Below are 72,089 nucleotides of genomic sequence, written 5' to 3' on the forward strand. Positions count from 1 at the left end.
TGATGTAACTATCTTGCATTTTGCTTTTAGGTTTCCAGCGTTCCGTTCATGAGATTTAGTCCATCACGCTTGTCGAAATTGAAAAACTTTTGCAGTCGAACGGTAGGAGCCTAAAAGAATTTACTGACATGTCGTTTCCTGATTATGCTGATTCGACTGAACCTTCTGACATAGTCTTTTTTGATGAGCTCAATTTCGACAGGACAGAGTTGGCAAGTATTTCTGTCGATTTGGTTTTCCAGTTGAATCGAGACCAGCACGTTGCGTTCGACACAATAGCAAATGCAGTTAGTCGTGGCGCTGGTGGTTTTTCCTTTGTCTGTGGATATGGTGGAACTGGTAAGACTTTTTTATGGAATGCACTGTCTGCTTCAATAAGGTCGAAGGGTGATATTGTTCTCAACGTTGCATCCAGTGGCATTGCAGCTCTGTTGTTGCCTAATGGGCGAACTGCTCATTCACGCTTTAAGGTTCCACTCAGTGTTAACCAGGACTCTATTTGTAATACAAGGCAAGGCACACCCCTCGCGCGTCTTATTTCATCTGCAAAATTAATTATGGGATGAGGCACATATGTTAAATAAATTTTGCTTCGAAGCGCTCGACAAGTGCCTTAAGGATGTTCTTTGTTTTAATCGTGGATATAATCCTGATGCTCCATTTTGTGGGAAAATTGTTGTTCTGTGAGGTGATTTCCGTCAGATATTGCCTGTGATTCCTCATGGTTCCCAGGAAGATATCATTCATTCGTGTATTAATGCTTCGAACCTGTGACAATCTTGCCAAGTGTTGCAGTTAACTGAAAACATGAGGCTGTGCCGTGGTTCACGAGATATCCACGGTGTACAATTAGAGGAATTTGCTACATGGCTGCTTCAAATTGGTGACGGGTTAATTGGAGACAGCACCAATGGCGAATCAGTAATTAGAATACCCAACAACTTGCTACTGGATATTGAGTATCCATGTCTGCATGATTTGGTGTTGTTCGTTTATCCTGACATTTTACTCCATTCTTCTAGCGTGGGTTATTTTAATGGTAGGAGTATATTAGCACCAACACTTGATTTGTAACTGAAGTAAATAATCATGTGATGTCTTTGATCCCTGGCAACGACAAGATTTACTTGAGCTCTGATACACTAATTAATGAAGATGGTCACTTGGAATCTGAATTATACACAATGAGCACCGAGTCATTGAATGCGCTGAATTATTCAGGAATTCCCCAACACCGGTTAGTTCTTAAAATCGGTGTTCCTGTGATGCTTCTTCGCAATATTGACCAATCCAATGGACTATTTAATGGTATGCGAATGCAGGTTAGACGTCTTGGTGACCACATCATTGAGTGCGCCATATTAGCAGGTCGTAATACTGGTGAGGTTGTCTTTATTCCCAGGATGAGCATGTAACCTAATAATAATACATTACCGATCAGGTTTACTCGACGCCAGTTTTCAATTGCGCTTTCCTTTGCGATGACCATAAACAAGTCCCAAGGTCAAACGCTATCAACCGTTGGCGTGTATCTTCCGAGGCCTGTTTTTACTCATGGTCAGCTTTATGTTGCGCTCTCTCGGGTCAGCATGCATTCTGGACTAAAGATATTATCTGTTGGTTCTAACGACAAAGTTTCAGATCATACTATTAATGTTGTCTATAAAAAAGTTTTTACTGACTTGCTACCTAACATTCTGCCTTGAACGGTTTATTTCTCATGTGCTCCTTTCGTAATCTTTTCGGTAAGCAGCTCTTTTATTTTCCCGTGCTTGGCACGGGTCTTAAAACTAATAAGTCCTAATATTGTGATGCATGTACATACCTATCCATATTTTTAACTTAATCACCATTTCATTCATCCTCCAAATGTTTTTTTTACTCCACGGAGAGAATTATCAGTTTCTTAGGCCATGCTCCAAACAACAACGTCACTTCCTATTAAAATTTTAAAACACTGCCATGCAAATTATGTATATATCTATAATTTAATTATTTGATTGGTTTCTGTTACGGATTCGGCCCACGGATCCTACACCCAGAACGGTCCCCGAACCTGGTTACCAGGGTTTGACCCCCTTCGCCCTTCCAGAAGGCCCGGAACCAGCCCACTAGAGCTCCTAACTAACTTTCGAATTCAAACGTCTCCCTTATCTTAGCCAAATAAGATAAGATAAGATATTCACCATCACCTATAAATAGAGGACCCAGGTCCCTCCAGGTATTCATTCATTCCTCACACCTTCTACCTCTTAGATCCATTCTGACTTGAGCGTCGGAGTGTCTTTGCAGGTACCACCCCCCATTGCTCCAGGCAAGTGATCCGGCATCTGCCTCAACCCGCAAGTTCTCGATCCATCTCTCAACCCGTACCAGAGACATCTTGTACATTGGCGCCGTCTGTGGGAACTTTGCAACGTTGTGGCGGCATGGCGGATAACCCAGAAGAGCAATCATCAAACTCAGATTTCTTGCGTGTAACTGAGAGCAAAAAGGAATAAGGTTTCCTTAACTTGCATCACGTTTGCATGTTTATGCATCCTTTCGCCCTACTCCAACGGCGAAATCCCAAAGGAATAATGTTTCCTTAACTTACATCACCTTTGCAGGCCCTTTTGCCCTATTCCAACGGCGAAATCCCAAAGGAATAATGTTTCCTTAACATCCATCACCTTTGCAGGGATAACACATCTTCGCCCTACTCCAACGGCGAAATCCCAAAGGAATAATGTTTCCTTAACTTGCATCACCTTTGCATGTTTATGCACCCTTTCGCCCTACTCCAACGGCGAAATCCCAAAGGAATAATGTTTCCTTAACTTACATCACCTTTGCAGCGATAACACACCTTCGCCCTATTTCAACGGCGAAATTCCAAAGGAACAATGTTACTTGCAATTACCTTCTTAGTGATAACACTCTTTATGTACCCTCGCCCTACTCCAACGGTGAAATTCCAAATCCTCTGAGCCTAAAGTCTCACCTCCCTTTAGTGGGACACCTCCACCTCTTGGACCCTCTCATTCACCACTCCCTCATCCGTCTCTCCAAGCGCCATGGCCCCATCTTCTCCCTCTACTTCGGCTCCATGCCCACCGAGGTTGCTTCTTCTTTTGAACTCTTCAAGCTCTTCCTCTAAACCCACGAGGTCACCTCTTTCAACACTAGGTTCCAAACCTCTGTCATCCGCCGCCTCACCTGTGACAACTCTGCCGCTATGACATCATGAATGACCTCCTTAAATGCTACCACCGTGGCCAAGCTCAGACCTCTCAGGAGCCAATAGATCAAGAAAGTTCTCAAGGTTCTTGCACAGATACGGGGGACAGCCAAATCGTGGCGGCATGACGGAGAACCTCGAGGAGCAATCCTCCACCCGACACCCCAACTCAAACCCACAAAGCCCAACTCCTGAACTCCAAGATAACACTCCTCCCACCCACGGGAGGATAATAAACGCGGCACATCACCAACCAACCCCAACCCAGCAACAACCAAGAGAGGACAATTGTCCTTCCACTGAAGCCCGGCCACCCGATGGCCTGGGAGAGAAGGCGGTCCAGATAATCCAAGAGTTGTGCCTCAGGGTGCAAAACCTCAAAGGCCGAGTCACACCCAAAGAACGGTACCACCCAGAGCATACAAGCCAAGCGACCTCCAGGACCTAATCTCATCGCGATACCAGGAACACCAGGCCCCCTGAGCAACAACACTACAAACAGCACGATCGCAGCGTTTTCCTAGACCCGAAACACCGACGCGGAGAAGATGACCGATGGCACCATCGGGGGGCCAAACGAGCTGGAAACATGCACGTGATAATGGAAGCCATCCCGTTCACAGAAAAATCCTTGAGAGCCAAACTCCTGAAGGACTTCAACAAGCCCACTGACATGAAATAGGACAGGAACCAACGATCCCCGGGAACACCTAACGGCCTTCGAGGCCAGGATGAACCTGGAAGGAGCCGCCGACATGATCCGGTGTAAGGCCTTCTCGATAAACTTAGCTGGCCCTGCGATCAAATGGTTCAACGCCCTCCCCAACGGATCCATAACTGGCTTCCACGATATCTCACGGAAGTTCATGGCCCAATTCACCACCAGAATCACCAAAGCTAAACACCCCATCAGCTTATTAGGGGTCACACAGAAACAAGACGAATCCACACAAAAATACCTGGACCGCTTCAACGATGAATGCCTAACGATTGATGGACTCACGGATTCCGTCGCAAGCCTCTGTTTAACCAACGGGCTCATGAACGAAGACTTCCGCAAACACCTCACCACCAAGCTAGTATGGACCATGCACGAGATCCAAAACGTCGCCAGAGACTACATAAACGACGAGAAGGTCAGCCAGGTCATCGCCGCCAATAAACGGCAACACGGCAACACCCCACACGGCAACCCGACTTCCCGCCATAATCCGATGCCCAGAGAAATTCAAAGAGACCAACCCAAACAAACCAACACAAACCGACCACCCAGGATCGGGAAATTCTCGAACTACACCCCCTGACAGCCCCGATTACCGAGATATACCACCAGATAGCGGATCGGGGTATTATCCCGAAAGCCCGACAACTCAGAGAAAGAACGGGCGGCAACAAGACCCTTTACTGCGACTACCACCGAGGTTACGACCACAGGACACAAGACTATTTTGACCTTAAAGACGCCCTCAAACAAGCTATAAGAGACGGCAAACCCCCAGAGTTCGCCAAAATCATCAGAGAACCAAAACGCACGGAAAAAGACAAATCGCCTGAGAGGGAAGGACGCAACCTGAGAACACAAAAACAACCTCCCAGGGAAAGTCCAGAAGACGACCCGGCCATAGTAGTAAATGTCATCACGGGCAAGGATGTGTCAGGCAAGTCAAGATCAACACTAAAAAAGGACCTCAAAGTCTTGGCCGTCAGAGATCAAGCCCCAGCTACCACAGCCGACAAAACGATAACTTTCTTGCCTGAGGATTGCCAGCACAGCACCTCGGCGGAAGACATACCTTTCGTCATCTCGGCGAGAATCGGAACAGGACTAGTTCGGAGAATACTAGTGGACACCGGCGCAGACTCCAACATCCTCTTCCGAGGTGCCTTCGACAAGCTCGGGCTCCGCAACGAAAATCTCCAAACACACCGCAACGGTGCCACGGGACTCGGAGACAACTTCCTCAAGCCAGACGGTTCCATCATTCTTCCCCTTACCATAGGGATGGAAAGCCAGAGGAAGACAATCCTGTCCGAGTTCGTAGTCCTCAAGAACTCCACCGCTTATAACGTCATCCTCGGAAGGAAAACAATCAACGACCTCTCCGCCGTCATCTTTACCAAATACCTTCTAATGAAGTTCACGGCAGAAGATGGCTCCGTCGGAACCATCCACGGAGACCAGGAAACCGCGGTAGAATACGACAACATCAGTCTAGCCCTACGCAAGAGATCCCGAGACGCGGCAGGAATCTTCCTTTCCGATCTCAATGCACACCAAAATCCACGCAGAACCATGGGAGGAAACGACAAAAAAGCAAAGTAGGGCCTTGCAGACAAGGTCAGGAGTATAGCACACCTACGTGAGCTAGTCCTAAAATAGAGAATAAACCTAAGGTACAATGGCAGCACGGTACGACGAGACTTCGGACCAGGAGACCTCGTCTTATGACAAAACAACATCGGTCTACCCAATCCCAATAAAATGGATATCCAAATAATAAAACGGATATCCAAATAAGTAAACAGCTACCCAGGAATCGATCACCCCGAGGCCAACAAAACGGATATCCAAATAAGCAAACGACTGCCCGGGAATCGATCACCCCGAAGCCAATAAAATGGATATCCAAATAATAAAACGGATATCCAAATAAGTAAACGGCTACCTGGGAATCGATCACCCCGAGGCCAACAAAATGGATATCCAAATAATAAACCGGATATCCAAATAAGCAAACGGCTATCCGGGAATCGATCACCCCGAAGCCAATAAAATGGATATCCAAATAATAAAACGGATATCCAAATAAGTAAACGGCTACCCGGGAATCGATCACCCCGAGGCCAACAAAACGGATATCCAAATAATAAACCGGATATCCAAATAAGCAAACGGCTACCCGGGAATCGATCACCCCGAAGCCAATAAAATGGATATCCAAATAATAAAACGGATCTCCAAATAAGTAAACAGCTACCCGGGAATCGATCACCTCGAGGCCAACAAAACGGATATCCAAATAAGCAAACGACTACCCGGGAATCGATCACCCCGAAGCCAATAAAATGGATATCCAAATAATAAAACGGATATCCAAATAAGTAAACGGCTACCCCGGAATCGATTACCCCGAGGCCAACAAAACGGATATCCAAATAATAAAACGGATATCCAAATAAGTAAACGGCTACCTGGGAATCGATCACCCCGAAGCCAATAAAACGGATATCCAAATAAGTAAACGGCTACCCGGGAATCGATCACCCGAGGCCAACAAAACGGATATCCAAATAACAAAACGGATATCCAAAATAACAAAAATAGTGACTCGTGAATCGATCACCTGCAAAGCTAACAAAACTGGAATCCAAATAAGCTAAATAAACAAAGTCTTGAAATCGGCCCACCAAGAGGCCTAAAATAAGTTCACAATAACGGCCCAAAAAAAGGCCACACAAAACAAGCATGAGCTGACGGTCTTCCAACTCGCGGAAAGCCATACTAACCAACATCCTACCAATTGGTGCATGATGACGTCACGCCTTTTTCAGGCCCCTCACAGTCTCCCGAACTACAGAGAATCGGACTCTCCAATGACTTAGCATTGAGACCAAGAAAGCATACTCTCATGCTCCGGGGGCAACTGTTCCAGACCCGATCTCCGGGCCCTTCTTCGGAACGGTCATCAAACCCGGCATGTGATGAGAAAACCAAACAACGATCTCCTTGCCAAACCACAATGGCGAGGAAAATGTTTCTCCAGCGATGAGACCGAGCACCCTCACTCTCTCGCTCCAGGGGCAACTGTTACGGATTCGGCCCACGGATCCTACACCCAGAACGGTCCCCGAACCTGGTTACCAGGGTCTGACCCCCTTCGCCCTTCCAGAAGGCCCGGAACCAGCCCACTAGAGCTCCTAACCAACTTTCGAATTCAAACGTCTCCCTTATCTTAGCCAAATAAGATAAGATAAGATATTCACCATCACCTATAAATAGAGGACCCAGGTCCCTCCAGGTATTCATTCATTCCACACACTTCCTGCCTCTTAGATCCATTCTGACTTGAGCGTCGGAGTGTCTTTGCAGGTACCACCCCCCATCGTTCCAGTCAAGCAATCCGGTTCCAGTTTCGTCCGCGGGTTCCCGATCCACCCTTCAAACCGTACCAGAGACTTCTCGTACAGTTTCTATATAGTTTTACCAAATTTTAATTAGATCTTTATAATTTTTTTTTAATTAGGTCCTTATACTACTTTTAATTTTGTAATTAAGTCATTTTCTTATAAAAAAAAGTTAAAATTAATAAAATATTTCTCCCAAAATACATAAAAATATCTAGTTAAATTTTTAATTATGGATACTTTCAATTTGTGAAGCAATATTCAGTTAATTCTAATATTTTTATACTAGAAATAACCTAATTATAAAATTAAAAATAGTGTAAGAACCTAATTAAAAGGAAAAAAAAGTATAAAAACCTAATTAAAAATTTGGTGAAACTATAGAAACTAATAGAGTAATTAAACCTATATCTATATATACTAACAATAGATAAGAAAATTATGCTTATATCGATTATTATGTTAAATTAAATTAATTTTATTTGAATTATTGCATCACTAAAATATACAATTAATATCCTTTGATTAATTATATTAAGGGCAATGTACTTAAATAAATTAAATGAGGGAAACCTTTACCTGATTGCAACAAATGAAACTTCGTTACGTGGATGTCTTGTTTTAATATTATGTAATCCGTGGGAGCTAACCACGGTTTCCTATTTACATATAAACCGTGGCAGCTTGTAGGGGTGCACATGGGCCGGGTGAAGCCGGGTTTGATGTGACCCAGACCCGACCCGAAATATACACCGGGTCTATTTATTAGGCCCAAACCCGACCCTAGACCCGATGAAACCAATATACTTTCGGGCCACAATTATACCGGGTGAAAACCGGGTGAAAACCGGGCCGTTAACATTACGTTATGTTGATACCTTCTTGTAAGCTAGCATGTAAAAATATCCAAATTTCTAAGACTCCAACCATTATTTAACATGGTAAAATTCACTTAGAAAAATATAACAAGAACCAACCCTTCTTTAAAATTAAAGCATAACCACAATCAATACTAAAACAAAACCACAATCAATACTAATATTGTCTAATAATACCAAATATTTAAATCAATACAAATAACACAATATTATGTATTAGTCTAAAGTCTTATGCATTCTAAACATAAAACATTAACTTATAGTCTTATAATGACTAATAACACAAAATATTAAGGTTTACAATACTTAAATTCCACATAAGAATAGTCATGATCCATCACTAATAACACAAAATATTAATTGTGTATGATGACCGGGCCACCGGGCTGACTTCGGGTGACCCGAGCTATGGCCCGGACCCGACCCGAAATAATGACCGGGTCTATTTTTGAGACCCTTACCCGGCCCTAAACCCGATGAAATCACACCAAATTAGCCCCTAAAGTGTTCGGGACCGGGCCGGGCCTTCGGGCCGGGCCGGGTCTGTGCACCCCTAGCAGCTTGCAACGGTTTATGAAGGAGAAGCTTTAAAGGTAAACCGTGGTAGGTCACCACGGTTTAGGAAGGAAACAATGTGACCTTAAACACCTATAGCCAGCCACGGTTTATGAAAGGTTTTTTAAACTCATAAACCCTTGTAGGCTGCCACGGTTTATAAGGAGAGGAATTCTCTATATATATGAGCGAGATTGAAGCTGCTCAAGAGATCATTATCACACAATGACAAGTGAGGAAGAGAGTTTTCTTGTCTTAGTGCATTGCTCTGGGAAAATTAAAAGAAGCAAAAAATATGGTGTGAAGTTCACTAACAGAGAACCATTGAGTGTATTCACGGTTTATGCTTTGAGTAATATAAAATTATGTGACAAACGAATAATATTAAATTAATTAATTTTTTGCAATATAATTTAAAAAATTAATAAATGTCAAATCAAGTACTCTATATAATTAAATATCAAATTCAATAGTCTACATAATTAATAGTTTAGATAGTTTAGGAAATTAGTATACTAATGTTTTTAAATGAACTTTCTAGCGTCTTATATATATGCCAATCAAATAAATTGGCCAATATTCAAAACAAATAATATTGTAGTAGACAAAATTAATAATTTAATTTAGTTTCAAAGTAAATATTTATGTACTCAAATATCAAATATAATACTCTACATAATCAATATTTTAAAAAAATAAAAAAATTATTACAAAGCAATTTAAAAAGAAAAAATAAGTTAACAAAATATTTATGGGACTTTTTTCATTCAATCGTTAATAGGTAAAGACATATCAAAAAAATAAAAATATATATCAAATAAAAAAATCGTTTTCTTTCTACATCAAATTGATAAGATAAAAAATAATTTTTTTTACATTAAATTGACAAAAAAAAGAGACATAGTACTATTTTTATACGTAAAAGGTTTAGAATAAATTAAAAAGACAGAGAAATTACTGAGAATATAGATTAGATAAGTAAATTAAAAACATAGTACTATTTTTCTAAAATATTGATTATGTAGAGTATTAGATTTGATATTTGAGTACATAAATATTTACTTTGAAACTAAATTAAATTATTAATTTTGTCTACTACAATATTATTTGTTTTGAATATTGGCTAATTTATTTGATTGGCATATATATAAGACGCAAGAAAGTTAGTTTAAAAGTATTAGTATATTAATTTCCTAAACTATCTAAACCATAGTTGTCAGAACCGAACCGGTGCTCAAACCGGTCAGATTACTGAGTCACTGGGTCACTGGTTGAACCGGTGGGTCACTGGTTGAACCGGTTAACCCGATCCTATGTAAATAAAAAACAAAATATAGTAAAAAAATTAGAATTAAAAATTTAAAATACATATTTTTACTAATATTTTAAAAATATCTAGCTATTCTAAACAATATGGAACAGAAACAATAAGTATTTTGTTAATTTTACTCTATCATAAATATTTTTATTTTGTTTTTATATTAAAATAAGTATTATTTTCGAATTTTAATAATTTATTAATTAGTTTATATCTATTATACTATTATATACTACAAGTATTTATTGAAAAATAATATTAATAGATATTATATAATTATGAAAAAAATAATAAGTGAGTTTATAATTACTGTTAAATAAAAATATAATTAATTTAAAAATGAGTGAGCTTATAATTAAAATTAAAATAAATTAAATAAAAGTAAATTATTTACCGAAAGATATTAATATGTATTTTAATTTGCATATATTAGTAATAGACAAGTTAACTTGATGGATGTAGCTAACTTTTATTTCCTGGAGAGATGGGTGTTCGAACCCCAACTGCTTCGTTTTGAGAAAATTTTAAATTGTTCCGGTTCGGTCGGACCGGTTGCTACCAAATTTAACCGGTTTCTATCGGTTCTTTGCGAGTTTGACCGGTTCGCATCGGTTCTTAACCTTGTGCGGTCCAATCATCGGACTGGACCGGTATAGAATTCGGTTTATCGATTTTTCGGTCTAACCGGTCGGTACGGTCCGGTTCTGCTAACAATGATCTAAACTACTAATTATGTAGACTATTGAATTTGATATTTAATTATATAGAGTACTTGATTTGACATTTATTAATTTTTTAAATTATATTGCAAAAAAATTAGTTAATTTAATATTATTCGTTTGTCACGTAATTTTATATTACTCAAAGCATAAACCGTGAATACACTCAATGGTTCTCTGTCAGTGAACTTCACACCATATTTTTTGCTTCTTTTAACTTTCCCAGAGCAATGCACTAAGACAAGAAAACTCTCTTCCTCACTTGCCATTGTGTGATAATGATCTCTTGAGCAGCTTCAATCTCGCTCATATATATAGAGAATTCCTCTCCTCATAAACCGTGGCAGCCTACAAGGGTTTATGAGTTTAAAAAACCTTTCATAAACCGTGGCTGGCTATAGGGGTTTAAGGTCACATTGTTTCCTTCCTAAACCGTGGTGACCTACCACGGTTTACCTTTAAAGCTTCTCCTTCATAAACCGTTGCAAGCTGCCACGGTTTATATGTAAATAGGAAACCGTGGTTAGCTCCACAGATTACATAATATTAAAATAAGACATGCACGTAACGAAATTTTATTTGTTGCAATCAGATAAAGGTTTCCCTCATTTAATTTATTTAAGTACATTGCCCGTATATTAACTAATAAATATACAAATTATCTTTTTCGTGAACTTTCTAATAATCAATAAAATAGATTTATCATTCATATTCTTTGTATAGTTAGGAATGGCAATACCACCTGAACCCGTGGGTACCCACCCCGTCCCTATCCGCTCAGGGAGAGTAATTACCCGTCCTGCACCGGAACGGATTTTTACCGGAGCGGATTCTTGGGCGGAGCAGGACGAGACTGGGTTTAGGTAATACTCACTTACCCGCCCGGTTATATATATAATATATATAATTCTAATATATAATATGTGTAATATATGTAAAATAATTAGTAAAATAATTTATAATATTGTATCATATTTAAATTTTTACTTTAATTTATGTTATGTATGTGATGATGACTATATAAATTTTGAAATTTAATTTTATTTATTGAATTTTAATAATTATAAGAATGGGTAGAGGCAGGACGAGTACCCGCGGAGATGGGTTAGGATTCAACTTTTTACTACCCGCGATTCTGCGAGTAGGATCTGGGCGGGTTTTATGCGAGTTATTGTAGGATGAGGCGGAGTCGAGTAGAGCAAAAATCTGCCTCTATCCACCCCGTTGCCCCCTATGTATAGTTATAGTGACTATTGATATATTGATTATCCTTTTAATAACAATATTCAATTTACAATTAGTTATTAATTATAATTACTATTCTTTTTATGACTTATTATAATTACTATTCTTAATTATTCATTTATAAAAAATTAAGATGTAAAACTTACTATTAGAGTTAAAGCTTTAGAATTTAAGGTAATATATTTAGTACGCAATTTTTTTAAAAAAATTAACAAATATTGCATTGATTTACCTTAAAAAAATTAATTATATTTATATTATTATATAATTACTTATTTATTAAGAATTTATGGTTTATAATTATGGGATAGTAAAATTTGGAAAAAGATTCTCTAAAGTGACAATATTAGTAAAATAATAAAGTGATTATTTAATCACTTTAAAATTTATAACATTTATTATTTGAGAGCCCCACTATCTTAATTCAATGGTGATTAATAGTATATTTTTTTCTCTAAAATTACAATACAACTTTAGAGGAGTTGGATCCGTAAAACTTTAGGGGTTTAGGGTATAGTTTTAGTTACTAAGCTTTATATTTTAAATTTGTAGATTAATTTTAATTTAATATTTTTGTATATAATATTTATATTATATTATTATGAATTTATTTTTTACTCAAATAAATTAAGACGTAGTTATTATTATTAATATTTATATCTATATTAACAGTATAATTAATATTATTATAGCTAATCGGCTTTGTCCATTAATTATTAATTATTTATATATATTTATATCTAAATTAAAATGAATTATTAATTTTTAATTTTTTTTAATTAATTTAGGATATCTGGTGTTTTTTTTTTTTTGTTTCTCACTGTATCCTCCAACTCGATAGGTCAAGGACTAATCTGTCGCGGTACTAAGCTCTATTTAAGGGTTTGTCGCTGGCCAATAGGTTGCTGCACAAAGGAGATTCGAACATCGGACACTTGCTTAAGCGGACTAGACCAACCCAATTTAGTTAGGATATCTGGTGCTAATGCATGGATTCTTCTACCATTCTACTAGTTTAACACAATATTTTTAGCAAGGTCGAAAAAAATTTCAAATGGTTCCAAGTTCCAACTTCCACCTTACCCATAAGCCATAATTTCTTCTATGAACTTTTTTTTTTTTGGGCTTGTCTTCTAGTGAATTTTATCCAGTACAGATAAAAGCTACCATTTTCATCAGTACTTTCAGGCCCAACTTCACTCATTAAGCCTTGGGAAAAAATAAAGTTAAGCCCATTAACTATACGGCTTTCTCCATTAATCGGCTCACTTCCTTAATTCTGGCTCCGCAGTATGTTAAAAACAAGCTGCACATTGTGTCTAATTAAATTTTTCTTGCCGGTTTAACCAAAATTAAAAAAAATCTTGCCGGTCCGAGGATACCGTTGGGCGTTGGCAGCCAAATTTGTTTTTCTTGCCTCAGGGAACGAAACTACTGGTTGAAGAATGCACATCAACTTTCTTCCGATCAATCACAACTATTAACATTTTTTTTATTAAATCAGAACAGATGTAATGACTTGAATTTCAAACTTCTAATAAAATGCTTGGCATATGTAAAAGTTTTTCAGAATTTTCATAGATGATACAATTAATTCATAGATTTTCTTGGTGAGTAAGTACAGGTTTGCCCTGAACCTAAATCGGAACCTGTCCCAGCCCGCAAAAAAATTATGTTTCAAAGTATCTACGAGTTCCGTTAAGAATGTCATTCATCTTAAATGAAATTGTCTAATGTGGAGAAACTTCCTAATGAGTAATAACTCAAATGACATAGTTTTTTCATATTCAATTAAGAGGTTGTGGGTTCAAGTCTCCTATCTTTGGTTAAAAAAAAAAAAATGGAAAAACTTGAAACTGGTTCTTAAAGGACTAAGAAAGAATATTCCAATTTAATGGCCTATATTAGTGCCGTACAAAAAATGTGTAAATTTATAAAATTCTACTTTAAAGTTGTATTAATTATAAAAAGGTCTGTTAGATTAAATAACAAATTGATAAAATAATTGAAAACTAATTATATCTTTTTTATTAATTTTTAAAAAAAAATTAAAAGAATTTTTTTAACATTATGAAGAAATAATATTTTGGTATCAGTATTAAAAGATTAAAAAGCTTTTTATTTTTAAAGTTTTAATTGTATTACAACTTAAAATTTGATTTTTATTTTAAAATATTAAAATATCTATAGAATTCATATTAAAAAACTAAAATATTTGTTAATTAGCATTAAATTTAAAATACCAAAATATTCTTTATGTAATAATTTTAAAATTACTATTACACATTTTATATGAATAAATAATATTATTTGATCTATTAGCAACTATAAATTTTAATCTAATATTAAAAGATTAAAATATTTTATAGTAAATTTTAAAATACCAAAACAACCTTTTTTAGCATTAACCTTAAAAAACTAAAATACCATTTTAGAATAAAAATTACTTAATTGTATTAGAAATTGTAAATTTAACATTCAAAACAATTAAAATATTCATATAAGTAATTTTTAAAATAGCAAAATAACATTTTAAAGTTAATCTAAAAAAAATTAAAATACCATTATAGATTAAATTCACATTGTTTGATCGTATTAGAAATGAAAATTCGAATTTGATTTTAACAAGACTAAAATACTCATTTTAAATGACTAAGGTACCATTTTTAAAACTCAAATAAAAATAATTTTTTTGTATTAATTTTGAAAATTTCTAAAATATGTTTTAGATTTAAAGATATTTAATTGTATTAAAAATTAATATTTAAATTTTATTATTAAAAGATTAAAATTTACATAAAATTCATTTTAAAAAATAGAAAAATTTTCTTAACATTAATTTTAAAGAGATAATTTTTTTTATTATAATTATAATAACTTTTATTATTATTGATATTAATGTAGTACATTAATTGATATTATTATAATTATTATTATTACTGTTATTATTGTTACTTTTTATGACTAACACATTTTTAACAAAAATATTTTAGATCTTTTAATGAAATTGTTTTTAGAAATGAGCAAGTAATTTAATTTTGCAGTATTTCTCTTATTAGTGATGTTGACACGTGTAGAGAATGGTATGAACTCTTCAGAATATGAGTTTTGAATTCTTTTTAAACATACATAATGATCATATGAGTGTGATAGTCATGTAAAAGTTAATTACTTGTTTATCATATTTTAAAATAATCCCATATTTTTTACATATTTTAAATTTATCCTGATCCATTAAGGACCTTAAAATACTTTCCTCGTGCTAGAAGCTTCCGGATTTTGTGATAAAATTCTTTTATCCAAACAACAAAAGATAAAAAAAAAAAAGCACCCAAGACAAAGTGCAATCAAGAAAAGAGAGAAGAGGCAACTAGCCAACTACTGCAAAGTAGCTGACCAAGAACATGAGCTGTTTGTTTACATATGCAAGACCCTGAGATAAGAAGTACACAAAATTAATAATAAGACACATCACTTATTTTTTTTTATTTTTATTAATTTTTTATAATTATATTTTTTATTATTATATATTTTTTAAATTTTTTAAATAAAAAATAAAAATAAATTAATCTTTTTATAATTTATTTTAATTTATTACCAAACAAAATATAAAAATACTAATTTTTGTGTTTTTATTTTTTGTATTTTGTTTTTAGTGTTCTTATTTTATCCTATTTTCAGAACATAATAATAAATGTTAAAGTCAATTCCTGACATGGCCGGCCGGAGAGAGGCAGTCCAAGGCTCCAAGGTCCTCCTAGCAACACTTGATCTCTATCCTCTATTAGGTAACACTTCACATGGAAGTAACCAAATCCTACATCAAGAACCTCAACCGCCAAATATTCTTAAGGCCATGTACTAGAACTAGTTTTTCAAAGGTCTTAATAAATAATAACAATAAATCCTTCGTAAGCTTCATCTAAATCCTTCACCCTGCTTCTCCATCACTAGAGCCTATTGGATCTGAAAAGTAGCTTAAGAATCATGATCATAGATCTAACATTTTCACGTGGCAGTTAAAATCATCAGGTACAGTCTAAATAAACCTTTCAATAGTTCTATAGTTTTTTAATTAATTACAAGTATAAACTTAGTTTAAGACTATATACCTTGGAAGTTGGAACTCCATTTTTAATTAATAAAATCGACCAAAAACAAAATTAGCATTTCTAAGTTGGCTGAAACACCACCTACTTAATTCCATGCCTAACTCCATAATTACCCCCGAAGCTTCCACCTCTACAGATTGGTATCAGTTGCTATCAAAGCATCATCGAAATTGGTAGCTGCCTAAAAGCCTTAAGTCGTTAAAAAAATGTGGATGTAGCCTGTTTTTTTTTTCCCTTTTGGTCTTGATGTAGCCAGGTTCAGTTGGTAAAGTTTGGGTCTGTAAACTAGGGGCTATTTTGGAATTTTGAATTTTGTATGAGTATTGATCTGCTGAGTGAAGATCTGAAATTTGGTAAGTTCACCAATCCTAATCGGTCATAAGTATTGTTAAGTCAAAAATGTTATGCATATAAAAAAAATTAACTACTAAACCAATTATTATGTATTTGTTTTTAAATATACTTAATATTTTACAAATTTTTTTAATTAAATAATTAATTACTAAAATAATCAAATGTATTATAATAGAATAGTCAAATTTATGATAGATGAATAATCAAGTTTATTTATAATAGTATAATAAACTTTTTATTATGAGATATCAAATACGTATTTTTATATGTAAAAGTTGATTGGTAACTGATTTTTAATATATACGTAATATAGTTGATATAGTTGATTGTAAAACAGTATGATTATCCATCATTATGATGTTTCTATTATTATATAATTAAAACTTTTTATTATTACTTAAAAGAGTAGGTTTAACTTAGAATATAATTTGTCTTGTAGTGATAAATCTAAGCATAGACAAAATTAGACTTTCAATTTTTAATGAATGGATTCCTGTGTATCATAAACAATAATAAATAAAGGAAAAAAACAACTGAAAATGCTGAGAATCCTTTGTACTTGAAGTAAAACCAACCTAAAATGCCACTAAATAAAGTATGGAATATTCACCACATTCAACTGACAAAAGATCCATAGTTTTAAGTACTTTAAGTACTTTTTTTTTTCACAGAAAGTAATTTAAGTACTTGTGTTTGCATTTTGCAAATTAGCTGAACAACTTCATTCCAACACCAATTAGATCCATGAACTCAAATCAATCTCCGTACACCTCAATAAAAAATCATTTAATTTTCTTTATAATAAAATTTAAATAAGTTTGATATCAATAAGTTTGTTGCATTATTGATCAGTGCTACCAAAATAAGAAACAGTAACTTTATTTTTTAATAGAAGGTAAACACCTTCGTGTTTTCGAACTTCAATGCATACTATAAATTGATGATCATACTATTATAGTATCATTTTTATTTTCATATTCTTTTCCTATCTCTATTACTAATTGAAATGTTAAATTTTCATCAACACATTACCTGATCTAAAATATGGTTGGCTCCAACCAAAAAGTCCAATGCAAAAATGAAGACTTGAAGCTCCCAAAAACCAGAATTGGAATATAAGATGAGAATAGTAGCTGAACATAGGAGTTGAACTTGAAGCTTTGTGAGATTAAATAATCAGTCATCAAATCCGTTATAGTAAAATAGTCAAACCAACATTGACGAATAATTAAACTTGTTTATATAGGTATAATAACATCTATTTCTTACTAACATATTAGTAGTAACTAATTAACTATACTAACCAACCTTAGCATAAAAACTATTTTAATTACAAATAATATCATAAGGTATCAATTAGGGATGTGCATGGGCCGGGTGAAATCCGGTTTGATGTGACCGACACCCGACTTGAAATATATACCGGGACCTATTTATTAGATCCGAACTCGGCCTAGACCCGATGAAATCTATACACTTTCGGACCACGATTATACCGGGTAAAAACCGGGTCGTTAACATTACACTACCTTGATACCTTCTTATAAGCTAGCATGTGAAAATATCCAAATTTCCAATACTCCAACCATTATTTGACATGGTAAAATTCACTTAGAAAAATATAACAGGAACAAACTCTTCTCTAAAATTAAAGCATAACCATAATCAATACTAATATTGTCTAATAACACCAAATATTTAAATCAATACAAATAACACAATATTATGTATTAGTCTAAAATCTTATGAATTTTAAACATAAAACATTAACTTATAGTCTTATAATAACTAATAACAAAATATTAAGATTTACAATACTTAAATTTCATGTAAGAATAGCCATCATCCATCACTAATAACACAATATTAATTGTGTATGATGATCGGGTCACTGGACCGACTTCGGGTGACCCGAAATAATGACTGGGTCTATTTTTGAGACCCTTACCCAGTCCTAGACCAGGTGAAATCACACCAAAATAGCTCCTAAAGTGTTCGAACCGGGCCGGGCCATGCACACCCCTAGTATCAATGAGAATAACGGGTTCAACTCGCACTAAGATTTGAAACGATGTGAGCTACATGTTTAGCTACCATTCTCAACTTATATTCCAAACTTTTGGTCAATCGAGTCAAAACTGCTTTGTCTTTTGTGCAAGTTTTTTTTTCCTCATTGGACTACATTCTCGTTGGTGCCAACCATATTTCAGCTGAGGTAATGTGTTGATGAAAATTTAACATTTCAATTAGTAATAGAGATATGGAAAGAATATGAAAATAAAAATGACACTATGGCAGTGTGATCATCAGCTTATAGTTTGCATTCAAGTTCAAAAAAAACGAAAGTAACACCTACTCTTAAAAATGTTGACGCTTCTTATTTTGCTAGCATTGATCAATAATGCAACAAATCATACAATCATTAAATCAGTTATTATGTATTTTCAATATATATTTATAACTAATTATATTATTTGTACATAAAAAAATCAATTATTAAATCAATTATTTATATAAAATATATATCGAAATATAAAATATACATTAAAATAATTTAAACTATATTTATATTTATATACAATTATATTATTAATTTTTGGTGTAAAGAAAATATTTTTGTTTTATATTTTTATATGTATTTTATATAAATAATTGATTTAATTACTGATTTTTAATGTTAAAATACTCATATGTAATGAAAGGTGGTCCTTGGAATGGAGTGCAGGGTTAATTGTCTTATTATGCTCCTTCATTTTCTCTGCTCATGCAACTCAGCAACATAGGAAATAGTATAATGTGGAATGTGGTGATAATGTAATATCATCAAGAAATACCACTTGGCCACATTGGTTAATTAGCAACTCCTTCACTCAAAAGTCAAAATCTACTTATTGATTGAAAAAAATAAATTGTTACATTATCAATGTTACTTTTCACGGTGTAAATAATTAAAAAATAATATTAAAAATTAATTGTTTATTAAAATATCGATTAATTTTTTAAAATTATTTTATTATCTCAAAATTTTATTTTCTAAATAAAAGAATCTCTTAATCTTAAATTTTAAATCTAAAACTCAAAATTTAAAGAAAAATAAAATTTAAAAAATTGACTAATTTATTCACTAAAAAATCGTTCTGTACTTTTTCTTAACCAAATAGTAGGGTTATTGTATAGAAAAAAAAAATGTTGCATGAGTAGTTATAAAAATAACAAATTACATCCATTCATTGTAAAATCTCACTTATAAAAGCAACAAAATAATTCCATTAATCATCAAATCTCACATCATCTCAAGCATAGTTTCATTCATTATTTCTCTTATTCACTTTTTCATAATCATGTCAATCATGAACACTGCAACTCATAATTATCATGCTGCAATTCTCTGTCCACCAGGCTTGGGTCACATAATCCCTTTTCTTGAACTTACCAAAAAACTAGTGTCACACAAGAAAATTACCAAACTGACCATATTCGTAGCTTCAATAAAGAACAACTCTTCTAAACCTCAAATAGCAACAAATATTGTTCAATCATTAATGAAGCATGACCTCTTTCACATCATTCATATCATTCATCTCCCACCTATTGATATTCCTACTAATACAAACACAGGAACACAGCTAGCAATGCTAATGAGAGAATTAATCCCACATATTTGTCATGAAATCTCCACCATGACATCACCAAAACCAACCATTCTCATCACAGACCTATTTGGATCACTAGTGATGCCTATTGCTGAAAAATTCAACATGTCAAAGCTTGTTTTTTTCACTTCTAATGCATGGAATGTTGCACTTACACTTCACACCCCAACATTAGATGAAGTGGTGGAAGGTGAGTACACAGATCAAAAGGAGTGTATCCAAATTCCTGGTTGCAACCCCATAAGCCCTTGTGATTTGTTCACACCATTGCTTGATAGGAATGATCGATTGTATCATGAATATCTCCAAATTTGTGAGCAGATAAGAAAGGTTGATGGGATTTTTGTGAACACTTTTCATGAGCTAGAGGCTAAGACAATTGTGGCACTAAGAAGTGGGAAAATATCTAAGGTACCAGTTTATCCAATTGGGCCATTGATTAGGGAAGCTAAAAAGCAAAGCTGTGAGGATGAAAATAGAGATTATGTTATTGATTGGTTAGACAAGCAAGAAGAAGAGTCAGTGATATATGTATCACTTGGTAGTGGATACACAATGTCACATGAACAAGTCAAAGACATGGCTTTGGGCTTGGAGCTAAGTGGGAAGAAATTTGTTTGGTCTTTAACTCCACCATCTACAAAAGCTGGGGATGATCATTATCTCATGGCAGGCGAGAATGCCGAATCGAATGGCATCGCTATATCTCAAGCATCAGTCAGTTCTTTCCCAGATGAATTCTACAAGATACGAAGCAAGGGATTGGTGGTAATGGATTGGGCACCACAACTGGAGATTTTGAAGCATTCATCAACTGGAGGGTTTTTGTCACATTGTGGATGGAACTCAATACTAGAGTGTGTGTCATGTGGGGTTCCAATTGTAGCGTGGCCTCTATTTGCAGATCAAATGATGAATGCTGAAATTATAGCTAAAGAAATTGGAATTGGAGTTAGATTGAATGTGACACAATCTGCAAATGTAGTTGGAAGTGAAGAGATAGCAAAAACTATATGCAAGATAATGGATAAGGAGGACATTGAAGGTTGTGCAATGAGGAAAAGGGTTAAGGAGCTTAAGCACATAGCAGAAAAAGCTTGGTCTCAAGATGGTCCTTCCTTTTGTGAAATGACAAATGCATTTGTGAGAATAAGTCAGACACGTGGGGTGTGATCAGTGACAACATTATTCTAAGCTTTCTATGAAGAAATAAAGCATTTGTAAGAATAAGTCAGACACATCGGATGTGATTAGTGGCAACATTATTGTAAGCTTTCTATGAAGAAATAAAGCATTTGTAAGAATAAGTCAGACACACATGCTGTGTGATTAATGAAATAAAGCATTTTACTGTAAGCTTCTATGAAGAATAAACCATTATGGTCCCTTTTTTTGTTGCTGTTATGCTTTGACAAACATGAGAAATTCAGACTAAAGTTAACCATTTCAAATTTTACAAATGAAATGTCAATTTTGTTTAGATTTTTCTTTTCAATCACACTGCCAATCAGTACTATATTGTGTTACAGGATGCAGTATTGCTTAAGGTAACAATTACATTGCTCTAATCAAATGATTCCAAACTAAGCATTTTTATTTGTTATACTGAACTAAGCATGTATCAAAAGTAATAGTAAGAAATAACACGGGGAGAAAAAGGTAAGAAACATTAGATTACATGATGATTCTCTACTAACTTTTACTGCATAAATCACACAGATGATACAATTAACAGATTGGTTGTACCATCATGAATTTTCCAGATTCAATGAAAACTTTATCAAGTAACTTGAAAATAATAGCAATTCCCTTGCCACGTAATACAGATACTATCAGAAGTTTTGTGATTTGACAACTGCAGGTAATGATTTGAGAAGGGATAATGAAGGCTTTCGAGTTGTGTGGTTAAGCAATATCATAAATGAAAGAAGTGTTAAGGCACCAGCTTGATGTGCAGATCCCAGTGAAACAGGTACATATGAGAGAAGTGTCGAAACTCCTAAGGTCACCTGTAACCATATTCCACAATATACCTCATGATCTCATCATAAAAGTAAGGTTTTGCTTACCAGTGTTTTAAGGGCATTTGTTAAGATTTTGAAACATTAAGTTTTTATCGCACTGGAAACTTTAACCGTTTATTTCTTCGGCAAAAACTTGCAGCTTCAATAAACCTTAACACCTTGTTAACTCTTTTGCCTACTTACTGTCTGTCTAGAAGGTGCAATCAACAAGAGAGAAGAGGTAACTATTGCAAAGTAGCTGGTCAAGAACATACTTATAAATGTTAAAAGACGATATAAAACTGAAAATTGAAGTAATGACCTGAAGAGATGCCATGCCAAGAGTGCCCCCAACCAATGCTCTTACTGCAGGGTGTATATCCAGCTTTCTTGTCGACAACCATAAAATGGCGACTGAAAGTAGAGATGCAGTGGCAAGTATACGGTGGTCAAGCTGTTGAAGGAAAAACAATTATTAGAAGGTTGTGTTAAGTTTTCCATGCATAGGCACAATAACACTTAAAAAACCTTTGAAGGAATAAAGAAATGAGATTTGAAATCAAAACTTCTCCTATCAAGACACACTTAGAAGGATAAATATATGTCTTTCATGCCAAATATAGGTGCTTCAAAAAGCATTTCTTAACAATAACTTCAAATATCTCAATACTTAAAAGGTTTAAAAAACCAACCATACAATAAAGTCAAGAGAAGAAAGGTATTGTGATTTTTCAAACTTCTTCATTTATATCAGCACAAATAATTTACCTGCACAGTTGACGTATTCTCAAAGAAATTCCGAATCAGAGGTGTCATTTCAAAAATGTCATCAGGCATCCATGTATCACCCATCTTCGGAAATGTATTAAATGCATGCCCCTGGTAATCAACATGCAAGCAGAACAATTATCCTTCATCCTCATCAAAGGTTCAACTATTATGTCAAGTACAAATACCAAAGGGATGAAACTACTGAATAACCAGGCTACCGTACAGCATCATTTCCAGCAACAAATGCACCCGAGATAGCAGTAAGACCGACAAGTAAGCTGATAGGTAATGCAAGTCTCTTCACTTTGGCAGCCCCACGAACCCACGCTAGTGATTCAGCTGGTGGTTCAGGCATAACAACAGATAGTGCAGTCCAAAAGAGACCACAATAAATAGCAAATGCCGACGTAAGATGAGCTGCAAGACGATATGGGCTTACCCTTGGTTGCACATATTCTGATGGTGGTTCCTAAGGAAGGAAAATGTTATTAGAATGAGGTAGTTCTATCCAATTTAACTTCAAACAAATAGAGCAGCTTATTTTATCCAATTCTCCAACCTCTAAACCGCTTTTAACCATCCACCAGCCAATGAGACCTTGCCCCGCACCCAGAGCAAACAGAGAACAGAGTCTCAGTCCCAATTTCACTGTAATGTACCCCTTCCGGAGAAAATATGAATAAGGCAACACAAACAGAACTCCCAGTGCCCTTCCCCACATTCTATGAGCATATTCCATCCAATATATGAATTTGAAATCTTCAAGTTTCATCCCTTTGTTAACACTGAGACAAATGTGAAACAAAATTACCATCACAACATCCATAATAACTGCAAACAAGATCATTAAGAAGGAAAAAAAGAATGCAATTAACCCCCCCCCCCCAAAAAAAAAAATTGGCTCATTAACACTTTAAACCTTAAACTTTTAAAATTTGCAATTGTGTCCCTAAAATTGTCGAACAGCGTGGAAAAGATCTCCTGTTAACCAATATCCTTTCAGAAAATTTGTTTTATTGGCAAAACTATCCCTTATTCGATGAGTAATTTTGAATGAAAAGTTAATAAAGGCCTTTTGTACCATTAACAATAAACATTTTTAAAGTTTATGATGACAAGGGAATGAGCTAAAGGGTTAACTGCATTTTCCCTATTTCCATATAGAAACAGCACACGAGTACAGGGTTATACATTGGAGTAGTTCCAAACAAAACATTTGGGCATTGGTTCATGAAGTAAAGTAGTAAACTATTCCACAAAATTATATCCTATGGTAATTGCAACCTTTGTACCCTAAAATACACAATCATGTCATTCTTGCACGAGTGAAGTTATACAGTAATTCCTAAAAAACCCTCATAAATAACATGTTTACCGCAGCATATGCGCATCTCTATGTAATGCAAGCTTGCGGTGACACTGCGAGCTTGCAAGAAACCGGTCATAGTAGCGCTTGGAGCCTTACCGCTTGTACTCAGGCGACTGCTTATATTTCTCAAATTCTTGATGCCATTCCTCGTCAGACATCGGAGGGAGAGTACCAGTGAACTTCCAATCAGTCATGGAAAGACCGGATCTGGTGAGCCTGGTAATGCCACCAAGTACTACCAAACTAAACACCCATGCGGCTGAGCAAAACAGCCATGTTCCAACCGCTTTCTGGGCTTGAGCACCCCCATTCACAAGCAGTTTCAACCCTTCTTTCTGCTCAGCTCCAACAGAGGCTGTCCTAGAAAAGCTCCTGAAACAAAGCACATTCTGGCCCTACAAAGCACAACCACAATTCCCTTTCAATTAAACCACATGTACCAAACATTCACACACACTAGATGAACAACATTGAAGATCAGAACCAAAAACAGATCTTTAATGTAATGGATTGAGTTTATAATGAAAGAACAATGATAAGGATGCTACAAAACAACAAATCTAACTACATTTAACTATTCTTCACACATATAGTTAGATCAACAACAAGTAAGCTAAAAAAATTTCTTCCCCAAAAAGAACATTGAAATTTAATTGTGATACATGATTCAATTGAAATTAGCTGTATGGAAGCTGAAAATTTAACACTTAGCTTAGCAAAATTGTATATAAATTAATTAATGAAAAATTCAAATTTAATTTGACAATCATGTGTTCAACCAACTGATACTGGACCAAAGCATCTCGATGCTTTGAGAATTTAAAAAAATAAATAAATAAATAACAGGGATGAAAGGAAAACAAAAATAAAAATTGAAACTTGGAGAGGGAAATGGGAAATGAAAGACCTTGGGAAGGGGAAGAGAACGAAAAGCATTGATGAAGTAGTGCCTAGCAATGATGGGAGGAGAGAGAAGCTTGACGGTTTCATGGGTGGATGAAGAGGAAGAAGAGGGTGGTTTTGTTGTTCTTATTAAGGGTTGGTGATTGTGATATGAAGAATACTTGTTGCGCTTCGCAATTGAACTTAGGAATCGCCTTCCCAACATGTTCTTTCTCTTTCTCTATTCTGTAAAGTCTTCAGAGGACTGAGTTGAAGCCTCTAGGTATGAGAGGTTTAACCAAGGTTTTGCGACGATGACCGCAAACTTTTTACAAGAAAATTTCTGGCTAGTCCGCTTAACTTGTCTTAGTTGCTCAACCGATGAGTTATTGGTTGAATCGGCTGATCCGATCCTACTTAAATAAAAAATTAAAATAATCAAGAATTTAAAATTAAATTTGGAAATATATATATCTTCATCAACACTTTAACAATAATCAAATTTCAAATTCTAAAATAACAAATACAAAAATAGATATAAAATTAGTCAATATTACAATAATATCTTAATTTGACACAATAATAGTGACAATCAATTAGGCAATTAGCAATCAATTCCAATTAAGCTATTAACAATCACACTGCAACAACGGAGCCTATTAACCAAGGTTCTGAAAATTGGACCGGTCATCAAACCGCTCTAACTACTGGTTCACTGGTTTATTGGTCTAACCGGTCCAACCAGTGGTTCAACCAAAAGAACCATTTTAGAATAAAATAATAAATAAATTATAAATAAACATCCTAAAATATAATTAGTCAAAGCTAATTAAACATTGATATTGTAGTTTTCCATTCACTATTTGTAGAGCAACATATTTCTAAGCTAAATCTGTTTTCCCCCGTAAATTAGAATAACCTTGTGGCTAACTATCATTAGAACTAGGAGAATTAGGATTAGCAGCCTCATTCGAAGTAGAATGATTGACAGGCAAGTCATTATTCACACATGCATTGTTATTAGCAATTGCTTCTGGATTAATACTATCATCTATAACTGAAATTAATAAATCATGCACAGAATTAAAAACAGCAGTAGCACAGCCAGAAATCAAATAATCATCCATAAGACCATATCTGATATCAATAATAAACACCAGACCACACTAACAGCAGCTCTCAAAGGCAAGGTTCTAAAAACCGAACCGGTCATCAAACCGTTCTAGTCATTGGTTCACTGGTTTATTGCATTGGTCCAACCGGTTCAATCGTAGTCTAACTGGAAAAACCGTTATAATAAAATAATAAATAAATTATAAATAAATATCCTAAAACATAATTTTAGTCTAATATAAATCTTAAGATGTCTTCTAAATTTAAAACACTACACAAATGTCATCAACCAAAGTCTTATGAACTTATTTAAATATAAACTCAAAATTGAAACACACAAAAACAACGCAGCAGCAATTCAGTGTCCAGCAGCACATCACTAAGCAAAGAATCACAAAACACTATATAACTAAAATCAATAAATCATGAAGACAGTCACCATGTAAGCATAACTAAGTCACAAAAACAGTAAAACACAAACACAAACACAAAACAGCAGCAATCCAGTCTCCAGCAGCACATCACTATGCAAAATACACAAAATCCTACATAACTGAAATCAATAAATCATGAAGACAGTCACCATCTAGGTATAATTAAGTCTCAAAACAGTAAAACACAAACCAAAACAGCAGCAATTCAATCTCCAGCAGCATATAACTATGCAAAGAAATCAAAAAATCCTACATAACTGAAATAAATAATCATGAAGACAGTCACCATCTAAGCATAATTAAATCACAAAACAGTAAAACAAACACAAACACACACAAAACAGCAGCAATTCAGTTTCCGGCAGCACATCACTACGCAAAGAAATCACAAAACACAAAACATCAGCACAACAACAGCACAGCAGAACATATGCTGAATTAACTAACTTAACAATCTAAGCACAATTAAGCCCAAAGCATAGTTTTAATTGACTTAATCAAACACAAAAATGCTCAGCAGTGAACAACAGAGAGCCAAAAAAACACAGCACAGCAGCGAAGAAGACACAAACCAGAGTACAACACAGCATAGCAGTAGTGAGCAGAGCCATTCAATAATCAATATAATTTGATAATTTATGAACTAAAAAACAAACACGAACAGCAGGCACTAGTAGTGAGCTATGTGATACAAGTATTCCTTTAGGTAATGAGCACAAAATTTATCATCAAGAAACTTTAACAAAATTTAACAACAGAAAAAAATAAAAGCATGTACAAACCAGTAACAATTTATCGGTATCAATTTATTATCAATCAGTAGGAGGATTGGCGTTGGGGGAATGGAAGGGCCTTCGAGCACGACGAAACAGGAGGATTGAAGAACGACCACGACGAACCAGGCGGCGACAGTGAGACCAACGGCGGCGCGATGGAGGCTAGGGTTGTGTTTTAGGGAGAAATAATGAGAGTAACTGAGGAATCAGGAATGGGGCTCGAGAGGGGGGCAAGGGATTCAGGTCACTCAGGATCGACCAATCAATCCGGCCCGAATTTCAGAACATTGCTATTAACAATTAATCAGACAATTAACAATTAATTTTAACAGAGTCTATTAGCAATTAACGATCAATTCTAACCAAGGATCTAAAAATCGGTTCAAATCTGTTGGTCGAACCATGAACCAGTGAGCAAAACAGTTTGGTTAGAAGCCATAACCACTAAATTCAAAAAGTGCTATTGAACAGTCAAACCGGTCAAGAATTGGTCAGTCGAACCGAACCAGAACCCATCCGATTTTCAAATTGCTATTGAACCGTCGAACCGAAACCGAACCGGAACCATAACCGCGGCTCTGACTAAGGTATAAAAAGGAAAATTGAATCTCATAAGAGCTTGAAGGAGAGAGAAACCGAAAGAGAAAGCCAAGAGAGAATCCTCACTACTGAGTTTGAAGTCTTGGAAGCATTGCACATATACTAAAGGGAGCACTCCGCCAAGAACAACGTTTTGAGTTCAGAAGTTGGGTTCAACGCATAGAGTCAAGGCTGTGAATCGTCATCTCCTTCATGTTTTACTGTTTTGTATTTCACTTTCAATGTATATCTTTCTTAGTTTTCTTTGAGAGGTAAAAGGCAATAAAAAAAGGCATTTAGAAAAAGCCATAAAGTGAAAAAGGTTTAGAGAAACACTAGAGAGAAAAGTCAAGAGTAATTTCAGATTTCTTTTGGTTGTATTTTCTGTCTTGAGTCATGTATCTGAGGGATATCCCTTACTAAGTTGAGTAAGCACTTAGTGTGATGAGTCTAGGTATTAGCATAGCCAAGTCAAGTTTATGTTGAAACTTGTGTGCCCAAATGGGATTACGTTGAGTCATAGGAAATTGGTGTATGTAATACTTGGATTGATAGTGAAAATTCTACCAATGTTTATGGTGGAGACTGGATATAGGTTGCATTGCACAAGGTAACTGAACCAGGATATATAGCTGTGTCACCTTCTTCCTCTCTGCTCTAGTTTTGTTTTTCTGGTTTTTATGAGACAAAACAAAATTGTCTCCTGCATAATTCGCTGTGCATACTAAACTGAAGCCAAGCTTAATTTCTGGTTTCAAGGCTTAATTAATTAAAGTTAAAGAAGGTCATAGATTCAACCCCTCTTTTCTAAGTCATCTGGAACCTTCAACATAGAAAAAAAATTCGATGATTCACATTCCCAAAATATTTATAGAGGTCACGATGAATGAAAGATCTATTTCGTTATCATTTCTAATTATTAATAAATATAAATGATGAATAATAAAATAATAATTATAAAATAAAAAATAGATTTTAAAATTAAATATTAAATGAAAGATTAATGTATAAATAAAATTGAATAAGGACTATTTAGACTATTTAGTAATTATTAGGGATAAGTATTGTTTTGGTCCCTAACGTTTAGGGTCGGAATCAAATTTGTCTTCAATGTTATTTTGGATTTAAAATCGTCCCCAACGTTATTGTGTGATGAGGTAGAAGGAGTAAGATGTTTTTTTTAATTATCAAATTTTATAAAGAATAAGTTTGTCAAAAATAATAATTTTCATACTAAATTTAATGTTGGAGACTATTTTAAATTAAAAAAAAAAGGTTAAAGCCAATTTCAATTTTGACTTCAAATTTTAGAGGCTAACAGAGTAATTATTAAAGTATCGTTTTTGTCCCCAATGTTTGGGGTAAGTTCCAAAGTTGTCCCTAACGTTTTAATAGTCCTATTTAAGTCCCTAACGTTTCAAAACTGACTCAATGTTGTCCTGCCGTTAGGGATCCGTTAACAGAATTGACGTCAGGACAAAATTGAGACGATTTTGAAACGTTAGGGACTTAAATAGGACGAAAACGTTGGGGACAAAAATGATACATAGAAATAAATTTAAATTTTATCATTCAATAATATCAATTTTTTACTATACATAGTATTCAATGATTTTTTAATCACATCTAAGTAAATTACACTTAATCATATTACTTTCATTTTAAATAAATTATTTTTTTATAATTTTACTTTTAAAGATTTTTAGTTATCATAAAATGTTTGTAGAATGACTAGTATATAAACTTACAGAAAAGAAAAAAATAATATATATACAATAAAATATAAATTATACCTTTTGTCTCTAATGTATCAAAATTCTTTAAAATTATAAAAGAATAAATTTATTTAAAATAAAAGTAATGTGATTAAGTGTAATTTATTTAGATATAATTAAAAAATAATTGAATACTATGTACAGTAAAAAATTAATATTATTGAAAGATAAAATTAAATTAAAATTTATTTTTATGTATCATTTTTGTCCCTAACGTTTTTGTCCTATTTAAGTCCCTAACATTTCAAAATCGTCTCAATTTTGTCCCGCCGTCAATTCAGTTAACGGATCCCTAACGGCAGGACAACATTGAGTCAATTTTGAAACGTTAGAGACTTAAATAAGACGATTGAAACGTTAGGGACAACTTTGGGACTTACTCCAAACGTTGGGGACAAAAACGATACTTTACTCTTATTCTTAAATAATAACAATAAATCTTTCCTAAAGTTCATCTAAAACTCTAAGTCACGCAAGGAGAGTTAGAATTATCTTACTTTTCCATCACTAGTGAAATCAAGATCATAGATATCTAACGACTTCACTTAGCAGTTGAAGTCATCAGGTACAATCTAAATAAACCTCTCAATACATCTATAATTTTTTTAATTAATTACAAGTATAAACTTAGTTTAAGATTACATACCTTGTCATGACAAAAAAAGGAAAAATTATATATCTTGGGTGTAGAATAGTACTTAAGTCTTAAGGGTAACTTCAGATATGTATTGGAACTTTATTTTTATTAATAAAATCGACCAAAAACAAAATTAGCAGTTCTAAGTTGCCAACATTGGTTGCTAATTAACATTGATAGCTTGTGTTGGCTTAATGGTTGAAACTTGAAAGTTGAAACACCACCTACTTATAACTCCATATATAATTAATCAATTACTCCCCAAGCTTCCACCTCTAAAGCATCATGGGGACTGGTAGCTGCCCAAAACCTCAAGTTGTTAAAAAAAAATGTGGATGTAGCATGCTTCAGTTGGCAAAGTTTGGAGAAGTTTGGGCCACTGTGTAAGCTTGGAATTTTGAATTTTCTATTGAGTGTTGATCTGTTGAGAGTGAAAATAAGAAATTTGGTAACTTCTAATGAGTTGTAAGTATTGTAAGACAAACACTTATGCATATACACAAAATTAATTACTAAATTAATTATTATATATTTATATTAACACAAAAAAATTAACTAACAATTACTAAATCAGTTATTATATTAACACAAAAAAATAATTATGATATATTTGTATATAAATATACGTGATATTTATATATTTTTTAATTAACTAATTAATCACAAAATTAATCAAACTTACTATAGTAAAATAATTATACTTATGATAGACAAATAATCAAGTTTGTTTACAGTAATATAATAAATTTTGTTTATGAGATATCAAATATGCATTTCTATATGTAGTGGTTGATTAATGTTTGATTTTTAATGTCTGTGTAGCAATAATTGGTTGTAAAATAGTATGACTTTGCATCATTATAAAGTTTCTAATGTTATATAATTAAAACTTTTTATTATTACTTAAAAGTGTAGGTTTAACTTCGAATATAATTTGTTTTGTAGTGATAAATCTAGGTATAGACAAAATTAGACCTTCAGTTTTTAATGAATGGAATTCTGTGTATCATAAATTAGTGATAAATAAAGAAAAACAACCAAAAAATGCTACTAACAAAGTATGGAATATTCACCACATTGAACAAATGGACAAATTAGCTGAACAACTTCTTTTCAACACCAATTAGATCCATGAACTCAAATCAATTTCCGTACATACACCTCAATAAAAATTAATTTAATTTTCTTTATAGTAAAATTTAAATAAGTTTGGTATCTTTTTTTTTGGTATCTAAGTTTGTTGTACTATTGATCAATGCTAGCAAAATAAAAAACAGTAACTTTATTTTTAAAGAGAAGGTAAACACTTTTATTTTCATATTCTTTTCCTATTTCTATTACTAATTCAATAAAATTTTGAATTTTCATTAACTCATTACCTCAGTTGACATATGGTTGACACCGACCAGAAAGTCCATTGCAAAATGAAGACTTGAAGCTCCCAAAAAGGCAAAAACGACAATTGGAATATAAGATGGGAATAGTAGCTAAAAATAGAAGTTGAACTTGAGGTTTTGTAAAATTAAATAATCAATTATCAGAATAATAAATCTGTTATAAACTTATAATAAAATAGTTAAACTTATATTAAATGAATAATAAATTTGTGAGAAAGTATTTTTATACTTTCTCTTAATAGCGTAAATAATAAATTAAAAAATAATTTTAATTTTAAAATTATATTTTAAATTAACTAAGTTTAATCATAATAAAAGAAAAAATTAATTTTAATTTTAAAAATTAAATTTGAATTAATTATGTTTAATCTTAATTTTGAATATTTTTTATTTTTGTCGCAACCCTCTCTTGTAATTCTATGCCACCCTTGCCGCTGTATCGCGACCCCAGTGTCTCCCACAGCTGTTGTCTAATTACTTATTTCTTATCAACTAAGTCGGATGTTCATTTTACTATGTATGCTGATGGTTCTTTTCATTCTAAAGTAAATATTTATTTGGATATATAGTTTACTTGATTTGTTTGATTCTGCATGCACATACTCCACAGAATGTTCAAACTTTAGTTTCACCAAAATCATTTCACCGCCATAGCCCCTGTGACGACGCTCATCGCCGTCTCCCCTGTGACTCCGCTCACTGTCGCTAGCACGAACTTCTCAACACCACATTCACCCGCCGTCACCGCAACAAAGTCACCTTCTCCTTTTCTGTTCCGCCGCTGCCCCAATACACTTTTGTCCAGCATTCTCCCCAATGCCGCGTCCCTACCCAGCGTGGTTTCTACCGCAGCCTCGAACCAGCACCGATCGTCCTTCTTGCCGCGTGTCTTCAACGACCAAACCCGATCTAGTCCGTTATTGCGCCACCACTCTCCCACCCGTGAATCTCCTGTTTTTATGGTGTTCGTACTTATTTCTTTTTTTAAATCATATATTGGAAGGAGAAAAAATTGGAGATTTTCTTTGAAATAAATGTGTTATTGGACCTGCGGTCCGTTGTTCACAATCCCGAGCAGAATTGCAAACTTGTTATTAACACATTTATTTCTTATTAATTAGTAACTAAAAAGTAGTAGCTATACAACCAAACTTTAGTATAGAAACTATTTTGATTATATATAAATAATATCCTAAGGAATCAATGAGAACAATCGGTTCAACTCGCCCTAAGATTTCAAATGATGTTAGCTACAATGTTGAGCTACTATTCTCAACTTACATTCCAAACTTTTGATCAATTGAGTCAAAACTGCTTTGTCATTAGTGCAATTTTTTTTTTTTTGGCATTGGACTTTCTTGTTTGTGCCAACCATATTTCAGCTGAGGTAATGTGTTATAATGAAAATTTAACATTTCAAATTAATAATACAAATATGGAAAGAATATGAAAATAAAAATGATACTATAGTAGTGTGATCATCAGTTTATACTTTATAGTTTGCATTGACATTTAAAAAAACAAATTGTTTACCTAATCTTAAAAATGTTGACGCCTCTTATTTTTTGCCAATAAACAACTATACTCTTTAAATTTAATTACTAAGTCAATTATCATGTATTTTTAATATATATTTTATATTTAATTTTATTATTTATATATAAAAAATTAATTACTAAATCAGTCATTTAAATAAAATATATATTAAAATATAAAATATATATTAAAATAAATTAAACAATATTTATATTTATATATAAATATATAATAATTAATTTTTTTATATAAATATAATATTTTTATTTTATATTTTAATATGTATTTTACATAATTGATTTAGTAACCGATTTTTTACATTAAAATAATCATATGTGATGAAAGGTCGTTTTTGGAATGGAATGCAGGGTTAATTATCTTATCTTATTATGTTCCTTCGTTTTCTTTGCTCATGCAATTCAGCAACATAGAAAATACTCAAAATAGTATAATGTGATATCATCCAGAGATACCAATTGGCCACATTGATTAATTGGCCACTCCTTCACTCAAAAATTAAAACGGTCCTGAATAGTCAAAAGTCAAAACCTACTTGTCCATTGTTGGTTGAAAAAAATAAATTGTTACATTATCAATGCTGACTTTTCACGGTGTAACTAATTAAAGAACAATATTAGCGAATTTTTTTTTTTTACTAAAAATATTAGTTAATTTTTTAAAAATTATTTTAAATTTTGTATTCTAAATAAAAAAAATTATAGACTCTAAATTTTAGAAAAATTAAAATTAAAAAAAATTGACTAAAATTTAATCACTAAAAAAAAAAAATTAAAATTTCGTTCTGTATTTTTTTTTTAATCAAATAGTATGGTTATTATATAATAAAAATGTTGCATGAGTAGTTATAAAAATAACAAATTATATCCATCCATCATCCATGGTAAAATCTCACTTATAAAAGCAACAAAATAGGTCCATGAATCATCAAATCTCACTTCATCTAAAGCATAGTTTCATTCATTATTTCTCTTATTTACTTTTCCATAATCATGTCAATCATAAACACTCATGCTGCACTTGTTTGTCCACCAGGCTTGGGTCACATCATCCCTTTTCTTGAACTTGCCAAAAAACTTGTGTCACACAAGAAAATTACCAAACTTACTATGTTCCTATCTTCAACCAAGAACAACTCTTGTAAGCCTCAAATAGCAACAAATATTATTCAATCATTAATGAAGCCTGACCTCTTTAACATCATTCATGTCATTCATCTCCCACCTATTGATGTTCCTACTAATACAAACACAGGAACAAAGCTAGCAATCATAATGAGAGAATTAATCCCACATCTTTGTCATGAAATCTCCACTATGACATCACCAAAACCAACAATGCTCATCACAGAGCTATTTGGATCACTAGTGATGCCTATTGCTGAAAAATTCAACATGTCAAAGTTTGTTTTTTTTAGTTTTAGTGCATGGAATGTTGCACTTGCACTTCACACCCCAACATTAGATGAAGTAGTGGAAGGTGAGTACACAGATCAAAAGGAGTGTATCCAAATTCCTGGTTGCAACCCCATAAGACCTTGTGATTTGTTCACACCAATGCTTGATAGGAATGATCAATTGTATCATGAATATCTCCAAATTTGTGAGCAAATAAGAAAGGTTGATGGGATTTTTGTGAACACTTTTGATGAGCTAGAGGCTAAGACAATTGTAGCACTAAGAAGTGGAAAAATATCTAAGATACCAGTTTATCCAATTGGGCCATTGATTAGGGAAGCTAAGAAGCAAAATTGTGATGATGAAAATAGAAATTATGTTATTGATTGGTTAGACAAGCAAGAAGAAGAGTCAGTGATATATGTATCATTTGGTAGTGGATATACAATATCACATGAACAAGTCAAAGAGATGGCTTTGGGGTTGGAGCTAAGTGGGAAGAAATTTGTTTGGTCTTTAACACCACCGTCCACAAAAGCTGGGGATGATCATTATCTCACGGCAGGCGAGGATGTCGAATCGAATGGCGTCCCTAAATCTCAAGCATCAGTCAGTGTTTTCCCAGATGAATTCTACAGGATGGAAGGCAAGGGATTGATGGTAATGGATTGGGCACCACAACTGGAGATTTTGAAGCATTCATCAACTGGAGGGTTTTTGTCACATTGTGGATGGAACTCAATACTAGAGAGTGTGTCATGTGGGGTTCCAATTGTGGCGTGGCCTCTATTTGCAGATCAAATGATGAATGCTGAAATTATAGCTAAAGATATTGGAATTGGAGTTAGATTGAATGTGACACAATCTGCAAATGTAGTTGGAAGTGAAGAGATAGCAAAAACTATATGTAAGATAATGGATAAGGAGGACATTGAAGGTTGTGCAACGAGGAAAAGGGTTAAGGAGCTTAAGAACATAGCAGAAAAAGCTTGGTCTCAATATGGTCCTTCCTTTTGTGAAATGACAAATTCATTTGTGAAAATAAGTCAGACACATGGGATGTGATTATTGACAACATTAGTGTAACCATTCTATTAAAGTAATGACAATAACTTGAGAGTTAGTAGTTAATAAATGAATATTTATAAAGTTAGTTGGTAATCTCTTTATAAATAGTGTGACCTCTTGTCTCATTTAAAAATAGCAAAATCAGTCATACCATAATAAAATATATGCTGAAATATAAATACACAAAAATAAATTAAATCACACATGTATTTATACACAAATACATTGATGACTGATTTTAGTGTACAAATAACATTTTTAAATTTTTTATCAATTACTCTTATTTACTGCGAATCATATCAAATTAGATAAAGTTTCGTTCTAAAAGTTGTTATCTACGTGACAATCATTCATAAATAGACACGTCACAATAATTAACAATACATATAAATGTCATCGATAAATTTTATATGATGAATTAAAAGAAAAACATAATATATTTATTATTTACTATCCAAGATGATTAGATTGATATTTTTTTATCTTCGGAGAGTAATTAGTCTGACGAAATTTTCAAAAATTTAATTGTTACTTTGCTCTTTATATTATTATTAAAATTAATGTAATATTTTTACAATTTAATCATATCTTTATTTTTTATTTTTATAAATTAAATTATATTATTAAATAATAAAAAATATAACCTTCATTTTAATTTTAGTTATACTTTTTACTTTTTAAATATGGTCAAATTTCGCATTCATATCATGTATATAATATCAAAAATATTATTTGTACATAAAAAATAATTAACCACTAAAATTAGCTACTAATGTATTTGTGTATAATACATATGTAGTTTAATTTATTTTCAATATATATTTATATTCTAACATATATTTTATACTGATTATTGATTTTAATGGCTAATTTTAGTTTACAACATAGCATAGCATAGTAGACATGATATACATACATAAATATGTATAGCTCACAACCCAATTGGCAGAGCATATATAGAGTTCAAAGTACCCTTCATCAATCATTTGACTTCAAAATTTCATTTTATCTTTTACTTTCACATCCATGGCCCTCTCAAACTCTCATCATCATCATCATCATGTTGCACTCTTTTCTTCACCAGGAATGGGTCACATAATCCCAATTCTTGAACTTGCCAAACACCTTCTCACACACCAAAAAATCACTATTACCAAAATAACCTTATTCATTCCTTCAATCAATTCATCATCATCCAAAGCTGAGAAAGATGTTCTCCAATCAACCATAAATCAAAACATTTCAATTGACATAATCCACCTTCCCCCAATTGACATATCCAACCATATTAGTAATAACGTTCTTGATCCTAATAATATTGTAACCTTAGAGACCAAGATAGCAATCACAATGCATGAAGCACCAAAACTCTTTGTAAGTGCAATTTCCAACATGAAATTCAAACCAACCATGATTATCACCGATTATTTCCTAAGCCAAACTCTTCCTCTAGTGAAGAAAATGAACAATATGGAAGTTCCTATGTACCTTTTTGCCCCAACAAGTGCATGGCTTGTTGCACTTGGTTTTCACTCACCAAAGTTAGATAAAGAGGTAGAAGAAGGAGAATATCATAGCCATGGAGAGACACCAATATTAATCCCAGGTTGCAAAGGTATACATCCTAGTGATTTGTTCCAGATGATGGAGGACAGAACACATAGGTTGTATCTTGAGTATCTTCTCATGTGTGAGGCGGTAATCTCTCTCATAATAAACTCAATAATCTTTTGATGAAAATATGCTTTGACTTGTTATAATTTTTTAATTTCTAATATGTTACTAATCGTTATCTCTTATGCAAGAATATAGCATATACAATTGAAGTTTGGATGATGTCTATGTTTGTCTTTATAGCATGTTAAATTAAGCTTTTCATTACCAATTATTGAGTTGGTGTAGTGGTGAAAATATCTAGACCACATAATACTAATAAGGTCTTTTAATATTATTGTCAGAAATTTTAAACACTCAATAATATAGCAACTTTTTAATAATTTATTAGTTTCTATATATAAGCTTTTATGGTGTAGATTCAAGTTCCCACCATAGTCATCATGTGGGGGCCTTCTCGATATGTTCATCGTTTTTTTTTTTTTTTTTTTGGTTTATAGCTCCAATTTAGATAAACAATTTAATTAATATTTTTAAAAAATAACTTAAATAATAAATGTTTATATTAAAAATAACTTATATTGTTTAGTTTTTTAGTTTTAAAAGTACTTATTTTTAAAAAAATGCGATAAAAAAATTTTTTATTATGAGAGAAATTTTTTTTTTTAACTTCTCCATAAATACTTAAGTAACTTTTTACAAAGCTATAATTTAATTTTAAAAATTATACCAAATATTAATACTATTACTTTTCATAAGTCAAAAACAAAAAAAAAATTTATTTTTTGAAGTTTCGCAAACGAATCTATAATATAGCTAGGTTAATTTAATTTGAGTGCTTAATTAGCATTAAATTCTGAAGGGCTTCTCTAACAATGTGATGTTGTACATTGTCTATTTTGTTTTCTGAAGTTTTACCCTTTATGGGTAGACTCTTCACTTATCAAATAAATAAATAAAAGTTGAAAAACTAAAAATAGATAATTAATTAAAAAATTTAGAGAATAAGGAAAAATATTGGAATGAAAAACACTCTTAATAATATATAGAATTTAATTTTAATACATTCATAATATAAAGAATACATAGCTATTCAATTATGTTTATATATTTAAAAATTAGTTACTTTTGTTGATGTAATAATATACTATTAGATGAGTGTACAAAACTCCTTTGCACTATAATTGCATAAAAATTAAATTAAAAAGTATATGAAAAAACCGTATAAACATATATACATATATTTGAAGAAAAAACTATCAATTAACATCCATCTTGTGTTATCCATCTTTAATCAAGCCTCAAGCCCCATTGTTTGTAATTTTTTTCTTTATAAATAAATATGTTAATAATAACTTATATATATTTGGAACAGTTAACATTGGCTGATGGGATTTTTGTTAACACATTTGAAGAGTTAGAGCCTAAGACACTTGAAGCACTAAGAAGTGGAAAAATAACAAAGGTACCCATTTTCCCAATTGGGCCAGTGATAAGGGAAACTAATAAACAAAATAGAAATCATGTTGTTGATTGGTTAGACATTCAAGAAGAAGAGTCAGTGATATATGTTTCACTTGGAAGTGGATACTCAATGTCACATGAACAAATCAAAGAGATGGCTATGGGGTTGGAGCTAAGTGGTCAAAAATTTGTTTGGTCTTTGAGGCCACCATCCACAAAAACTGGGAATAATAACTATTATCTCACAGCAGGTGAGGATGCTGAAACAAATAAAAAATGCCACTCCTCAGTGCAAGAGGCTTCAACTCAGATGGATATTGAAAAGGTAATGTTCAAATTTTTGTGTGGATTAATATAAGTTGATAGGGTTAATACTCAAATTCGTTTTTGAAAGATCACGCGATCTTCATTTTCGTTTTCGAATGATTTTTTTAATCAAATTCGTTTCTGAAAGATAAAATGTAAGTCAAATAAGTCATTTTGTCAGAAAGTGTCACGTGGCAGGTCAGTCACTTAACATGTAAAAAAATTTTTAATAGTCAAAATAGTCCTTGAAAGTCTAGACGTAAGTCATTTTCATCTCTCAAATTTTAAAAATTAGTCAAACTAGTTCTTATATAATTTTTTTTTATTTTTTCTTTATAATATTAAATTTGAAATATTTTTTGATACTACTAATTTTAATAGAAATATAATTGACAAACAAAACATTAGTAATCATATATTTTCTTCTTAAAATTTTTTTCAATAAAATTATCTCTCTTCTTTAATTCTTCTCAAAATCTCTCTTATTATTTTCTATTTTAAAACCTTTTTCTTACATTATTACATTTTGCTGGAATATATATATACTCAAAATTAAAATGTATGTATTTATTAACCTAAACAAAGTTATATACTTAAAATCAAAATTTATGTATGTTAAACTGAATAAAGTTATATCACTATTTTTTTTCTACTACATCTTTTTTTTTTCCATTATGATATTACATCCTATATGTAAGTAATACCATTACATCTTATATGTAAGTTATACCATTACATCCTATATGTTTTAAAAAGATGTAGTAGAAAAAAAATTGTGGTACAACTTTGTTTAGTTTAACATACATAAATTTTGATTTTGAGCATATAATTTTGTTTAGGTTAATAAATACATACATTTTAATTTTGAGTATATATATATATATATATTCCAGCAAAATGTAATAATGTAAGAAAAATATTTTAGAATAGAAAAGAATAAGAGAAATTTTGAGAAGAATTAAAGGAGAGAGATAATTTTATTGAAAAAAATTTTAAGAAGAAAAGATACGATTACTAATGTTTTGTTTGTCAATTACATTTCTATTAAAATTTGTAGTATCAAAAATATTTCAAATTTAATATTATGAAGAAAAATAAAAAAAATTATATAAGGACTAGTTTGATTAATTTTTAAAATTTGAGGGATGAAAATGACTTACATCTAGACTTTCAAAGACTATTTTGACTATTAAAAACTTTTTTACATGTCAAGTGACACGTGTTGCTGACCTGCCACGTGGCGTGCCACGTCATCATGCCACGTGGCACTTTCTGACAAAAGGACTAATTTGACTTACATTTTATCTTTCAGAGACTAATTTGATTAAAAAAATCATTCGAAAACGAAAATAAAAATTGCGTAATCTTTCATGGACGAATTTGAGTATGGACGAATTTGAGTATTAACCCTAAGTGGATATAATATCTCATTGTGTTCTACTCCCCTCATTCCATAATATCTAATCTCACTTGTGATTCTTAAAGTTTCAAATATCCAACCAAAAAAAAAGTTTCAAATATAATATAAATTTAATTATGATATATTGACGGAACAATCCTATTAAATGTATATTAAAATTAGTTATTATGTATTAAAATATAAAATACATATTATTGAATTAAACAATATATGTATAAATATATAATTAATAACTGATTTTAGTATACAAATAGTATTTTTGTTAACAAATATAAAGATTTTTATATGATTATCTAATTAGATTCATATATTTAAATGATCTTTTAAATAATAAATCTATAAATATCAGTAACTTTTATTTATGTGACAGTATACGATTGGTTTGTACAAAATTGTTTTACAGAAAATTAAATTAGTATAATATTTAAATAGTATTAATTTCGTTTTCTAAATTTACTCCTAATAATGATGTAATTTGAAGAAAGAGAATAGGTGTAATAACAATTGTATTAATTGAAATTTGTCTTTTTAGGTGAGATTAATTTAATTTGGTCTATTCACGTAATTTCTATTACTATTATCGATTTTTTTTTCTTGGTCCTTGTGATTTTTAATTTTGGCACAGATATTATAAAACAGAAAAAGTATTTTAACATGTTGTAATATAAATACACATTGAAAATAAATCAAACTATACATATATTTATACACATCAAATACATTAGCGACTGATTTTAGTGACTAATTTTAGTGTGCAAATAATATTTTTGAATCACAATATATTATTCCTAGATAAACTTCTTGTTTTCAATAAATTTAGATGATCCTAAAAATGTGTTTCTTTGTTCAAGCTATAGGTAGAATTAAATCAATCCTTATTTTTCAAAAATTGTGTTCATATTATTTTCTTACTAAAATTTTTTTCAGATAAATGTAGACGACCTTATTCTTAAAAGCGAAAATAGCAAAACAAATGGTGCTACTAAATCCCAACAACCAAGCGATTTTCCAGAAGAATTCTATAGAATACAAAGCAATGGGATTGTTGTAATGGATTGGGCACCACAATTAGAGATTTTAAATCACGCATCAATTGGAGGGTTTGTGTCACATTGTGGATGGAACTCAATCATAGAGAGTGTTTCATGTGGTGTTCCAATCATTGGTTGGCCACTATTTGCTGAGCAAAGGATGAATGCATCAATGCTACAAGATGAAGAAGTTGGCATTGCAATTAGATTGAATGTGTCAATGTCTACAAAGATTGTGGGAAGTGAAGAGATAGGAAAAGCTATAAGGAAGATAATGGATAAAGGGGATATTGAAGGGTGTGCAATTAGGAAAAGGGTCAAGGAGCTCAAACACATAGCTCAAAAAGCTTGGTCTCATCATCATGGTTCCTCTTATTTTGCACTTTCAAGAATCGTTAACTCAAATGGTGTGTCATAATTACTCATTGGATATTGGACAAGAAATCTTTCTTGGTAAACCAAACTTATGTATTTTGGAATAAAGAAACTGTAGACAATCCTATGATATTGTTTACTTTACCAAACAATATTAATAGACAAAATAAAAATTGAGGCATTTTTCATAAAGTGCTGGATGCTTTCAAATATCTTTGGGTCCAGCTGAATTTTAATCTGCCATACAAATTTTTGGTTTATCACTTGGGATATGGCTGGGTGTAGTGTGTGTGTTTTTCTATGTAAGGTTTATGGTTTCCATTTTTTTTTGACATGGCCCATGGACTTACGATTCAAAAGTGGTAGAGAAAAAACAGATAACATAGAATTAAAAAAATGCGATAGTGTGTGTGTGTGATGTAATGTCTAATGTGAAAGTTGTTCAATCTATCTATAAAAAAACTCCTCAATGGTAAATTAATATGGGTTAGTCTAATATTTAGTTTATTAGTATTCTTTGACCGGTTGGACTAAAAAAAAATCGGTGGTATAGTCAAGTTAAAAGAAAGGGGCTTCCGACCAAAAAAAAAAAAAAGAAAGGGGCTCGTTTTTTTGTTAACAAAAAACTGTCGATACACAAGAAATATCGAGGTTCAAATCCTGGAATGAAAAATTTTAAAATTAACTAGTTATTACTTATTAGCACACAAAATCTTTGTCTAATAGTTATGATTTTGTCTTGCTATATATATAGATTTGAGAATTGGCTGAAGTTAATAATAGATGAAAGTATGACATTATTAATGTTGAGTGTATAAATGTGTAGTGTGCGTAAATATTGTGATGCATAAACTGTAATTAGATTCATAAATTGAGTTTTAATTTTACTTCAATAGTATTTAGAAAATTCACATCACTTTTATCTGGTTTTCGAAAATACGTATCAAATACAAAATACACCATTTCTTTTCATTTTGTTGGATAAGGAACGTTTACCCTTATCAACTATCAATATAAAATATATTAATAATTAATTTTAATAGTTAATTTTAGTATATAAATAATATTTTCGTTTAAATTAATATTAGATTATGCATAAAGTATATATGAGTGAGGTTAGTTTAGATTTAAGAGATAATTGATTCCAAACCGTTAGAGATATCGAGTATTTGATGAATGACATTGATGTTTCGAACATAAATTTTAAAAAAATACATGTCTTTTAAAATTTAATTTTTGATTAATTTTTTAAAAAATTATTGTTATTTAATTAATTTAAATATCTATTTTTATATATTAATTGTTTAAAAAATAAAAAAATCATTCGCTTTTAATTTTTTTAAATTAAATAAAAAATAATGTTTAAAAAATATCTAATTACACGAATAAATTTATTATATCAACTAACAAGTGCAGTTGTGTCCGCAATGTTTACCTAAAACGCTATTGCAATTGTCATATCATAGTATCATACCTCAATTTGCCATGCAAAGTCAACGGTTTGAAGCTCCCCTTCATGTTATTCCACTTATTACCTGTCCTCATTTTAAATAACAAGGTTAAATATATTTTTTGTTTCTAAAATTTGAAATCAAATTAAAATTGTCTCTAATTTTTTTTATTATTAAAATTATTTTTAATGATACAATACGTTATAAAATTATTTTTTTATTTTAATTTTTTTATTAAATTACTCTTAATAATTAATATAAATAATAAAAATAATATTAAAAAATAAAAACAAAATCCTTTTCTCCCCTTACATCCCACTCCCATACTTCTTCTCTTTTTTCCCTCCCCATCCCCTTTCTCATACCCCCGGCGCACTCCCATTCCCTTCAATTTTTTTCCTTACAACTCCCCATCCCCTTCAATTAAAAAAAAAAAAAATATTCGGTATGGTCAAAAAAGAAATTACCTCAATCAATCTTTTATGAAGTATTTTATTTCTTTGTGATTCTGATGAATCATGTTAGGTTTGCCAAATAAGTGTTTATGGAGATGGGCAATAATCGTCACTGCACGTGGATGTCCATGTCTTTAACCATCTCCCAAACACTACCACCAGCTAGTTCATACTTCAACCTTACAACAAAACCCATATAATGTATCTGTGCATAGCATTACAAACAAAACACATCAATTTACATTCTCTATTTGAGAATTTTCTCTGCAAATTTAGGCATAAAAAACTCATGAAACAGTAAGTTGTCATACATATATATATATATATATATATATGGTAACTACTAACTACCATTAATTAGTATTTGAGTCAAATTGGGAAGAAAGGAAAGAATGTTACTGTGTTTGAGCTTGAAAGGAAAGAGATACGGGAGGGGAGGGGTATGAGGAAGGGGATGGGGAGAGAACAAAGGAAAGAGATATGGGAGTGGGGGAGGGGGAGGGTTTTGCTTTTATTTTTTAATATTATTTTTATTATTTATATTAATTATTAAGAGTAATTTAATAAAAAAAATAAAATTAAAATAGAAAAGGACGATTTTATAACATTTTGTAACGTTGATGATGATTTTAACAACAAAAAATGGTCGGGGACAATTTTGATTTTGGCCTCATACCTTAGGAACGAAAAAAGTACTTAACCCTAAATAATAATAATAATAATAATAATAATAATAATAATAATAATAATTTGTTAAAGCTACTAATACTCGCCGTACACAATGCCGTTGTCGCTGCCGTCGACGGAGCGCTCTTCTTCGATCAGGTTCTCCTTTCTGTCGTACATTTGAGGGGCCTTCTTCTACTTTTGTAATCTCTCCTATTTTTTTTTATTTGAATTTTTTGTGTCACTCCCCGAGACTCTCTTCTACTCTCAAAAATTGAATGTTACTTCCTCTGAATCCTAAACCACTCTCATTGTTCTCATAACATAATCTATGTCTAATACAAGGCGGGATAAAGTTAGACAGTCCCATGTTGAGAAAGATCTACGGGTTTGGAACTGGGAAGCGTATTTTCGTTTGGAAAGTGAATCATTCACAATTTTTATGGATAATTTACCCTGCAATGTTTCGAAGAATGAATTGTTCCATATGTTCAAGTGGATAGGAAGGATAAATGACATCTATTTGGCACGTAAAGAGAAGTATGGCCGGATCCATCTGTTTGCTTTCATCAGGTATACTACAAAAGGAGTGGCATTAAAAGCCATCTAGGAGATGAATGGAATGTGATTAAAGAGCAAAGAGATCTTTGTGGGTGAGGCTAAGTATAGGAGGAGGATTGATGTCCGAAAAAAAACCTCTATGCACGATGAAGATGTCAGGGAGTCTCCTGATAAAAAACATAAAAAAAATTAAAGGAAAGGATATTGAGGTGAACGAGAAAGAGAGAGTTGTTTTGGAACACCATGGAAGTGAAGAACTAGAAGCTCAGAGGAAACCGTTGGAGATAGAATGAGATGCGGTGGTAATGATGCCACAGGGGCTACGGGAGGCAGAGTATGACAAGGATAGAAAGGTAATTGTCGCTGAGGATTTGGATGAGTGGCACGAGAGTTTTTTGAAAAGGCAAACAGATAATCCTTTGGCGTATCCAGCAATTATGGTGAGTGCGGAATCAATGAGATCTCAAACAATTAATAACGAAGCAATCTCTGAAAGAACGGAGACTTGGGAATATGGGGATAAACAGAAAGAAGGGGTTGATTTGATGTTGAACAAAGGTTCAGTTGGGGCTAGGTTGAAGCATATAAGGCCTAATATGTTAGTGGGGTGTAGCAGCGAAGTGGCTGTATGGTGCGAAGAAGAGTACGTCATTGTGCGTTTTAAAAGGGCCTCCTTGCTGGCTGCTGCGGGCGACAATGAAGAGAGGGGCGTGGCTCGTCATGGAGTTCGCAAAGGGGTTGATGCCACGATGAACAGCGCTGACGAGGCAGATCTGGGAGCAGCACAGAAGTCAGCTGCTGGTGGCGGAGGTGATAATGTCCGTGCTGAGCTTGATGGCATGGAGGGCAGGGAGGAGTGTGAAGTCCCTGATGCACCCGACGAGTAAAATCAAGCCGGAAAGGAGATTGTTGGAGGTGCGGAGAATTGTTCGAACAACATAGTAGAGGAAAATATTCCACCAAGTGTAGTTAATGAGACCCACGCTAGTTTGGACGGGAGCGATAAGCAGCATATTGGCATATGTCTGATGAGGGGTGATGCAGTGTAGGATTCAGATTTAGAGGATGAGAATACAGTGATACAGAAAATTGGGTTGGATGATGAAGGGGCTATAAGGAACATGGAAGATTCGGGGGACTCAGAGCAGGATGCAGACTGTGAAATTAATCAAGATGAGCACGGAGGAAGTTGGAATAAAGATATGGCTGAAAATAGGGCTTCTTGGGATCTGGCTGTCGAATCAGAAGATGTTTTATATGACGAGGATGATAACATTATGGCTATTCTCCAAACTCAAAATAAAGTATTGGCACAAAAAAGAAGGCAAGCAAAACAGAAAGAGAAAGTAAGAAGGAGCCGTCCTAAAAATCGAAATAAGGTGTGTAATAAAGTTTTTAAATGATTTTAGTTCGTGAAATATGAGGGGTCTAAGGAGTGTTGGAAAGTGGAAAATGGTAAAAATTTAAGGGTAAAAATAATGTGAATATGTTAGGATTGATAGGGACAAAGAATGAGGTGATTACAAAGTTTGATGTAGTGCAATTTTGGAGTAATGATGCGGTGGGTTTAGAATTTGTGGGATCGAAAGGTGTGTTTCTGGAGGTTTATTAATAATGTGGGATGTTATGATGTTTAGGTTGAGTAATTGTTAAAAAGAAGAGAGATTGTTGTGTATAGAAGGAGAATTAACAAACAATAATTTTCATTTGTGCGGTTTGCTTGGTGTATAGTGTGCATACAAGGGAAGAAAAGCTTGATGTATGGGAATAGTTGAGTTTTTTTATCGGAAATATGTCAAGTTCTTCTTTGCTACATGGGTGTCTTCAATGAGATTGTGCAGTTGGAAGAAAGAAAAGGCGCAAGTGTGTTAGCATTATAGAACTGGTGGATATAGAGATAAATGATTGTAAGTTTATGTGGTTCAGAGGTCAATTGTGTAGTCGGATTGATAGAATGTTGGTGAGTTTGGTTTCATTGTTATCATTTGGAGCACTTAGTTGAAAAGGAATGACAGAATCTTCAGGAATTAAGAATCAGGTATTGCAGGATAGTCAATAAGTCGATTAAGAGTTACAAAAAGTAGAATAATATTTGATCTTTTGAGTGTTGATGACTTTTGTCTGTTTAATATTTTTCCGTTGACGATCCACCTTATTGTGTTGAACTTTTTGTTTAAAAAAAAAAATAATTTGTTAAAGTTCTAGATTTTTACTTCAATAAGATCAAATTGAAAAGGAGACGTACAACACCCGCAAACGAAATTTAACTTCTATTTTAGCATCACAAAAGCATTTATATTACAATTGACAAGGATGACACATATAACCAAAATCAAAATAGTATCTTTAAAAAAATTACAACAAGTGCCATTCATTGAGATTGAAGACATGAGTTGTGCGTTGATCCTTGAGGAGCTTATTCTTGATGACTTCGTTGCGAACACTAGCATGCAGAATATAGGCCTATCTTTAAAAAAAAGTGTTATGAATTTTTATATCTTATGCCAAGATCGGCCACATATTTATTCACCAAAGTTATAAAATACACCTTGTGTATAACTTATATTAGGTAAGCAAATTATTGTCCAATCACACTCTCAAACAAACAAAAAATATAAGATCAAACTGAATTGTGAGAAGCTCTTGACAATTTGAGTCTCAAAATCTAAAAAAAGACAGTCAAAAAATAAATGTTAATTAAATAAAATAAATTAAAATTATTTTTTATTAATTTTTTTTGTTACTAAACATTTTCGTTTCGAAATAGGGTTACATGCTTCCCTGAACCATAACAATACGTCTCTCTGCTACTGTGCTACATATTAATTAATTAACTAGTAAAAGTCATATTATTGATATTATCCGGTGTATGCTATGTAAACTCAAATGATGATGATTTGACATAAAATGGTAAACAAGACTACTTGATAAAAGTCAATTGAAAATTATATAAACTAAATTAATTTAAAAAATGAAACTAATTATGTAAATGGTCACTCTCAATTATAATGGTAAAGAATTATGGAAAGCAAAATAGAAAAGTCGTGTAGGCATCATTTTACTGAACCAATCGAATATACTGAAATATATCCCTCGACATATTCCTGGGAATAGGCTACCTTTGGTACCACTTAAATCTTTATTTTGCGAAAAACCCCATTGTCGTGTTCTTAATTCAACTCCCTTTTCTATTTCTTCCAAGTTTTTAAACTTAAAGGCGACAATGAGCATTGGTTCCCTCAATTTGTTTTTGACTACTCTTCCTTTTGGAGAAATTCTTTGTTTTTCTTAAGATGGTTGCATTATAATTTAGAGTTTCAAATTTTATATATAGAATTTAGAAAATTAATTAAAACTGAGAATACATAAGGATTAAATATGAAAATTGTTATTGTTATTATTATTATTATGAAAAAAATAAATTAAAAAATATTAACTGAAAAACATTAATTCTGATTGTTTTTCTATATTCACATAATATTTTACAAATACTTAAAATTTTGATAGGTATTGTAACGTTCTCACAAAATAACTTATCAATGTTATAGATGTTGCATTGTTTATGGTTAAAGCTAGGGGTGTCTATGGATCGGATCGTATCCGCAGATCTGCGGTAAATATCCGCATCCGATCTGAAAATTGCGGATACGATCCGATCCGCAAATTGATCGGATCGGATCGCGGATATCTGCTCTACATCCGCGTATCCGATCTGCGGATCCGCAGATTCGCACAATAATAATTAAAAATAAATAAATATATATTTGGTATTATATTTACTTATTTGTATGTTTTAGTTAGTAATTATTATTCATATATTGTATTATTTTATTTTTGTTATTTAGAAAGAGTTTGATTAAAAATATTTTAGGAATAAATAAATTTAAAAGTATAAAAGAAATATTTTTATTGAATTTTTTTACATAGAAATATGATTAAAAAGAGAATATTTAATTATGCGGATATATCCGATATCCAATCCGATCCGCACATTTGCGGATCGGATCGGATCGGACACTAAAAAGCGCGGATATCATATCCGATCCGATCCGATGAAAATTGTGCGGATCGGATCGAATTTTCGTCCATATCCAATCCAATCCAATCCAATCCGTGGACACTCCTAATCAAAGCCATTTGATCTTTTGTTATTTGTGTCCAAATAATAAACGAGTTTAATTAGAGAGTCACCTTTTTTTAGTTAATTTGTTAAATTATTATTTTATATTAAAGTTTAAATTCTAAATATTAATCTTCTAGTTCTTTGGCTATGGCCCATGAATATGTAGCATTTTCTCAAATGTACCTTGTTACTTAAAATCCACATATTCCTCATTATTTGGTTCCTTTCACAATATAACCAAAGTTCCATAGATTACTATTTTATTACCCATCAAAGAACACTTTTTTCTTTCTTGTTTTTGTTTTTTCTTCCCCAAATAAATTTCCATGGGCGATTCTAAGTAGATTCCTAGGAATCATCCTCTCCCCCAACATCCCACATGACCCCTTTTGCCCCTACTCATTCATTTTTCTTTATTCTTGACAATGCCATCTCTTCCTTATACATCACGGAACAAAATTGATTTATAATATCGATATTTTAAATTTAGTATTTTGATTTCTAAAATTTCACTTCTTCACAATTATTTATTATTACGAATAAAATAGTTTATGATGCCTCAGTCTTCAAGTACGCATCGAGTGTCACGTGACTGTATAACATGGACTTTTATTACATAAAACACATGTTATATGGTTGTGCCATATGTCATTAGATTATAAAATTGTTTTATTAATTATTTTAAACCAAAAAAGATATATATTGAGATAGAAATAAAACTTAAAAAGTCGTATCTCATTATCTATTGTTATTGTCTTTAATATTTTTATAATAGATAAAAAAAATTAGCAAATTTTACCTAAAAAAAAAAACTATTTTTATATCTATCACCTTTTTAAACTAAGTTATGTCTCACAAAATGTGTCAATATGTATTTCCTAAGATAGTTACAAAGGAAGCTGAACTACAAGGAGTAAAGCAACTAAACAATTAATTATTAAAAGTTTAGCTTATCAATTAATTATTGGCCACAATTTATTAGCCCTTTAAAATCTTGGAAAATAATAGAGAGTTCATAATTTTAGTAGAAATAATTAGAAAATTGACTAGTATTCACTTAAATATAAGACAAATGATGAATAACGAAGGAGGTTAATTTTTTTAACCAATATCAATTAACATTTTTCAAATTATTTTATTTAACTTAAATTTTAAATTTTAAAATCTCTCAAATGAGAATTTGCAAATTTAAAAAATTAATTAATTAAAATTTTATTTCTTATATTTTTAAGATGAATATAACAGAAAATATTAATTACCTAATATTTTTCTAAATTTTTTCTACAAAAAATACTTAAAAGATAGAGACTAAAAAAGTAAAAGAGTAAACACTTGGATTAATTCGGTCTCCAAGGAAAAAATTGGACATTTTGTTTCTTAACAAAATTATTTCGGGACAATACGATTATTCTATTTAAAAAATTGTTACATAGTAATGACAATTAGTATCCTGGAGCTTTTATTTGTAATTTGTGAAATTTTATAAAGTTTTTTTCTATAATAAAACTAACTACTATCACTGTTACGATGGGTAACCGGAGATTGTTGGGCTGGACTCGCTGGGTTGGCCCAATTGTCTGAGGAAGGAAGCCTTCGTGCGGGTCTGCGCCTTGGGGGCCTCCGTCCGACTTGTGAGTATGAACGAATGGGGTGGTACCTGCAAAGACACTCCGATGCCTAAGTCAGCAAAGGTGTGAGCAGGTCTAGAGAGTATTGGGGCTTAGAGATACCTGAGAGGTGTCAGTGTATTTATAGTGGTGAGCCAATAACCATCGTTGGAGTAGTGCCACCTTTTTAGGTAGATAACCGTCCCTTTTATCTAGGGGAAGTTGAGATATGGTACCTGGAAGTGGGTAAAGAGATTTTAGGGGCAGTTACTCATTTGAATAAATGTTTATCTGCCAGCTAATCCTCGTCCCCGACTTCTTTAGGGTAAGTCGTGGTAAGAACCGACTTCCTAAGAGGAAGGTCGGTGCTGGGTGAGGCTCAACCCTTCAGATTGGGCCTTTTATTTGTACCTGGACCTTATCGTTGGGCCAGGGTATGAACAGTGCCCCTACTCGAGCCCAATTTCTTTTAAGATTTTGGGTTCGAGTATTCTACTCGGGGACGTAGCCGACTTGGGAGGGAACCGACGTGTTTGTTTGGAACCGACATGACTTTCGTGACTTTTGATTTTTCACAGTTACGTCTAATCAAACGTCGCGTCTGTTAGAAGTTCGCGTAGGTATTGATTACCTTGGTAACGGTGCACCCATTAATGACTGCTCCGTTTTTACCATTATGCCCTTAACATGTTTATAAATACTTTCCCTCTCCTTCATTGTTTCGTTTCTGTGATTTTTCAAATTACCTGTTCACCTGTTCGTGCTGCACTCTTGCGTTTGAAGGCTTTCATTTCCTCCAACCTTTTTCAGATAAAGGTTAGATTTTTCTTCTTCTTCTTTTGCAACATGCTTTCGGTTTGCATGCTTTTATTTTTCGGATGGATAGGTTGATTCGTAGGTTTCTGTTTGATTCCGTACTTCCCCCTTAGAGACCATGTTTTTTATTTTCTTTTCTTTTTCCTTTGTAGGTTTTACCAAAACCCTTTTTAAAAGAAAGAAAATGTCTTCTGTTGAAAGTCTTGTTTAGTGGGTTGATGTTACGGTTTTGGGGAGGAACCTCTGGTTGATACTGAATTCATTACTGACCTCCGCACTCGTCACCGGCTCTGCACCTCCGATGAGGATGAGCCGAAGTATGAACTACTTGTCCCGGGTCCAGAAAACCGGGTCTGCTTTGGGAGGGCTTCGGAGGCAGCCCCTCATTTCTTTTTTATGTATGAGAGCATGCTTACCTGCTTGGGCGTTTTCCTTCCTTTTTCTGACTTTGAGATGGATGTTTTACGTCACTGCCGTGTTGCACCTACCCAGCTTCATCCCAATTCCTGGGGTTTTCTGAAAATTTATCAATTTGTCAGTCATGCTTTAGACTTTCCGACTTCCTTGAGGATTTTCTTTTTTCTCTTCCATATGACTAAGCCCTTCAGTGGGAAAAATAATAAACAACAATGGGTGTCCTTCCGGGCTATACAAGGTCGGAGGGTCTTCACCCTTTTTGATGAATCTTTTCATGACTTCAAGAATTATTTTTCAAAGTGCAAGCTGTAGAGGGTCACCACCCCTTTTTCCTGGATGAGAATTCTTCCCCTCGCTTTCCTCTGTATTGGTTGGAGGCCTCCCCCTGTGAGAAATATGGTCTGGACGACCTGGATGAGGTGGAGGCAGCCATTGTGGGGTTCCTCCGAGAAGTATGGGGGAGGGCCCCATATCTGGATACTAAAAAATTTCTCCAAGGGTCTCCGACCTTTGTTCAGACACAATTAGGTAGCTTTTATTTGTTTTATTGGATTTCCGACTTGTCTGACTATCTTTTTCCGACTTGTCTAACCTCTTGGCTACTACTTGTTTTTACAGAGATGACGAGGAGGAATTCGAATGAGTCTTACCAGAGGGTCCAGGAGGCTAGGGCAAGGTCCCGGGCCAGGACTGGTGGTACCAGGACAATTATCTCTCCTCCTCCTCCTCGAAATTTGGGGACTCCTTCTAAACCTATTGTTATCTCTTCTTCTGCTCCTTCTCAGCCGTCCCCTCCCCCCCCGATCCTCCCCTGAGCCTGAAAGGAAGAAGCGCAAGGCTTTAGAGCCTAGTTCTTCTTTCGAGGGTGAAGCCAAGGTGGATGCCCCTGAATTTATCCGGAAGTACATCTATCCTCATCCCCGTATAGGCTTGGATGATGTTTCTATCTGGAACCACCTCACTATTCTGGCTCAGGAAAGTATTAGGGCGGCGGCGGTGTGCACCAAATTTCTTGATATTTTCGAGAAGACTCCTCTTAGCTCTCTTGGTTCTTCCTCGAGGGCTAAAGAGTTGGAGGAGAGACTTCTTTTATATCAAGAACATGAGAAGAAGTTAAAGGAGGAGGTCGCCAAACTAGAGGAGGAGAGGAAGGATCTCCAGGAGAGGGAGAGCAAGTTGCAGGCCCAGTGCAACATGGAGGTCGGTTTAAGGATGAAGGCGCATGAGAGATATTCAAGCCTTTTTGAGGACCTTGTGGTTGTGAAAAAAGATCTGCTGAATGCTCGGACTTCCTACACCGAGTTGGAGGACTCTATTGCCGAGGGATCTGAAAAGGCCTGGAGGATTTTTAAGGAGCAAGTCGGAGTCATTGCTCCTGGCTTGGATCTCTCTCCTTTAGATCCTGACAAGGTCGTCATTGATGGTGCTATAGTGTCTCCTCCTGCCCCCCAAGTTGTTTCTGAGTCAAACTTGAAGACTCGGGAGCAGAGGATTATTGAGTCCCCTCCTCGCTCAAAGGATGCTCCGAGCTCTTCAAAGGTTCCTCCGACTTCCTCTCCGTCTCCTATGGATGTCTCTCTCCTTGGTCCTGACGCTGCTCCGACTACTCTTCCTGGTTCTGGTGGTGATCCGTCTACTCCTCTAAAAAAATAACTTTATTGGCTATATGGGGCCCGGCCTGTGGGTCCCCCTTTTTTAAACTCTTTTATATTTGTTTGTTGGTGGTGGTGGTGACTGAACAATTTTCTCTGGCCTTTTAAGGCCGTAAACAAAAATATTTATAAATACACTTTTTTGGATAAGGGTTTTAGGTTTTAAAGAAATACCCTTTTTGGATAAGGGTTTTAGTTACCTTTTGCGTGTGCATGCTTTTCTGTTTGTAGTTTTTTGAAAAACCCCCTTTTTGATCTTTTTAGTTTTGGAAACCTTTTTCCTAGCTGTCTGTCCTTTTAGGTTCCTTATCTCTAAGGACTTTAGGACAGTACTTACGCTTTAATAGGTTTTTTGATCTCTTTTGCTATTTCTTATACTTAACTTTGTCTTATTGAGTTCTGATGAGCAGATAATTTATACGCTTTTTGGCATTGTTTTTAGTATGTTTTTAGTAGGATCTAGTTACTTTTAGGGATGTTTTCCTTAGTTTTTATGTTAAATTCACATTTCTGGACTTTACTATGAGTTTGTGTGTTTTTCTGTGATTTCAGGTATTTTCTGGCTGAAATTGAGGGACTTGAGCAGAAATCAGATTCAGAGGTTGAAAAAGGACTGCTGATGCTGTTGGATTCTGACCTCTCTGCACTCAAAGTGGATTTTCTGGAGCTACAGAACTCGAAATGGCGCGCTTTCAATTGCGTTGGAAAGTAGACATCCAGGGCTTTCCAGCAATATATAATAGTCCATACTTTGGCTAAGAATTGACGACGTAAACTGGCGTTCAACGCCAGCCTTCTGCCCAAATCTGGCGTCCAGCGCCAGAAAAGGATCCAAAACCAGAGTTGAACGCCCAAACTGGCACAGAAACTGGCGTTCAACTCCACAAATGGCCTCTGCACGTGGAACACTTAAGCTCAGCCCAAACACACACCAAGTGGGCCCCGGAAGTGGATTTATGCATCAATTACTTACTCATGTAAACCCTAGTGACTAGTTTATTATAAATAGGACCCTTTACTAGTCTTTTTGACCATCTTTAGTCTCAGTTTTAATCCATTGTTCATCTTAGGAGACTATTGATCTCGTTTAGGGGGCTGGCCATCTCGGCCATGCCTGGACCTTCACTTATGTATTTTCATACGGTAGAGTTTCTACACTCCATAGATTAAGGTGTGGAGCTCTGCTGTTCCTCAAAGATTAATGCAAAGTACTACTGTTTTCTATTCAATTCTTCTTATTTCGCTTCTAAGATATCCATTCGCACCCAAGAACGTGATGAAGGTGATGATTATGTGTGACGCTCATCATCCTTCTCCCTTATGAACGCGTGCCTGACAAACACTTCTGTTCTACATGAATTAAGCTAGAATGAGTATCTCTTAGATCTCCTAACCAGAATCTTCGTGGCGTAAGCTAGAATGATGGCGGCATTCAAGAGAATCCGGAAAGTCTAAACCTTGTCTGTGGTATTCCGAGTAGGATTCAATGATTGAATGACTGTGACGAGCTTCAAACTCGTGATTGCTGGGCGTTAGTGACAGACGCAAAAGGAGGGTGAATCATATTCCAGCATGATCGGGAACCGACAGATGAATAGCCGTGCCGTGACAGGGTGCGTGAGCATATTATTCACTGAGAGGAGGGGATGTAGCCACTGACAACGGTGATGCCCTTGCATACAGCCAGCCATGGAAAGGAGTAAGACAGATTGGATGAAGATAGCAGGAAAGCAGAGGTTCAGAGGAACAAAAAGCAACTCCATTCGCTTATCTGAAATTCCTACCAATGAATTACATAAGTATCTCTATCTTTATTTTATTATATAATATTCGAAAACACCATTATCACTTTATATCTGCCTGACTGAGATTTACAAGGTGACCATAGCTTGCTTCATACCAACAATCTCCGTGGGATTCGACCCTTACTCACGTAAGGTATTACTTGGACGACCCAGTGCACTTGCTGGTTAGTTGTATCGAAGTTGTGACAATTATGTATTGAGATCAGAGCACCAAGCTCTGGAGCCATTACCAGGATTTGTTCGAGCCTGGAGATCACAATTTCGTGCACCAAGTTTTTGGCGCCGTTGCCGGGGATTGTTCGAGTTTGGACAACTGACGGTTCATCTTGTTGCTCAGATTAGGTAATTTTCTTTTTATTTTATTTTCAAAAATTTTTCAAAAATATTTTCAAAATTTTCTCATCTGTTTTCGAAAAAAAAAAATAATAATAAAAATGTTTTCAAAAATTTATTCAAAATTTTTAAGAATGAATTCTAGTGTTTCATGAAGCATGTAAAGCCTGGCTGGCTAGTGAGCCATGTCTAATTCCTGGACTGAAGCTTTAGACTAAGAATGCAAGATTCCTGGAATTCATATTAAAAATTTTGGAATCCTTATTTTTCTTTTTCATATAATTTTCGAAAAAAATCTAAAAAAAATTAGAAAATCATAAAAATCAAAAATATTTTTCTGTTTCTTGTTTGAGTCTTGAGTCATATAATAAGTTTGGTGTCAATTGCATGTGCATCTTGCATTTTTCGAAAATTCATGCATTCATAGTGTTCTTCATGATCTTCAAGTTGTTCTTGGTAAGTCTTCTTGTTTGATCTTGATGATTTTTTGTTTTGTGTCTTTTCATGTTTATCATATGCATTCTTGAATTCTTAGTGTCTAAACATTAAAGAATTCTAAGTTTGGTGTCTTGCATGTTTTCTTTGCATTAAAAATTTTTCAAAATTGTGTCTATGATGTTCATCTTGACATTCAAAGTGTTCTTGGTGTTCATCTTGACATTCATAGCATTTTTGCATGCATCACATGTTTTGATCTAAAAATTTCATGCATTGCATCATTTTAGTGTTTTTCTCTTGCATCATAAAAATTCAAAAAATCAAAAAAATATCTTTCCCTTTTTCTCTCATCAAATTCGAAAATTTGAGTTGACTTTTTCAAAAAATTTTAAAATCAAGTTGTTTCTTATGAGTCAAATCAAATTTTCAATTTGAAAATCTTATCTTTTTCAAAATCTTTTTCAAAAATCAAATCTTTTTCAAAATTCTTAGTTATTTTCGAAAATTCCAAAAATATTTTTCAAAAATCTTTTTCTTATTTTTATATCAAATTTTCGAAAATAACATAATCAATTAATGTTTTGATTCAAAAATTTAAAGTTTGTTACTTGCTTGATAAGAAAGATTCAAACTTTAAGTTCTAGAATCATATCTTGTGATTTCTTATGAATCAAGTCATTAATTGAGATTTTAAAAATTAAATCTTTTTCAAAAACTAAGTCCTATCATATCTTTTCAAAAATATCTTCTTATCTTATCTTTTTCAAAAATATCTTTTCTAACCTCCTAACTTCTTATCTTTTCAAAATTTGTTTCAACTAACTAACTAACTTTTTGTTTGTTTCTTAACTTTTTCAAAACTACCTAACTAACTCTCTCTCTCTAATTTTCGAAAATATCTTCCCTCTCTTTCAAAATTTCTTTTTAATTAACTAATTATTTTTATTTTTTATTTTTGATTTCAAAAATTTTCGAAAATTACTAACATTTTTTCAAAAACCATTTTTCAAAAATCACTAACTCTTTTTCAAAATAATTTTCGAAAATTATCCCTCCCCCATCTCATTCTATTTATTCATTCATATCCTAACATCTCATCTCACATCTCTTCCATCCGTACAGTTGTGTTTCTTCCTTTACATCACATTCTTTGTTTCCCCCTCTTTTCTTCCACTCACAAAAGGATCCCTATACTGTGGTATAAAGGATCTCTATTATTATTATTATTTTTTTGTGCCTTCTTCTTTGTCATATGAGCAGGAGCAAGGATAAGAACATTCTTGTGGAAGCAGATCCAGAACCTGAAAGGACTCTGAAGAGAAAATTAAGAGAAGCTAAAATACAACAATCCAGAGATAACCTTTCAGAAATTTTCGAACAGGAAGAGAAGATGGCAGCCGAAAATAATAATAATGTAAGGAAGATGCTTGGTGACTTCACTGCACCTAATTCCAATTTACATGGAAGAAGCATCTCCATTCCTGCCATTGGAGCAAACAACTTTGAGCTGAAACCTCAATTAGTTTCTCTGATGCAGCAGAACTGCAAGTTTCATGGACTTCCATCTGAAGATCCCTTTCAGTTCTTAACTGAATTCTTGCAGATATGTGATACTGTTAAGACTAATGGAGTAGATCCTGAAGTCTACAGGCTCATGCTTTTCCCTTTTGCTGTAAGAGACAGAGCTAGATTATGGTTGGACTCTCAACCCAAAGACAGCCTGAACTCTTGGGATAAGCTGGTCACGGCTTTCTTAGCCAAGTACTTTCCTCCTCAAAAGCTGAGCAAGCTTAGAGCTGATGTTCAAACCTTCAGACAGAAAGAAGGTGAATCTCTCTATGAAGCTTGGGAAAGATACAAATAGTTGACCAAAAAGTGTCCTTCTGACATGCTTTCAGAATGGACCATCCTGGATATATTCTATGATGGTTTATCTGAGCTATCAAAGATGTCACTGGACACTTCTGCAGGTGGATCCATTCACCTAAAGAAAACGCCTGCAGAAGCTCAAGAACTCATTGACATGGTTGCTAATAACCAGTTCATGTACACTTCTGAAAGGAATCCTGTGAGTAATGGGATGCCTATGAAGAAGGGAGTTCTTGAGGTTGATACTCTGAATGCCATATTGGCTCAGAATAGAATATTGACTCAGCAAGTCAATATGATTTCTCAGAGTCTGAATGGAATGCAAGCTGCATCCAACAGTACTCAAGAGGCATCTTCTGAAGAAGAAGCTTATGATCCTGAGAACCCTGCAATAGCAGAGGTAAATTACTTAGGTGAACCTTATGGAAACACCTATAACTCAACATGGAGAAATCATCCAAATTTCTCATGGAAGGATCAAAAGCCCCAACAAGGCTTTAATAATGGTGGAAGAAACAGGTTTAGCAATAGCAAGCCTTTTTCATCATCAACTCAGCAACAGACAGAGAACTCTGAACAAAATGCTTCTAATTTAGCAAATCTAGTGTCTGATCTATCTAAGGCCACTGTAAGTTTCATGAATGAAACAAGATCTTCCATTAGAAATCTGGAAGCACAAGTGGGCCAGCTGAGTAAAAGGATCACTGAAATCCCTCCTAGTACTCTCCCAAGCAATACAGAAGAGAATCCAAAAGGAGAGTGCAAGGCCATTGACATAAGCGCCATGGCCGAACCTGTGAGGAAAGGAGAGGACGTGAATCCCAAGGAGGAATACCTCCAGGGACGTCCAGTGATCAATAAGGAGCTTCCCTCTGGGGAACCAAAGGACTCTGAGGCTCATCTAGTGACCATAGAGATTCCATTGAACCTCCTTATGCCCTTCATGAGCTCTGATGAGTATTCCTCTTCTGAAGAGAATGAGGATGTTACTGAAGAGCAAACTGCCAAGTTTCTTGGTGCAATCATGAAGCTGAATGCCAAATTATTTGGCATTGATACTTGGGAAGTTGAACCTCCCTTGTTCATCAATGAACTAAGAGATCTGGATCAACTGACATTGCCTCAGAAGAGACAGGATCCTGGAAAGTTCATAATACCCTGTACCATAGGCACTATGATCTTTAAGGCTCTATGTGACCTTGGTTCAGGAATAAACCTCATGCCCCTCTCTGTAATAGAGAAACTGGGAATCTATGGGGTGCAAGCTGCTAAAATCTCATTAGAGATGGCAGACAGTTCAAGAAAACAGGCTTATGGACAAGTAGAGGACGTTTTAGTAAAGGTTGAGGGCCTTTACATCCCTGCTGATTTCATAGTCCTGGATACTGGAAAGGAAGAGGATGAATCCATCATCCTAGGAAGACCTTTCCTGGCCACAGCAAGAGCTGTGATTGATGTTGACAGAGGTGAAATAGTCCTTCAATGGAATGAGAACTCCCTTGTATTCAAAACTCAAGGATCTCCCTCTGCAACCATGGAGAGGAAGCAGAAAAAGCTTCTCTCAAAGTAGAGTCAACCAGAGCCCCCACAGTCAAACTCTAAGTTTGGTGTTGGGAGGCCACAACCAAACTCTAAGTTTGGTGTTGAACTCCCATATCCAAACTCTAAGTTTGATGTTGGAGAGTTTCAACAAAGCTCTGCACATCTATGAGGCTCCATGAGAGCCCACTGTCAAGCTATTGACATTAAAGAAGCGCTTGTTGGGAGGCAACCCAATGTTTATCTAATTCTTATTTTTATTGTTTTTCATGTTTTCTTAGGTTCATGATCATGTGGAGTCACAAAATAAATAGAAAAATTGAAAACGGAATCAAAAACAGCAGAAGAAAAATCACACCCTGGAGGAGCATCTGTCTGGCGTTCAGCGCCAGAACAGAGCATGGTTCTGGCGCTGAACGCCCAAAATGGGCAGCTTCTGGGCGCTGAACGCCAGAACAGGCATGGTTCTGGCGTTCAACGCCAGAAATGGCACACAGATGGGCGTTGAACGCCCAAAATGGCCACCAACCTGGCGCTGAACGCCCAGAGTTGGATACAAAGGCATTTTTACATGCCTAAGGGGTGCAGGGATGTAAATCCTTGAAAACCTCAGGATCTGTGGACCCCACAGGATCCACTCAGGATTTGTGGACCCCACAGGATCCCCACCTACCTCCACTCACTTCTTCTCACCACTCTCTTTCACACAACCCCATAAACATTCTTCCCTAAAAACCCCTCACCAATCACCTCCATCCCTCTTTCCCACTAAACCTTCACCACTCACATCCACCCACTCTTCCCAATAAACCTACCTCATAAACTCCACCTACCTTCAAAATTCAAAACCAATTTCCCACCCAAACCCACCCATATGGCCGAAACCTTCCCCCCCTTCCCTTACCTATATAAAGCCCTCCATTCTTCATCAAATTCACACCACACACCCCTCTACACTCCTCTTGGCCGAAACCACATCTCCCTCTCCCTCTCCATATTTCTTCTTCTTCTTCTACTATTCTTTTGTTTATTGCTCGAGGACGAGCAATATTCTAAGTTTGGTGTGGTAAAAGCATAGCTTTTTTGTTTTTCCATTACCATTGATGGCATCTAAGACCAGAGAATCCTCTAGAAGAGGGAAAGGGAAGACAAGAGCTTCCACATCTGAGTTATGGGAGATGGAAAGATTCATCTCCAAAGCCCATCAAGACCACTTTTATGATGTTGTGGCCAAGAAGAAGGTGATCCCTGAGGTCCCTTTTAAACTCAAAAGAAATGAGTATCCGGAGATCCGACATGAAATTCAAAGAAGAGGTTGGGAAGTTCTAACAAATCCCATCCAACAAGTCGGCATCCTAATGGTTCAAGAGTTCTATGCCAATGCATGGATCACCAAGAACCATGATCAAAGTAAGAACCCGGATCCAAAGAACTATGTTACAATGGTTTGGGGGAAATACTTAGATTTTAGTCCGGAGAATGTGAGGTTGGCGTTCAACTTGCCATACATGGAAGAGAACGCACGCCCCTACACAAGGAGAGTCAACTTTGATCAAAGGTTGGACCAAGTCCTTATGGACATATGTGTAGAAGGAGCTCAATGGAAGATTGACTCCAAAGGCAAGCCGGTTCAACTAAGAAGATTGGACCTCAAGCCTATAGCTAGAGGATGGTTGGAGTTTATTCAATGCTCAATCATTCCCACTAGCAACCGGTCTGAAGTTACTATAGACCGGGCCATCATGATCCATAGCATCATGATTGGAGAAGAGGTGGAAGTTCATGAGATTATACCTCAAGAACTCTACAAGGTGGCTGACAAGTCCTCCACTATGGCAAGGTTAGCCTTCCCTCACCTCATTTGCCACCTATGCAATTCAGCTGGGATTGACATAGAGGGAGATATCCTCATTAAAGAGGACAAGCCCATCACTAAGAAAAAGATGGAGCAAGCAAGAGAGCCCACTCATGGAGCTCAAGAGGCGTATGAAGCTCATCACCATGAGATTCCGGAAATGCCTCAAATGCAGTTTCCTCCACAAAACTATTGGGAGCACATCAACACCTCCCTAGAAGAATTGAGTTCCAATATGGGACAACTAAGGGTGGAACATCAAGAGCACTCCATCATGCTGCATGAAATAAGAGAAGATCAAAAGGCAATGAGGGAGGAGCAACAAAGACAAGGAAGAGACATAGAAGAGCTCAAGGACATCATTGGTTCCTCAAGAAGGAAACGCCACCATCACTAAGGTGGATTCATTCCTTGTTCTTGCTTTCTCTGTTTTTCGTTTTCTATGTTATGTGCTTATCTATATTTGTGCCTTCATTACATGATCATTGGTAGTTAGTAACTTTGTCTTAAAGATATGAATGTCCTATGAATCCATCACCTCTCTTAAATGAAAAATGTTTTAATTCAAAAGAACAAGAAGTACATGAGTTTCGAATTTATCTTTGAACTTAGTTTAATTATATTGATGTGGTGATAATGCTTCTTGTTTTCTGAATGTATGCTTGAACAGTGCATATGTCTTTTGAAGTTGTTGTTTAAGAATGTTAAATATGTTGGCTCTTGAAAGAATGATGACTAGGAGACATGTTATTTGATAATCTGAAAAATCATAAAAATGATTCTTGAAGCAAGAAAAAGCAGCAAAGAACAAAGCTTGCAGAAAAAAAAAAAAAGAAAGGGGCGAAAAAATAGAAAGAAAAAAAAAATAGAAAGAAAAAGAAAAAGCAAGCAGAAAAAGCCAATAACCCTTAAAACCAAAAGGCAAGGGCAAATAAAAAGGATCCCAAGGCTTTGAGCATCAGTGGATAGGAGGGCCTAAAGGAATAAAATCCTGGTCTAAGCGGCTAAACCAAGCTGTTCCTAACCATGTGCTTGTGGCGTGTAGGTATCAAGTGAAAACTTGAGACTGAGCGGTTAAAGTCAAGGTCCAAAGCAAAAAAAAAAGAGTGTGCTTAAGAACCCTGGACACCTCTAATTGGGGACTTTAGCAAAGCTGAGTCACAATCTGAAAAGGTTCACCCAATCATGTGTCTGTGGCATTTATGTATCCGGTGGTAATACTGGAAAACAAAGTGCTTAGGGCCACGGCCAAGACTCATAAAGAAGCTGTGTTCAAGAATCATCATACTGAACTAGGAGAGTCAATAACACTATTCGAAATCTGAAGTTCCTATAGATGCCAATCATTCTGAACCTCAATGGATAAAGTGAGATGCCAAAACTATTCAAGAGGCAAAAAGCTATAAGTCCCGCTCATATGATTGGAGCTATGTTTCATTGATAGTTTGGAATTTATAGTATATTCTCTTCTTTTTATCCTATTTTATTTTCAGTTGCTTGGGGACAAGCAACAATTTAAGTTTGGTGTTGTGATGAGCAGATAATTTATACGCTTTTTGGCATTGTTTTTAGTATGTTTTTAGTAGGATCTAGTTACTTTTAGGGATGTTTTCCTTAGTTTTTATGTTAAATTCACATTTCTGGACTTTACTATGAGTTTGTGTGTTTTTCTGTGATTTCAGGTATTTTCTGGCTGAAATTGAGGGACTTGAGCAGAAATCAGATTCAGAGGTTGAAAAAGGACTGCTGATGTTGTTGGATTCTAACCTTCCTGCACTCAAAGTGGATTTTCTGGAGCTACAGAACTCGAAATGGCGCGCTTTCAATTGCGTTGGAAAGTAGACATCCAGGGCTTTCCAGCAATATATAATAGTCCATACTTTAGCCAAGAATTGATGACGTAAACTGGCGTTCAACGCCAGCCTTCTGCCCAAATCTGGCGTCCAGCGCCAGAAAAGGATCCAAAACCAGAGTTGAACGCCCAAACTGGCACAGAAACTGGCGTTCAACTCCACAAATGGCCTCTGCACGTGGAACACTTAAGCTCAGCCCAAACACACACCAAGTGGGCCCCGGAAGTGGATTTATGCATCAATTACTTACTCATGTAAACCCTAGTGACTAGTTTATTATAAATAGGACCCTTTACTAGTCTTTTTGACCATCTTTGGTCTCAGTTTTAATCCATTGTTCATCTTAGGAGAATATTGATCTCGTTTAGGGGGCTGGCCATCTCGGCCATGCCTGGACCTTCACTTATGTATTTTCATACGGTAGAGTTTCTACACTCCATAGATTAAGGTGTGGAGCTCTGCTGTTCCTCAAAGATTAATGCAAAGTACTACTGTTTTCTATTCAATTCTTCTTATTTCGCTTCTAAGATATCCATTCGCACCCAAGAACGTGATGAAGGTGATGATTATGTGTGACGCTCATCATCCTTCTCCCTTATGAACGCGTGCCTGACAAACACTTCTGTTCTACATGAATTAAGCTAGAATGAGTATCTCTTAGATCTCCTAACCAGAATCTTCGTGGCGTAAGCTAGAATGATGGTGGCATTCAAGAGAATCCGGAAAGTCTAAACCTTGTCTGTGGTATTCCGAGTAGGATTCAATGATTGAATGACTGTGACGAGCTTCAAACTCGCGATTGCTGGGCGTTAGTGACAGACGCAAAAGGAGGGTGAATCCTATTCCAGCATGATCGGGAACTGACAGATGAATAGCCGTGCCGTGACAGGGTGCGTGAGCATATTATTCACTGAGAGGAGGGGATGTAGCCACTGACAACGGTGATGCCCTTGCATACAGCCAGCCATGGAAAGGAGTAAGACAGATTGGATGAAGATAGCAGGAAAGCAGAGGTTCAGAGGAATAAAAAGCAACTCCATTCGCTTATCTGAAATTCCTACCAATGAATTACATAAGTATCTCTATCTTTATTTTATTATATAATATTCGAAAACACCATTATCACTTTATATCTGCCTGACTGAGATTTACAAGGTGACCATAGCTTGCTTCATACCAACAATCTCCGTGGGATTCGACCCTTACTCACGTAAGGTATTACTTGGACGACCCAGTGCACTTGCTGGTTAGTTGTATCGAAGTTGTGACAATTATGTATTGAGATCAGAGCACCAAGCTCTGGAGCCATTACCAGGATTTGTTCGAGCCTGGAGATCACAATTTCGTGCACCAAGTTCTATGACTTAGGTTATTTTTGCGACGCGTTTTTTTTTTCTATTCGGTTTTTCATTTCGACTTATAAGTTGGAATATCTCCGAGTTTCTCACGATCACCTTTTATAACCTCTTTACACCGACTTGTACCTCGTCATTTTATCCTGATGACCATCTAGGTCGGTTCATGGGATTTTCACGTTTTGTCGAGCTTAAGTCGGCGCGTTTCGTAGGAAGAGAAAACTAGAAGGAATTTATGAGAGATATTTGTAAAATGAAAAAAGATCTTTATTTATCGGGGAGGTACCTTATTGCTACTAAGGGTTTTTGACAGCCTATTTTCCCTTAGCCTCTACTATGATGCCTCGTTAAAAACCCTTCTCCAGAAAAAACCCTCTAACTTTCGGGAAAAAATCGTGAAGTTGGGAAAAGAGTACATCAGGCAGTAGAGTTTGCTTTTAACTGTAGTACCTTTTCATATTACAAGCATGCCACGACCTTGGTAATTCGGTGCCATTCAGGTCGGTCACTTTATAATAACCTTTTCCTAAGACCTCGCTAACTTTGTAGGGTCCCTTCCAATTGGCGGCGAGCTTTCCTTCCCCCGATTTATTGACCCCAATGTCATTTTTGATCAAGATCAAATCGTTTGAGGCAAAGCTCCTTCGGATGACTTTTTTATTGTACCTTGTAGTCATCCTTTGCTTCAGCGCTGCTTCTCTTATCCTGGCTTCTTCTCGGACTTCGGGGAGCAAATCGAGCTCCTCTTTGTGCCCCTATATGTTTCCGATTTCATCATGGAGAATTACCCTTGGACTTTGTTCGCTGATTTCTATGGGTATCATGGCTTCTACGCCATAGACTAGCCGGAAGGGCGTTTCTCCAGTGGCGGATTGGGGCGTTGTCCTGTAAGCCCATAACACTTGTGGGAGCTCCTCAGCCCAGGCTCCTTTTGCATCTTGTAGCCTTTTCTTTAATCCTGCCAGTATGACTTTGTTGGCTGCCTCGGCTTGTCCATTTGCTTGCGGGTGCTCCATCGAGGTGAACTGGTGTTTAATCTTCATACTGGCCACCAGGCTTCTGAAGGTAAAGTCAATAAACTGGGTTCCATTATCTGTAGTGATGGAATATGGTATCCCATATCTTGTGATGATATTCTTGTAGAGGAACCTCCGACTTCTTTGGGCTGTGATGGTAGCCAATGGTTCTGCTTCTATCCATTTTGTGAAGTAGTCTATTCCCACGATTAAATATTTAACTTGTCCTGGCGCTTGGGGAAAGGGACCTAACAAATCCATTCCCCACTTTGCGAAGGGCCATGGAGAAGTTATACTGATGAGTTCCTCGGGGGGAGCCACATGGAAGTTTGCATGCATTTGGCATGGTTGACATTTTTTCACAAATTCTGTGGCATCTTTCTGCAAGGTCGGCCAATAGAATCCAGCTCGGATTACTTTTCTGGCTAGCGACCTGGCTCCGAGATGATTTCCGCAGATCCCGTTATGGACCTCCTCTAATACCTCGGTGGTTCTCGAGGTCGGTATGCACTTTAACAATGGTGTTGATATTCCTCTTCTATAGAGAATATTTTTCACCAGAGTGTAGTGTTGCGCTTCCCTCCGAATTTTCTTAGCCTCTTTTTCCTCCTTGGGGAGGATGTCGAATTTCATGTATTCGACCAAGGGGTTCATCCATCCGAGGTTTAGTCCGGTTACCTCAAGGACCACTTGCATTTCATCCGTTTTTACCACAGAGGGTTCCTGGAGAGTTTCCTGGATCAGGCTTCTGTTATTCCCTCATGGCTTGGTACTTGCTAATTTGGACAAGGCGTCTGCTCTGCTATTTAGCTCCCGAGTTATATGTTTAACCTCGGTTTTCACAAAGCGCCCAAGATGCTCCAGAGTTTTTTCCAAGTACCTCTTCATATTTGGGTCTTTTTCCTGATACTCTCCACTTATCTGGGAGGTCACCACTTGGGAGTCGCTATATACGATCACTTTTGTGGTGCCGACTTCTTCTGCCAGCTTCAACCTGGCGATCAGGGCTTCATACTCTGCCTGATTATTTGAGGCTGGGAATTCAAATTTGAGGGAAACCTCTATTTGGGTTCCCCTTTCGTCCACTAATATTATGCCTGCACCGCTTCCTACCTTATTCGATGATCCATCTACATAGAGTTCCCATGTAGTTGGCTTATTCTCTTGATCTCCTGCATACTCTGCTATGAAGTCGGTAAGGCATTGGGCTTCAATTGCCGTCCGAGTTTCATACCTCAAGTCGAACTTGGAGAGCCCTATTGCCCATTGAACCATTCTCCCTGCAACATCCGTCTTTTGGAGGATTTGCTTCATGGGTTGGTTCGTGCGGACTTTTATTGTATGAGCTTGAAAGTAAGGTCGTAGCCTTCGTGAGGCTACCACTAAGGAGTAGGCAAACTTCTCTAGTTTGTGGTACCTTAGTTCGGGGCCTTGTAGAACTTTGCTGATGAAATACACCGGATGCTGACCGACCTCGTCTTCTCTTATCAGGGCTGACGCGACAACCTTGTCTGCTACAGATAAGTATAGGACGAGGTCTTCTCCAACTGTAGGTCGGGTCAGAATCGGAGGTTGACTCAAGAATCTTTTGAACTCCTGGAACGCTTCTTCGCATTCAGGAGTCCATTCGAACTGACATCCCTTTCTCAGTAAGGAGAACAATGGAAGGGATTTTAGTGCTAATCCTGCCAAGAATCTGGAGAGGGTTGCAAGTCGGCTGTTTAGCTGCTGGACCTCCCTTAAGCAAGTCGGGCTTTTCATTTCCAGGATGGCTCTACACTTATCGGGGTTTGTCTCGATCCCCCTTTGTGTCAGCATGAATCCTAAAAATTTTCCCGCTTCCACCGCGAAGGTACACTTTGCGGGATTTAGCCTCATCCCGTGTGACCTTATGGTGTCAAATATTTGCGTGAGGTCTGACAAGAGGTCGACTTCTTCCTTGGTTTTTACAAGCATGTCGTCGACGTAGACTTCCATTAAGCTTCCAAGGTGGGGAGCGAACACTTTATTCATCAGCCTCTGATATGTGGCCCCTGTATTTTTCAATCCAAATGGCATGACCACATAGCAGAAGTTGGCTCTGGGTGTGATGAATGATGTCTTCTCCTGGTCTGGCTCGTACATCGGAATTTGGTTATACCCCGAGTAGGCATCCATGAACGACAAGTATTGATATCCCGAGCTGGAGTCTACAAGGGTATCAATACTTGGTAGTGGATAAGGGTCCTTGGGACATGCCTTATTTAAATCAGTATAGTCGACACACATTCTCCATTTGCCGTTTTGTTTTTTGACTAGCACTATATTAGCTAGCCATGTTGGGTATTTGACTTCTCTGATGAAGCCGGCTTCTAGGAGCACTTGTACTTGTTCTTCTACTACTAGGGCTCGTTCTGGGCCGAGCTTGCATCTTCTCTGTTGTACAGGTCGGGACCCTGGGTATACCGAGAGCTTGTGGGACATAAGCTCGGGGTCTATCCCTGGCATGTCGGAGGCTTTCCAGGCAAAGAGGTCGGAATTGTCTCTTAGGAGCTTAACCAACCATTGCTTTAGGGTTTCCCCTAGGTTGGCTCCTATGTTGGTGTTTTTTCCTTCCTCTTTGCCAACCTGTATTTCCTCAGTTTTTCCTCCCGACTGTGGTTGCAGGTCTTCTCGGGCCCTTGCACCGTCGAGTTCTATGGTGTGGACTTCTCTGCCTTTTCCTCTCAGGTTCAGGCTTTCATTGTAGCATTTTCTTGCCAATTTCTGATCTCCCCTCACTGTTGCTATTCCCGCTGAGGTTGGGAATTTCATGCAAAGGTGGAGAATGGATACCACCACTCCGAGTCGATTAAGGGTAGCTCTGCCGATTAAAGCATTATATGCTGATCCTACGTCGATGACTATAAAGTCTATACTCAGAGTTTTAGATTTTTCCCCTTATCCAAAGGTAGTGTGTAGGGGTAGAAATCCTAGTGGTCTTATTGGTGTGTCGCCTAGTCCGTACAAGGTGTCGGGGTAGGCTCTTAATTCTTTCTCATCCAACCCTAGTTTGTCAAAAGCGGGCTTGAAAAGGATGTCCGCTGAGCTTTCTTGGTCTATTAGGGTTCTGTGGAGATGGGAATTTGCTAGGATCATAGTTATTACCACTGGATCGTCGTGTCCTGGGATTATTCCTTGCCCATCCTCTTTTGTGAATGAATTGGTAGGGAGGTCGGATGATTCTTCTCCGACCTGGTAGGGATTATTCCTTGCCCATCCTTCTGAGGAATTCACCTTCGGAGTTTTGACTCCGGAGGCACCCTCTCTATGTTGATCGTTGGTTCCCTGGTGGAGGGTTAGGTCCACGTCATTATTTTCGGTGTCCAGATTCTCTTGTTCGGAATCTGTCTCCACATGACCCTCCTCAGGGGATCTGTCCGCCATCATTGGTTGCTCTCTCGGGTCCCCGGCAACGGCGCCAATGTTACGATGGATAACCGGAGATTGTTGGGCTGGACTCACTGGGTTGGCCCAATCGTCTGAGGAAGGAAGCCTTCGTGCGGGTCTGCGCCTTGGGGGCCTCCGTCCGACTTATGAGTATAAATGAATGGGGGTGGTACCTGCAAAGACACTCCGATGCCTAAGTCAGCAAGGGTGTAAGCAGGTCTAGAGAGTATTGGGGCTTAGAGATACCTGAGAGGTGTCAGTGTATTTATAGTGGTGAGCCAATAACCACCGTTGGAGTAGTGCCACCTTTTTAGGTAGATAACCGTCCCTTTTATCTAGGGAAAGTTGAGATATGGTACCTGGAAGTGGGTAGAGAGATTTTAGGGGCAGTTACTCATTTGAATAAATGTTTATCTGCCAGCTAATTCTCGTCCCCGACTTCTTTAGGGTAAGTCGTGGTAAGAACCGACTTCCCAGGAGGAAGGTCGGTGCTGGGTGAGGCTCAACCCTTCAGATTGGGCCTTTTATTTGTACTTGAACCTTATCGTTGGGTCAGGGTATGAACAATCACCATTATCATTTTTTTTATTATTATTGTTATAATTTTTATCTCTACTATTTCAATTATGCAATCATATATTGTTATCATCATTATTTTCTTTATCACTATTAACACCAACAACTACACCAACAACATCACTATTCTCTTTTTTTCATTTTTTGTCCGACATTATTTTTCCTTTTTTTTTAAGTTTTCATATTATAATTACTTTTTCTTCTTATAATATCACTTTTAGTAATAGTTTAAAGTCTCACAAATTACAAATAAAACTTCTACAAAATTAACTTCTATTATTATTTAACAAAATTTTTTAATAGATTAATTATATTATTTTAAAATATTTTTGTCAAGAGGTGAAATGTTTCTATTTTTAGTTAAGAACTAGTGTATGTTCCCGTACCTTGCACGGAAAGCACGGAATAATATATAAAATTATGTAAAGTTTTTTATTAAAAAATTAAACAAAAAAATTATGTAATTATTATTATAAATATTTTACAATTTAAGAATATTAAAAATAATTAATATTTGTCTTAACTAATTTGGATGGTTAAATGGTTATCTCATTTGTCCGTTTAAACAAGTATTTAAAATTTGAATTTTGCCTTGTGTGTATAACAATTCATTAGTTAGCGGCAGGCCCTTAATAAATAGACCATCAATACGTGGTAGATTAATCCTCGACGCCAAGTAAGAAATTCGTAGAAAAAATTGTATTTGTCTTTAAAATAGATTAATTTCTCATTATTAATAGCAATATATATGGACTTTTGCCTTTATTGAAATTTACCTGAGACAAATTTATTTGTTGGTATCTTATTCATTCTTAAAGTCAAAACAATATCATCAACATTATAACCAAGTTGGGTTGGTCTAGTGGTTAGCTCACTAAACTGCTTAAGTGTCGGGAGTTCGAATCCCGCCTTGTGCATGCAACAACTCATTGGCCAGCGGCAAACCCTTAAATGGAGCTCAGTACCAGCGAATTAGTCCTTGGCCTGTGAAAAACTAAAAAAATATCATCAACATTATTACTTGTTAAAACTTCACATTTTATGACATTATTTTTAAATGTTCAAACTTATAGACTTATATCATTACAAAATTTATTAGATTGATTAATATTTATTGGTAACATGGTGTACCGAAATACTATCGTTAAATATTAGTTAGTGTGAAGAGAAACCAATAACAACTTTGTTATTCAATATATGATGTGAAAAATAAATTAGTATTTTCTAAACTGATAAATACATTTTCTTCTAATTTCTTACAATATTTTATTTGACAATATTTGTCGTTAAAGAATAGCAAGTGACCATATTATTCTACAATATAATATTTAAAATAATTTTTTATCTTGAAATTAATTTTGATTAGTGAGATAAAATTTAAAATATTTGTTATTTTCTTACTCAATTTTAAATTTAAATTTAGAATTGATTAACAACTCTTTTTTTAATTTCAATAACAAAATTAAAATTGGTTAGGTGCAAAATATTCAACATTTAATAATTTTAATACTTTAAATTTTAGTTACCAAAAATTAGGTTAAAAATTAATTATAAATTTAATAATCGATAATACATAAATAATAATATCTAATGTATTAATTATTTATTTTTTTGACAAGACTAATGTATAATCTATTGAAGATTGATTTATTGTCCAAATTTTTTTTATAAACTTTGTAATATGTAAAAATAGTGATCTCATTTTTATTATTATTTAAAAAAGTATTCATAATTTTTTAATTATGTAATTAAATTAATTAATAATCTTTATTATTATTTTTATACTAAAAAAATTATCAATTTATACTATTTACATATTTTTCACTACTAATAAGTAAGTAGGTATTTTTACTATTATAATATTAATTATTTATACTATTTACATATTTTTCATTACTACTAATAAGTAAGTAGGTATTTTTTACTATATGCTTGATATACGTAGTGTGATGTATATATTAGGATTATCTATTTAATTATGTGAGCCATTATTGTTATTTTCACTTTTTTATTATATTAGTAAATAATATTTAAAATTAATAAGAAGATAATTAATTTTTTTAAATTTGAATTAAAAAATATCTTATAAATATATCTAACTTTTATATATACTAAGTGTTATAATATTAAATAGTATAGTATTTGATATA

The 72,089-nt window shown here is 34.6% G+C and overlaps 5 protein-coding genes, 1 non-coding gene and 1 pseudogene across 6 annotated transcripts; 5 read left to right on the forward strand and 2 right to left on the reverse strand.

Annotated features, from left to right (window-relative positions):
- Positions 1–128: 128 nt before the first annotated feature.
- On the forward strand, positions 129–566 carry LOC148575296 (uncharacterized). Its single transcript, XM_088506161.1, has one exon. It carries the CDS (start codon positions 129–131, stop codon positions 564–566), a length of 438 nt encoding a protein of 145 aa, XP_088362287.1.
- A 241-nt stretch (positions 567–807) lies between these two features.
- LOC148575297 (uncharacterized) lies at positions 808–1,706 on the forward strand (annotated as a pseudogene).
- Positions 1,707–19,819: 18,113 nt separating this feature from the next.
- On the forward strand, positions 19,820–21,485 carry LOC107627778 (UDP-glycosyltransferase 72D1-like). Its single transcript, XM_088503872.1, has one exon. The coding sequence runs from the start codon at positions 19,868–19,870 to the stop codon at positions 21,350–21,352; it is 1,485 nt and encodes a 494-aa protein (XP_088359998.1). The 5' UTR covers positions 19,820–19,867; the 3' UTR covers positions 21,353–21,485.
- Positions 21,486–21,752: 267 nt separating this feature from the next.
- On the reverse strand, positions 21,753–25,620 carry COX15 (cytochrome c oxidase 15). Its single transcript, XM_016328626.3, has 7 exons — positions 25,230–25,620; positions 24,419–24,717; positions 23,513–23,738; positions 23,177–23,422; positions 22,951–23,061; positions 22,505–22,636; positions 21,753–22,188 (listed from the first exon to the last, which is right to left on the reverse strand). Exons 1-7 carry the CDS (start codon positions 25,428–25,430, stop codon positions 22,012–22,014), a joined length of 1,392 nt encoding a protein of 463 aa, XP_016184112.1. The 5' UTR covers positions 25,431–25,620; the 3' UTR covers positions 21,753–22,011.
- An 8,841-nt stretch (positions 25,621–34,461) lies between these two features.
- On the forward strand, positions 34,462–35,931 carry LOC148575298 (UDP-glycosyltransferase 72D1-like). The gene has a single exon (XM_088506162.1). It carries the CDS (start codon positions 34,462–34,464, stop codon positions 35,929–35,931), a length of 1,470 nt encoding a protein of 489 aa, XP_088362288.1.
- Positions 35,932–36,890: 959 nt separating this feature from the next.
- Positions 36,891–42,354, forward strand: LOC107628517 (anthocyanidin 3-O-glucosyltransferase 5). Its single transcript, XM_016331160.3, has 3 exons — positions 36,891–37,632; positions 38,924–39,337; positions 41,666–42,354. Exons 1-3 carry the CDS (start codon positions 36,961–36,963, stop codon positions 42,185–42,187), a joined length of 1,608 nt encoding a protein of 535 aa, XP_016186646.3. The 5' UTR covers positions 36,891–36,960; the 3' UTR covers positions 42,188–42,354.
- Positions 42,355–58,254: 15,900 nt separating this feature from the next.
- On the reverse strand, positions 58,255–58,362 carry LOC148575299 (small nucleolar RNA R71). The gene has a single exon (XR_015906156.1). It is a non-coding gene; the product is annotated as a small nucleolar RNA R71 (small nucleolar RNA).
- Positions 58,363–72,089: the final 13,727 nt, after the last annotated feature.

Source organism: Arachis ipaensis, chromosome B2, assembly GCF_059453495.1.
Source record: "Arachis ipaensis isolate K30076 ecotype BB chromosome B2, ASM5945349v1, whole genome shotgun sequence".
Classification (NCBI taxonomy): Eukaryota; Viridiplantae; Streptophyta; class Magnoliopsida; order Fabales; family Fabaceae; genus Arachis; species Arachis ipaensis.

What these genes read in the sequence shown, in the direction of transcription:
- LOC107627778 (XM_088503872.1), top strand. Translation starts at nt 19,868, where the DNA reads ATGTCAATCATGAACACTGCAACTCATAATTATCATGCTGCAATTCTC.
- LOC107628517 (XM_016331160.3), top strand. Translation starts at nt 36,961, where the DNA reads ATGGCCCTCTCAAACTCTCATCATCATCATCATCATGTTGCACTCTTT. An exon ending in ATCTTCTCATGTGTGAGGCG is followed by an intron (nt 37,633 to 38,923) that starts GTAATCTCTCTC and finishes TATTTGGAACAG; the next exon opens with TTAACATTGGCTGATGGGAT. An exon ending in CTCAGATGGATATTGAAAAG is followed by an intron (nt 39,338 to 41,665) that starts GTAATGTTCAAA and finishes AATTTTTTTCAG; the next exon opens with ATAAATGTAGACGACCTTAT.
- LOC148575296 (XM_088506161.1), top strand. Translation starts at nt 129, where the DNA reads ATGTCGTTTCCTGATTATGCTGATTCGACTGAACCTTCTGACATAGTC.
- LOC148575298 (XM_088506162.1), top strand. Translation starts at nt 34,462, where the DNA reads ATGTCAATCATAAACACTCATGCTGCACTTGTTTGTCCACCAGGCTTG.
- COX15 (XM_016328626.3), bottom strand. Translation starts at nt 25,430, where the DNA reads ATGTTGGGAAGGCGATTCCTAAGTTCAATTGCGAAGCGCAACAAGTAT. An exon ending in GTTCTCTTCCCCTTCCCAAG is followed by an intron (nt 24,718 to 25,229) that starts GTCTTTCATTTC and finishes TGTGCTTTGTAG; the next exon opens with GGCCAGAATGTGCTTTGTTT. An exon ending in TTGGCATGGCATCTCTTCAG is followed by an intron (nt 22,189 to 22,504) that starts GTCATTACTTCA and finishes ATATGGTTACAG; the next exon opens with GTGACCTTAGGAGTTTCGAC.